Below are 72,089 nucleotides of genomic sequence, written 5' to 3'. Positions count from 1 at the left end.
ATAATATTAAAATGAATCTTGCTTTGCCCAAAGATAGTCCCTTTACAATCACTCTTTTGATAAAAGAGTTCAAGTTAACTGAATAAATGATTGCAATCAATTGAACAACTCAAAACTACTAAGAGCCATAAAATATTTTTAAAATATCTTCAATATATCTCTTAAAATCTCAAATATCAATAAATATTTACGAAGAATATGTACACACGTCTTAGAATAAATAGCGATATTGTCTATTTAAATAATTCAATGAAGAAGTCCATGGAATAAATTATGCTTGGTTGTCGTTTGTATCAAATTCATCTTACTCTACACATCATGTCAAAAATTTAGAAAATCATATTAGAAAAATAATTAACTGAATAAATGCAGCTAGCCATAAAAAATCAACTAATCATTGGAATTTCATTAAATAATCAAATCACATAGACGTTAGCAATTGAGATATGAATATTGTGACATCACCCACATAATGCTTCACTCACGTTCACAGCTGCAAGTCTCATGCCCGAAAAGGATAGGCATCCCCATCAACCTTTTTCCCAATATAAAAAATAATTCGCTCTTAGGAATGTGGCCCACACTAATGGAGAACCATTCGAGGCACTCATCCTGTCAACAACACACAAAGGAGGATCATTGAAGGCACTCCTCCCCTCATGTAGGTGCCACCTAGCAACGCAAGAACACAAGAAGAGATACGGAGATGAAAATATTTTATTGTTGGTTTCTTCTTCTTCTTTCACACATAATGTAATGTACACAAAGTATAGATAAGATATAATATAAGGAAAAGTTGCCTACCAAGTCAAACAATGCATAACCGACTGTACTAATAGACTGAGACTATAACTATGCCAACTGTAGGTAGGTGCAAAAAACTAATATAATAAGTGATAAATCAATGGCCATGTGAGTATCATAATGATCACCAACATGCTAAGTGTAGATATGTGTGGGCCCATCTAGCTAGGTGGTCCATTATCAATGTCCCTATATATTGAGCTTATCATCTCAACATCATAAACCAAAATCACTAACTTCCTCAAGAACACATGGCAATCCCAATCACTTCTACCTGAATCATAAGGCACTGTGATCGCATGATATCTCTTTACCAAACCCTCCACAACCAAATCCATGAACTCAAAAGGTCCACTAGAGTCAAATAGTAAACACAAATCCCATTGCAACATCTTATATCCAACAATGTCCCCCACATAAACCATTCCTTCCAACTTTATCCCAACATAATCATATGTATCTTGTTTCACTTTTTTATCCACATTTTTGTACTCAATGTCAACCTTGGTCTCTCTTTGCTCCTTTGAAAAACTCAACTCTTACTACATATGCATAGTACACAACTCTACTGGCTAAAAATAATCAAACCTTTGCTCTTTGGATTGCATTTAAATAGCCCTACATTCTCTTTTGGAAATATTTGAGCACTCAACTCTGTTTACAAAGATTCCTCAATCTCTCTAACTCTCTCTATTGCATAAAATCTAGATCACATGTCTATGGAATGCACTAATATAACACCAAGACTACTCAAATATTCAATTTTTAGCATTTTCTCAAATTTTGTCATTATATCTACACAAGTTAGTCCTTCATACAAACTATCTATATGCTCATCATCATGCAATATACTTGCTAAACAACATCACTGCCAGGAGGCGAGAACTTTTCCACTTTGTACCACCACCATCCCCCAAGATAGTGGTACCTAGTGAAAATCCAAATCTTTTGTGGTTAGAGAGGCATCTTGCAAAGTATCTCTATTCCTAGGATGATTTACTCACACTTTCAAAAAGTGAATTGCTCTCATCCCATCTCTGCTATAAACTTATGCATATGCAAAGTCAACATCCATCACCATTGTCTCCATCCATGTCTTTATAATGAATGTCTAGCCCAAAATAATATCATAGAAATAGGATTTTTCCACAAAGAAATGAAAATCTTCATGTACATCACCTACTATGAATATCCTGATATTTGAATATGCAACATAAAGTTCCTTTGCATTGTTATTGGCGGCTCATCCATATTCCACATCTACTAGCCACTTCTCACCTTCATAAACTCTACATACATTAACATTCACCTTCGGTCCATGGTCAAGCAAAGTAATACATGGAGTAGCCATCTCATCTTTCTTGACCATTGTCTTAGTGGGTACACGAGACCAATGAGGTTTGAAAAATTGATAGGGAAAAACCACGATAGGTGTCTCATCTTTTGCATAATGGACTGGTTGAGCATTTGTAATGGCTTCTAAATATACTGTAGCATTTTTTGCATGAGCCTCATCTTCACTCTCATCAAACAACTCTTGAATCTTGATACCATGTCCTTTTGCACTCTAAACTACCTGCCTCTTTCTCTTAATGACATGTATGATCTCCTGATGGAATTCTCTCTTAGCTATCCCCAAGATCTCACCTAAAGTGCACTCCACTTTGAGAATATACATGGTCTAGTATGTACACAAAAAGAGGTCTTCAAGCACTTTGTTAAGGTCAATAGCATTCTCAATATCTAAAAAGAACTTACAACTAGGCTATTTCTTGGGTCACGTATCCTTTTTCTTCTATTTTCTATGTGTATAATCCATAACATGTTCAAGTCCTGATCTAGAAAGTAGAACAGTAGACTCACCTCCTCTAGTCTTTTTTGACATGATAGGAACATCATCATCTTGACTTCTCTTCTCCTCAACTATTACCTCAGCCCCTTGAGTCTTTGTTAGGTATGCATAGATTTAGTAAGTATCCACTAGAGCATCTCATCCAATCTCTTTCATTATGTTCTACCCTACATTAATTAGCTCTAATTGGTGCATTTTTTCCCTATGTGATGTATTTAAAGCAAAAGTCCATAGTTCTAACTTACTATATGGTTCCTTCTCAATTTGTAAACCATCGACAAAAGCATTACCTCTAGCCACATAAGAGATCCGAGCAGCCATGTCATCAAGAGTCTATTTCATTCCTCTTTTGCCAAAGTTTGGAGTCATAGGTATACCAGTCTCTATCGCACATATTTTATATTCAAGTCCCCCAAAACACTAATTTCTTTCTCCTAGCATCTTTTAAAAATTCACAATCCTTGCACTGATGGTCATGACTATCCACCAAATACATCTCCTAACATATCCCTCCTAGGTAGAGCCTATGAAAAGGACCTATCCTTTCAAGCACAATAGACAACCTTACCATTCTAGAAATATCAAGCTTTAGATCTCTTAAATCTTTAATTACCTCATCAATACCATTGTTCTTGAGTGGCAGAGCCGTCGAAGCTAGTGGTGGAATTATAGGCACTAGCACTGGCATAAAGACAGGTGTAGGCATAGGATAGGAATAGCCATAACATGTATAAAGAGGCAGGAGCCACAGTTGGAATGGTAGAAGGCATAGAAACAAGAGGAATCGTAGAAGAGGCCATATTGTTCTGCAATATGGACTTCCGCATATACCACTTCACCAAAGTGGTGACAACATCCTTTGCATCCTACCAATTAGTCCTAAGACCCATCAACTACAATCTATCTTCCAAGATCTCTCTGAATTTTGCTTGAAGCATTGTGTCTATAGCTTGTAAGAAAATTTCTACCTTCTCGGGCTCTAAGGCTACTTGTCGTGTAGCATCCATCTCATTAAATCTTGACTCAAACTCCCATAGTAGCTCTGTCGTGCCACCAAGCCCTTGTTTAGCTTATGTATCCACTCATGGAAAATGCATCTTGTATCCATCCCAAAGATCTTCTAGGAAGTACTCTTCCTTCAAGGCTTTCTTGAAGGCAAGCCAAGTTGGTCCCAAGACGTAAGGCTCATTAATGCGCGGCTTTAGGGAAGAAGTTGCAAATAAATACTGGATCATCATATGCATTGGCACTCGAAAAGACTCCATCTTACATTCATATAGTTTTAGATAGCTTGAGACATTGCAACCTTCAAAGGTTTTCTTTTGACTTTCCACTACTTCTATAGCATTTGTAGTCACAACCTCATACTATGCATTTGCTTGTAGCTGCATCTATTGCAATATCTGATGTGCTAATGGTGTTGTTGTTGCATATGTGAGTCTGTAGAAGTTGCTTCAACTCATCACTATAATCTAGTAAACTTGTTGATAGGTGTGGTTCTCCTATCTTGTTGACAATCTCGTTGTGGCTTTTACATCAGATTCACTAGCATTGTCGAAGGGCAATTGTATCTAGCCATGAATGTGCAGAGGACATGAGAGAACCAAGATGGAAGAAGGTTTGCACTCAACACCCAGTGGAATCCTTAAGAAGTTAGAAGCCAAGTGAAACCTTGAGATAGAACTTTTAGGATCAATATGCAATAGTCAAACAAGCCAAGATTGCAATAATCAAGCACCAAAAAGTCAATAGCTTATAGCCTTGCACTCTCTCTAGTCATGATGAGACATCTCTCTAGATATGGCTTATCCTTCTTCTTATTGGATATTGATAATGACAAGATTGAAGAAAGGAAGGGAGTAAATAACTCGTGTTTGGGCAACAAGGTTTGGCAAGGAAGAGATGAAAGAATTCATGCTTACTTCTACAACACTCATGGAAGGAGTTAAAAAGCTTTAATGTTAAGGACACAAGGATTCCCTTTTGAGTTGACTCGCATGAGAGGTATTTGAAGAGATAACTTCATCATCTTCTCATGGCTTCAAATTTATTCCATCTCCTCTTGAGCTTCTCCTCCTTTTGAATAGCATCACTAATACTTATAGATTTCAGAATGTTAGCCATCTTCATAGTCTGAAGACATTGCATGCAGTCCCACTAGCAAAGATTGATTAAATTGAACTTCATGGCAGTGCCAATAGATTTAGCTCCTCGGCTTGCCATTCCTAAATGACTAGTGTGATTACTTTTGTGAGAGCTGGTAATGCAGCTATGCTGCAATAGTCCAAAGGATGTCTTTTGTTGTTGACATTGACACTTTTGTTATTTTATGTAGGGAAAGGTTTCTCCACACATTTATATGTTACAAGCATTTAGATGATTGTGATGGGCTTTACCAACATCAATTGGACTAAAGGATATCTTAATGGATACATGGTTTTGCATCCTGTACCCAACTAACCAACAATGGCACCCTCCTCCTCACAAAAACAAGGAAGCCTCGTACTCACACTGGCCAGGAAACTCCCTCTCTATGGTGATGATGACAGTAGTGAAAACCTGGAGTTCCTTCACATCATAAAAAGCACATGCTTTTGCAAAAAGCATGCTTATAAGCATCACAACATTCAGACATGTGAAGCTCTCTTATACACATAAGCCTTCTTAATATCTTTATCTTCCTTATCATCCTTAGATGAAGCCTTTTTCTTCTTATAATCCCACTTCATATGCTACATTTTATGGATATAAGTAGGAGACAATCAAGCGTGCTTGCTAGGTCTCCCTCAATGCTCTCGACATTTAAAGTCCTTAGATATTTGATAGTCCCTTAATGGTTTTTAGGAACTCAAGGAAAAGTGAAAACACAACTTTAATCAAGGGTCAATAGTGCATCACTAAACCTCGCCACTTGACTCAAAGTACATAGTTGTAAGCTTGGATTCAAAGCATCTCCAATGTGCCCAACTCCTCCCTTAACACATGACAATTACGTTCTTTTTCTCCTTATTCCTTTGCAAGGTCTCAATCCACCTCTCTAAGCCCTCTTTGTTTGTGTTCTCTTAACTGATCTTTTAATTCATATTTGTTAAAGAAAACAAAATCTGCGCAACCTTTGATCAATACTCCAAAACATGTAGAATGCGACATCAACTTTACTCTTATTACTCAACTATTTGACATCCATCCTCCTAATTTTTTTGTGAGTGGATATGTAGCATCATGACAACATGCCATCTTGAGAACTCCTACCACAATCAGCATGATCATTGATATGATGATCATCATCACCATGGTCCATTGCCCTCATCGATTAATGCTGACTATTGAAATGGATGCCATGCAAATCGGCATAGGAACTGAGCCTCAATCATTACAACCATAGAAGGTAAACCCCCCCTCCCCCTAACTATAAAAGCCTTAGAATTTAGCCATTGGGGGGGGGGGCTTTATGAGGTCAAGGAATTGCAACACACACACACACACACACACACACACACACACACACACACACACACACACACACACACACACACACACACACACACACACACACACACACACACACACACACACACACACACACACACACACACACACACACACACACACACACACACACACACACACACACACACACACACACACACACACACACACACACACACACACACACACACACACACACACACACACACACACACACACACACACACACACACACACACACACACACACACACAACACACACACACACACACACACACACGCACGCACACACACACACAGAGAGAGAGAGAGAGAGAGAGAGAGAGAGGAGAAGATAGTGGGAAGATAGTGGGAAGAAGGAGAGAGTAGTAGGAGAAGAAGGGAAGAAGAAGAGGAGATAAAGAAGGAAAGAAGAAGAGGAAGGGAAGAGGAGGAGAAGAAGGGAAGAATAATAAGAGATAAAGAAGGAAAGAAGAAGAGGAAGGGAAGAGGAGGAGAAGAAGGGAAGAAGAACAGGAAATAAAGAAGGAGAAAAGAAGAGGTAGAGAGAGAGAGAGAGAGAGAGAGAGAGAGAGAGAGAGAGAGAGAGAGAGAGAGAGAGAGAGAGAGAGAGAGAGAGAGAGAGAGAGAGAGAGAGAGAGAGAGAGAGAGAGAGAGAGAGAGGTAGTGAATAGGGAGAGCGAAAGAGAGAGATAGAGGAAGAGGGATTGAGAGAGAGAAGAGAGGGATTGACAAAGAGAAAGAGAGGTAAATAGAGAAAGAGGTAGAGATAAAGAAGAAGAGTAGAGCAAGAGAGAGAGGGTAAAAGATAGAAGCATACGAAAGAGGAAGTAGAAGTGGAGAGCTACCAGACAAAGAAATCAAGTTCAAGGATGGCTCTATGATGACACTTCAAGTCTATTACACCATCAAGAGAACTCCCATCAAACCCACACATTGCACTCATTAAAGTATGGGTTATTCAAGGACTTAGGAGAAAGTGAGTATGCATGGATTGTGCATGATAAAGTAAAGTGTTGAATCATTCGGAAAGAAACTTGTAATGTAAAGAAAAGTCATACATGTGTATATTAGCATGGGATTTAAGTCCTAGGAGCATAGCATGTGTAACTTATAATTATACTCTAAGGAAGAATAAGTTGTTGCAGATTACATCTTTTACAAAGCATCTAAGGGTTATTATTTTGGTTGTTGCCTTGTCCTTACAAAGATAAGTTGGATGATTCATATGGAATATTCAAAGTGGTTGTTGGATTGATGCTATGAAAAAGAAATGTTTTTCTAGTTGATGATGATAGGCTCATTGCTTGGTTGTATATTTGTACAAAAGTTATTGTGCCCTCATGGGTGGACTTTTGATTATGCACTAAACCTCTCCCAAGGTTAGTGGGTAGGAGCCCTTCATCATAAGGGCCTAGTATGACAATGCTAGGGGGGACTCTGGTTGCAAATCCCTTAGGTTTGTCAAGAACTAGCCTAACCCCTACGAGCCTAGGATGGACTTCTTGGAAGACCCTGATGCTAGATAAGGGGGCATATTAGCATAGTAGGTGTATGAGATTTGGACAAGAGCCCTAAATTAAGGGACTGTGGCATTACACCTTGGAGAAGATGCATGATAAATATATTTTTTTGCAACTACTTTCAAAGGATTGGATTGATATTGTTTTTGTGTCTATGACAACAAATTACATGAAGGAACTAGTGTTAATGGCTAATTAAGAAAGTTATATTTACATGTCAAACATAGATACATTAGGTTAATTAAATAACTAAAACATACCCTAGAGGAAAGAGAGAGGGCAAAACCTCAACACGTTCATCCTACGTGGCTCATGGAGAGTTTTCCTTCAAGGTACTGGATTTAGGAGAAGGCCGAATACTTGATTTCCTAGTGTGTTGCCTTAGATCCTGATCAATGCCATTTTAGGGGACTGGAGTCGAGACTATACTCTACAAGTAGAGGGGTCAACACATATCACTTCCCCTCATTTTTCACTCTCTTTGAACTAAGTGCATCATTGACCTACTTCGATTTGAGTTGATTTTGCGAATGCAATGGCTCAAGAAATTGTATAATCAATGAAAAATGTGCAACCGATTTCATTGGAAGCAAGCCATTATGTGGTTACAAAAAGATGAGAATTCTTAGTATATAATTAACGGAATGCTTCACTGAAAATTGTGGAGATTATTACAAATTTTAGTGTGTCTTACATGCTTACTTCAATAGTTTTTATGCTCGTGTCTATGTAAAGTCACCACCTAGTAGTACTACATGACTATTTCTAAACTATTTAAAAAGTGTTGATATTGCAAGTATCATGACTAAATATATGGATCCTTAAGCATTTTGGCACACTACACCGTCCACAAAGTCAGTCAAAGTAAGGACGATACTTTCATTATTAAAATGACTATGTAATGGCAATACTTTCAAATACTGTAGTTCCTTTTATCCTGTAAATTTGTACTAATATTTGGGTAGTAATCCAATGTGCATGGAGACATTACATAGTAACACTATCTTTAGCTAAAAACGTGTGGACCACCCTAAATAGTGATAAAAAGGATTGTTTTGGCATTGTACTTGGCATGGAAGTCTCCTTTTCCAATCCAAGAGCTAATCTCTTTCCATAGTCTACTTACTTTGTTGCAATCCTAGACGAGGTGGCTTATGGTTTCATTTGCCCTTTGGCATAAATGGCACATAGATGAGGCCAACCCACTCCTATGGAGTCTTTCTCTAGTTGGCAAATTGTTAAGTAGCACTTTCCACATAATTATATTTAGCGTGGTTGAGGGGGTGGCTTTCCATACTCTTCACACTCTTCTCTTCCAAGTTCGAAGCCTAGTCCTTGGATCCCCCCCCCCCCCCAAAAAAAAAAAAAAAAAAAAAAACTCCATGGTTTTAAAGACAAGGTGGCCCTTGTATGGTTGCATGTCCTTTCTCTTCTTGCAATTTATAAGTACTTTATTGGATTATGGCAAAAAATTGCATCCTTTGGGGTGCATATAGCAACATATAGAGCAAGTTTATGCATAGTCCTTTGCAAGTTGTAAGGGATTTTTTCCATGGGTGAGTTTGTGCATAGTCATTACTATTTCTTAGGGTTGTTTCTCAAATGCTATGAATGCACAAATGTTTTGACTTATATGAAACATTTATCATTAAACAATAATCATGAATCAATTGATGGAAAATTGTGAATAAGTCTGTAACACTTTGATAGATGAAAATACATGTACGTATGTGAGACATATACACTAGTCATGACTTAAAGATGTTTAATTGTCAAAAATTGTGATAATTCTATATAGATATTTTAACACGATGTGGGCTTACTCTTAAAGGGGCCATCAACATTATTGAAGGGCCTAAGTCTTGCCTTTTTCTTCGTGATTGATTATGGCCCATTTGATTCAATTTTAGGACTTTTGTCTAGATTATTTTGACACTTCTCAAGTCACATCAGCCCAATAAATGAACCTAATAAGTTGTTTGGCCACTTGTACCAACATTGGGGCTTCATGTAGATAAGTATTTTTTGGTTATATTGATGCAAATGACTTAGAGCTCTTGCTCTTTCACAACATTACCAAGGAATTGTCCATTATGGTTTTTGCTTGCTGGTTTACATTTTATAGAAAAATTGTTGGTTTTAGGGTAGCTCATGTGCCAAATTAAGTGCATGTGTTTAAAGGCCAATGTATGATGCCTTGACGCCATGTACCTTAGTGATTCTTCAATGATGAATAGAATGAGAAAAGGTGGGTTTGCTTCATCCTAAAGTTGGCTCAAGTTTTGGAAAAGCCTTCTCAAAATGGTGTGATAATGAAATTTTCCTTCACAAAAATACATACATTTAGTTATACTTTGGCAAAAACATGAAGGAAAAACTAGTCCAAATCATCTAAATCTTCCTCAATATCCAATGAGAAGGATTTATAATTGATTCAATAGAAAATATTTTCCAAACATTGTTGAGGAGTAGTTCTTCCATGCATCCAATGGATATGATTTCATATAGCCAACTAGAATGTATGACCCCTAAGTGGCATTGCGTCGATAATTTAATACTTAAAATAGCTAATAACCATAATATTGACAACTAGAGCCAAGTTTAGCTACATTTTTGGCCTTTAGACATCCTAAAATGATTCGGTGATGAAAGAGTTGTTGTTTATAAAAATTTACACTCATTTCCTAATTGAACAAAACATCATCAACATTCCATCATTTCAAATTTTCAAATGCTTGAAATACATAAACATGTGATCTTCGCACGCATTATATTTCTTATGAAGTGAAGCTCCATAGCTTTGTTGTGTTAGATCACATCAAGCATATGGAAGACAAACAAACATACAAATCATAGAAATAGAGGGAAAATTGAACAATGTTATGCTTTTGTAGACTATTTCCTTGAAATCGCACATAGACTCCTTTATTAGTGAGTTTGGATGGATCTTATTGGGATTTTGTGTACAACAGTATTGACTTGTGTTCAGGTAGGAGTTGTGGATGAAATAGTAGGTTTTTAGCTATCATCACACTAATAACACCCATTTTTACATGGGCTCTTTCTTGTACTACTTCGATATGGAGAGAACATGCCATTTTTCCATTACACTTTTAAAGGGGCATTATCTTTTTTAAAATGCAAGTTTTGGAATGACCATTGTACTCATATGCCAAAGAAAATGACACTATATCTTACATCCTTATATGACTAACTTTTGGCATTTATTCTCAAGAGAACTATTAAAGAAATCAACTTAAGCTTATCCTATGATGAGGGTCACCATCTCATGATTGGCCAAACACTCTTACCCACGAAACGTACATCACAAGTAACACTTTAAGTGAAAGAGTAAGTGCTTCCATGGAGTAGATTATAAACACATAATCTCTAATTTATTATCAAATCGAGATTTTGATGGTGAAATTTCATGTTTATATCTCTTTCTCCATTATAGGACTTCTAGCCAATGGATGTTATGAATAATATCACTTTGATGGGTAAATTAATGCTCAAAAGAGTTAACATAATGGAAGAAAAATATGAGAAGAAGTGTAATCATAAAAAGAGCCTAGGCATGCTGCAATGTGCCTAGATACATAACTAATTATAGCAATATTTTGGTAGCTCTTAAGGTTTACCTTTGAAAGCGTATTTATTAAGTAAAGGATAACATGAATAACAAAAGCTTATGGTTTCATAGTCCAAGTTTTGATTAACCATGGATAAGAAATTATCAAATGTTTCAAATATAGAAATTTAGAAAAAATGCGTCAAAAAGTCACATTCACACATATAATTAGCAAGGGATTGAAGTATTGACAAAAGGTTTGAGGTTAGTGAGAGTGCATAGGGGTAATCAATCAATGTTAATAAGTCACTTTCATGATGAGTTGGAAGAAAATGTGAGTTTGAAGTAGATTAGGTGTCTATGTGGTCCTCTAAAGGCATCCTAAAGGCAACACTAGATAACCATTGCGTGATGTTGAAGCACTAACTCACATATGTTCAATTGAATGTGATGATGCTATAATGATTAATGGTTTTTATATATGTGAGAATTTTAAAGTGGAGGTGGCATGTTGGGCATGAGTGGGAGGTACAAACATTGAAATTTGTGGGAAGCCCAAGTGAAATGTTGAATAAAAGATCACAAGAATTAGAAGCATAACAATTGTAGTGGCCCATACACAAAGTAAAAAATTCAATTAGTTTACTAGTCTCAATAGGAAATCCTTTCCAACCTTTTTATGGGTTAAGACCATTAACTATCTTTCCATGCAAATTACCTTTAATGCCACATGGGGTTTGATTAAAAAGGAGGTCAAATTCAAGGTAGCAAAGAGAGCCTTTGCATGACTTGAAGTTAAATAATAATGCTTATTTGACTCTCATAACACCACACTCCTTTCTTGTCTTACCAACACAATGAAACTACATGTGCAAGAGAGGTGAGATTAATGTTGAGTAGATCTTGACACACCTAGTAGATTTGTGTCTTGTAGGGGAGTCAACATTCAAGGCCATTTGGAAGGGGCTTTTGAGAAGGTACACCTAAAGCTTCACACTTTTGTTGTGAAAACACAAAAATAAAGGGTACTCCCTTGGATGATAGAATGGACGTGTGCTTGTGAAGTCACATCTGACTCTCTCAATCTCACCTTTTAGTAAAGCCTTCCTTATTTTCAACTCTACACTTGGCTATATCTGTATCTCCTCTTTTCTATAATTGATGTTTGTCTTTTTAGTAAGGAAATTATTTAATCCATACCATTAAAAAAATGCTACTAGAAGCATGTTTAATGGAGACATGCCTAAGGAAATTATTTAACCATTAATAGAGAAAGTATACTACTAGAAACATGCCTAATGGAAGCACTCCTCATGACTGATTTTGCCATGGAGCATTCATGAATTTGAAAACAATAAAGGCTTTCAAGGTAGGGGAATGGTAACCAAGGTCTTTCGTCTCATGAAATGACTATGACATCATATTGTAAAGTAGTTGCTATTGTGTTAATGACTTTGAGTGAAACATCTTTTAGTTAATTGACCTTAATGTAAATTGACAAAGTACTAGAGCCCAAAGTTGGATAGTTGACATATTCTTTTGCCATGTTAAGCCATCCAAGGTACCTAACAAAATACTAACAGACCTATTTCTTGCTAGCAAGTGTCGTAATGAACAAACAAAGCCATTAATAATTTCAACAAATGAGGCTTGTGACTTGAGCCAAGTGTAAGTGTCTTTTCTCATTACAGTCGTACCCATGTCAAGTTTTTCCTAAATGAGCAAGATGAGTTAACCATAGAAAAAACAAATAGAATAGTGGTGCTTACAAATGGAATGACTACATTGTCCAACTAACACATCTAAAGGCTTTCATGTAACATGAAGTATGTATCATTATGGGGGAATTGTTTGGCATGCTTAGAAATGTCAAAAATTTTCCATCCTTATTGGATATAAACTCTTTTGAATTTGGGTGTCCTTATTGGAGAGATCTATTGGCCTTATTGTAGAAACTATTAGCCAATTGTGTAAAAGTTTCAACTAAGATTCTAGTCTTACAACAAGCTCAAAAGTGTGTGCGTGTGTGAGAAAGTGAGTGATGATGACTACTTTCTCTTTTAGAAACATCCACTTTCTCAATTAGTGATGATTGGACACATACCCATATTCATCTACTCGCTCCTCCATCAACCTACAAGGATGGGCATAGCAAGGGAGAGCCCCACATTTTACCTTAAACTGTATATGCCAAGTTTCAGTCATGGAATGCATGAGGTAGGGTCTACTACTTGAGAGAGAGAGAGAGAGAGAGAGAGAGAGAGAGAGAGAGAGAGAGAGAGAGAGAGAGAGAGAGAGAGAGAGAGAGAGAGAGAGAGAGAGAGAGAGAGAGAGAGAGAGAGAGAGAGAGAGAGAGAGATGCATTGTTCCATAACATAATTTTGAGGCAAACAATACAAAAACCTTAAATTTCAATTTTCTATGGCCTTTTCCAAAGAGGTTGAAGTTGCTTTTGTGGAACTTAACTAAAAAATGGCTCCTTTTATAACACACAAATTATTTTCCCCAAGGCATTTTGAAGAGGTTGAAGACTTTTTACCATACACAACTCAAAAATGGTTCCTTTTTAAGCATATAATTTGTTTTTAGCTTAAGGTTTCTTATTCCTAGGATTTTCTTTGATTCACTTGACACTAAACGTTGGATTGTCATGAGAAACATAAGGTGGATTGGGGTAGTGGGCCAGGTAGAGTAACCACAAATGCACAACAAGCAATGGTTGTTTAGAAAAAAAAAGGAGGGGGGTTTTTTTTCACAAATACGCATTTGCTTTCAGGTGAGAGAATGTGTATATCTTGGAATTGTAGAATACCTGCTGATATTTTACACTTGCTTTTAAAAATACATAGATTTCAAATAGTTTGCGAAATTGGTTGCTTTGGAAAGTTGCTCTTAATCCTACCATTTGAGAAAAAAGGTTTTTCGTGTGTGAGCACTCCTCTCCAGAATCAGGGCAGGATTTGTCTCTAAAGCTATATTGGCCACTCTCTCTCATGATCCAGGGTGGACACTGGATATTATTTGATGCAAAGCACAAGCACCAAAGAGAGAGAGAGAGAGAGAGAGAGAGAGAGAGACTGATGAGTGACTGGAGGAGAGAAGGGAGAACAGGGGAATCTTATTGTTTGCTTGTTTCTCTGTCATTAGTTTTATATTTTACCTACAGATTCATGGTATTCGATTAACTGGCAGAGAGAGAGAGAGAGAGAGAGAGAGAGAGAGAGAGAGAGAGAGGTTCCCTCATTCAAGCTCAGCCGGCACATGCATTTGGGGAGCAAAAGGCAGCATCCAAGAGAAAGGCACAACATCAGGACGTGCATAGGTAAGAGTACCCACTTCGAGCTCTGGAGCTCTTTGGAGAGGGAGAAAGAGAGAGAGAGAGAGGTAGGTGCCTACTCATGTTTCTATCTTCTGAGTGTGAAAGGGGGAGAGAGAGCCACCTGATCTAGCTTCCCTTACTGCATTGACTTAGAAATCTATCTATCATATAGCACTATGGATCAACCATTGTAGCTGCTGCCCCCTCCTACTGAACCCCTTTGCTTTTGATGCTCATGCCCTTTCTCTGTCATTGTACTAGAGCACTTAGGACACACATTCCCTAAGCAATGAGACTTCCCTGACAGCTTTTTTGTATTGCCCTTTCCCTACAGGGCTTTCTGATTCCAGAGCTTTCCCACCTTCCAGAGACATTCCTGCAGTGCCTGTTATGAGTCTTGTTGCTACACAACTCAATATGAGTAAGCTTTCTTGAGCTAGGCTTGTGATGATCATGTATTATAAATGTATCTCCGTTTGTAATGCCCGATTCTTTGTCAATGTTGAGTTTGCGATTCTCCCATTTTGTATGGATCCAGGTGTAGTTCAATAATGCAGGATCGTGTCAGAATGTCAGGATTCACGCTCTCAATCCAGAGCAACTCGGTTTTTGTTGTTGCAATCTCGCCAGTGCCCTGTGGTTTAACCTAGGTTAAACAATGCCAGGAAGAGATCAAGCAATGAATTATGCATTTGAATGCTTTGTTGGGCCCTTACCTTTGGTTTTGTTCATGAGATTAGAAGCCACTATAGGGCCCCGTTGATTCCTTCACAAAGATATTGTACTGTACATTAGTAGCAACCAACTTTCTTTTGATAAATTTTCATTATTTGTTTGTTCTTCTGCTGAGTTTCTGTATATAAGATCTGCTCCATTAGCTAAATCACACTCCTTTTGTGGTCTGCTTCGTGGCAGAATTGGCCGAAGGTCCACAATGAACAGCCTGATGGGTGACAGTGTGGCCACAGATGATGATTTAGAAACACTAACTGCTCCAAGAATCTCTGATACTTCTCAAGAAAAGATGACATCAATCTCCTCGAAGGAATTTCAGAGTGGTCAAGATAGCCCCGAAGCAGAGGAGATGAAGCAGAATGATCTCAATGGTGTATCGGGAGATCTTAGCTCACAGATTGATATTGAAATTAAAGAAATAGATCATCACAGTGTCAAGGAATCCTTTGCAAGTGATATTCAAGGTGTTGAGACACACAATGGAGTTAATCCTCAAGATAATGACTCACATGATTTGGAGTCATCAGGAGCAACAACAAATGATCATCAAAGCAAGGAAAATTTGAAAATCTCACAGCCAAAGGTGTCTGATCCAAAGGTAAAACTCAAAGTGCCTTTATCTCAGTGTAGTCAAGCTTCCAAATTGGCTGCTGCAGTCAAGAATTCATAGTTCATCTAACATACATTGAGTTTAATGCAAAGACATTCTTTTCCATTACAGAGTGTGGAATATTCTTACAAACCGTACATTTCCAGCATTTCCTTTCTGAAAGATCTGGGTCTTAGTGACTCTGTTTGGCCAAATGCAGATGCATTGCTATCTTTTGTTAAATTCTGGACTACATCATACTTAGTTCATCATTCATTCATTGAATTGACCTGTATTGCTTGTTTTCTTATACTCTTATGCTTGAGAATGCCTGCATGTAATGTGTCCTGTGAGGCCCGAATTTCAAGACAGCATTGGCATAGTTTTCCTTCCAGCTTCACTCATGTGCCGTTTTGTTGTTTTTGCTTTGAGTAGTATCTAGATTAGAGCATATCCATGCTGAAAGTCATTTTTTGAATTGGCATTTGCATGCAGGCTAGAAGCTGGAAGGTTTAAATACCTTAGCTGTCTATGTGTATGATGATAAAGTGTGCGTTACTGGATAATGTGATGTACAATGCATTGCTACTTACCTAAGTCTGATCTTAGATTTCACTGTTGAGAAGAAAAAAGAAAGCAACAACTGTCAAGGGTGTTGGAGTGTAGGCTCAGATTTGTTAGCCTTGCTTTGTTTATTTGAGGAATTGAAGACAGTTTTTAAGTCAAATAAACTGGTTTAAATGCTGAATTATCTGCATTATTCGGTGTACTTTCAGTCAAAGCAAAAACTAGGTACAAAGGCACAGGTACCAGGAGTGGCAGTTAACCAAAGAGGTGGTTTTCCCAATCAGGCCACCAAAGCTCGTCTTTCTTTGTCATCTTCTCTTTCAAAAAGTCATTCAAAAGCACTCAGCCATGTTGAAACAGATGATTGTGCCAAAAAGAAAGAGAATTGCTCTGAAAAGCATGGTGCTGAGGGTCCTACTCCACAACCAAATGCTGAGTTGCGCAGATCTCATAGTAATGGTGTTTCTCGATCTAACTTCACAGTTCCTCAGCCCTTTGCACTTGCCACTGATAAACGGGCATCCATTGGGGGCAGACCAGTAGTAGCGGAAGTACCTTCACAGCCACGTCAGACTCGCCGCTTAAGTGGATCACTGCTCAGGGAGGTTCAAGTATGTAACATGTCTGCATGTGCTTTAGTGTTGATTGTGGACAATGATTGAATTGCTGTTCTGTCCAATGCATGGCAGCTTGATCTCATTCTTTCAAATCTTGAACTGCTCTGCATGTAGTGATTTAGTTCAGTGATTATTGTTGTTTATTCTGTGGCAACATAGTTAAATAGTATGACCAGTGTATTGTATCTCAACACTAATCCAAATACGTGACAGCAGTTTATTCACATTCCATTGTGTTCAAAAGGAAGAACCACTGTTGCTAGTCCTGTTGGAGTCCAATGAATGATCGTCTAGGGGTTTATGGCAGCATACTTACGGTTTAGTTGTTTTAAACTACCATTTACCATTTTATGCCAATGCTGACTACATAATACAATGTCATTTCCACGGTTTTGTGTCTTATTTATAGTTTTAGTTTTCGCATTTTCATCATGAGTAGGATCTTACAAGTAGAGGGTCTTGGATAGTAAGCTTTACTGATTCTTTTGATGATGCATCTGTATTCTGCCACAGGGTCCCAGAAAGCTGGGTGCTAGCCTTGGTACAATCAAGCATTTGCATGAGGAGGGCACAAAGTGAGTGGCAGATTCACTCTATACTATTATCACTTTTACTTTTACACACAAGCACTTGACTTAAAGAAAACTTCCACTTCTGCTTTTGTATCTAGACATTTTAATAATTTCTGCCTAATGGTTTGAAAATAGTGGGATAAGAGGGGACTTGAGCTGAGATTAATGAGGAAGAGTGAAAGAAAGTTCTGAGACTAAGCAAAATTCTAAGCAGGAGAACTTCCAAGAACATAGATGAAATGTGTAAAGCAGGAATGATTGATCATCAAGCCTATTGACCATGGTGCAAGGTTGAATTGGTTCTTACACTTCAAAATATGGAAAACATTGTATATACTATGGTTGAATTGAGTATTGGGAAAATACAGTGATGGAGTTGGAAAAGACAGAAGTCAACCACAATGAGGTTCTTCTGAGGATACCTCCGCTGACTTTGGGAGCATACACTCCCATGTCTCCAAGTACACGAATGGTCTCTAGCCAATTTTGATGAAATGGAGTTAACGGACAGCTGGGCTCTCCTTGCATACAGGATCATTAAGTGCTGATTTTTGGAAGAGTTGCTGAAACCCGGAGTTCGCCCTTCAAGTTGCTCTTGGGTCCCTTGGGAGTCTCTACCACTAAGACAAGTTTGAAGCCCAACTCTCCAACCTCAAATCATGGGGCTTATAATCAGATCGGTACGGTTGAATGAGGCAGCCGCAGTTCCATTATTCTTGGTACTTATATGGGGCCTACATAGGGTCAGGTGGATTTAGCGGTGCCTCAGGGTGCATGTAATTGCAAATGCCTGTATGCCTTCCATCGAGCATGATCTATGCAGCTCCAGTTATGATAATGGTGTGTGATTGGAGGTTGAAGTTCAAACTCCACCATCAATTTCTCTAGGCATGGCCAATTGACATGATTATAGTCTTCTATATATCAAGTTGAATTACAACTTCCTGTCAAGAGGCTTGTGCATGATCAATATCAAGCTGCACATTAAGGAGAAATGGTGAGATATTACAGTCCTATACAAATAAGCAATGCTAATGTGGATGAAACAGTCTTGGAAGAAATTTTGCAGCCTGCCCTAATGAAAATTTTACACATTAAGGTTTCAAGTACCCAACAAGCTCTTGTTTCATGACACAGGTTCTTTTTGGGTGTTTTTGTTCCTCCACATAAGTGCGGAAAATTTAATGGGGCGGTGCTGCGTGCATCCCACCCTGGGCTCTTCCTAAATGGGAGGTGGGACAAGACATATTTCAATCTGTATTTATGCTATCTGCTTCCAACTACTTTTGTGATACTTGATCACATGGTAAGTTTTACACTTATAGCCAGTTTGCAATGATAGAATCTGAGAGAGTGAATGGCTGTTGAAAACATGCCTGAAGTAGCATGAGATATTACCCAAGAGCACAAAGGCAGACTGATTATCAATTTCATGTTGTCTCATTTTTATGAGCTAGTGAACTGATAAGATGAGTAAGGAAATTTTCAGAGCTCATGGTCCTTAAGGATGAGAGTGTGATGGACCTGGGCACCACCATATCAAAGTGGCCATCTGTTGACTGGGTCTAGGGACGGCCAATGATGGAGTGCACCAAAGATGTGGTGCGTGAACTTGGCAAGAGTGTTGGGCAGTGGGCACACATAGCCGACTGCTCCATTGCAGTCAACTGCCCGGGTTGGATTTATCAGACTGGTGGCGAAACTGATTGTACTGTCCCAGGTTCCTATTCAAGGCAACCTCTTGTTATGATTACCCTTGGCAGGTGTTCACATCTACTAGTGACTGACGATGCTGAGATTCTAGTTCATAAGTGGATGCTTCAGAGGTTTGTGGTCCAAGACTACTGGAGGCTGAGCAGCGATTTGTCTTGGACAGGGAAGCAGGCATATTCAGTGGATATGGAGTGTGGGAGTCTGTAGGATTGCAGATGGACTGAGTGGAGCAAGGATTTATGGAGTTGTGGTTTTTGGAGACTAGTGTTGTATGGAAAAAAGACTCATAAAAAGAAACTGCCTCTTGCTCACACTTAACTCACAATGATAGAGGTAAGTATTACGGAACTTGATTGCAAGAGGACAACTCTTTTTTTTTTCTTCGTAAAAGATAATTGTATTAATTAAAAATAAAGTATATTACATGGTTGCAAGGTACAGGATAGTTCTAGGCCATTGTGCATAAAATTTGAGACATCATAGTCAAAGTGTAAAGGAAGTAAAGTGACAAAAGGGGGGCAGAACAAATTACAGCATGCCAAGCAAGCAAATCTTGTCTACAAAGAATATCTGTTGACCCAATCAAGTCAAGCTGCCGATGAGGAAGTCCTTTCAAGCGGATTATATAACTTTGCACTCACGATGAAACATCAAAGATGAATGCATTCCTCATGGTCCATATATGCCGACAACCCTAGAAGCATAAAAAAGAAAAGAGCACTTTCGTATCAGCTTGTGTGGGGCCTACAAACTTGGGTGGTCCAAAGATCCAATCCTTTGGAAGCATCGATAGCCCAATCACTTGGAACTAGATGGCTGATAACAATGACCAAACCTTCCATGCCACCAGACAAGTAAGAAACCGATGGTGGGGGTTTCTACTGCCGTTGGACAAAAGAAGCAACACCCCCTAGAAATTGTCAGAGTGCAGCGATGCGGAAGCGTAGGACAAAGACTGAGAGAGAGCGAACACAGAGAGAAGAGAGAGAGAGAGAGAGAAAAGGAGACCGTGTAAACACAGAAAATTTGCGGTGTACTATGCTGTATAAGAGTGCAAAAATACAGAAGAGGGCAGAGGAAATATCTGCATATGTCTCCGACTTGATGACCTTGATCTCTGTCAGCTCGAGCACAGTTTGTCTCAGCCAACAGATCTCAAGATCAGAATCTGAAAAGATGATTGCTGGAGTGTCCAAAAAACCGACTATAAATAGCCAAAAAAAAAAGGAATTCCCAGCACCAGGTCGTTGCATTTAATGTTGCCGACTGTAGGAAAACTGGCCGATTGCACAGCCCTGCTGACGTGGCATCCTGCCTGCTGCCGTATGCTGTTGACGTGGCATCTTGCATGCTGTCGTACACTGGCCAACTGTTCGAGAAATGACACTGGCTAACACCCCCTCTCAGATCCTGGACGTGTCAAAAGACTGAGGGATCTGGAATGCGGCCAAAGGAGAGCCTGGGGAAGCGCCTTCGTGAACAAATCGGCAAGATTATTCTCCATCTTGCAATACTCCACATCAATGGTCCCATCCAGAAGCTTCTCCCAAATGAAGTGATACTGGATCTCAATGTGCTTCGTCTGGGCATGGAATACAGGATTCTGTACCAAGGCAATGCAACTTTCATTGTTGTACCACAGAAGAGTAGGACGAGTCTGGGGGTAGCCAAGGTCCTCCAACAATCTCCGAAGCCACACAACCTCACATGTGGTAGAAGACGCAGCCCGATACTCCGCCTCAGTAGAAGAAAGGGCTACCGTGGGGTGCTTCTTGCTACTCCAAGAGATAACACTTGTACCCAAGGTAAAACAGTAGCCTGTAGTAGACCGTCGATGGTCCACATTGCCAACCTAGTCCGAGTCACTCCAACCTGCAAGAACCAGATCTGAAGCATCTGTACCTGCGGGATAAGAAATCCCTAAGTCAGAGGCCCTCAAATTCCGAAGAATCCTCAGGGCAGCCTGCCAATGCACCTGTTTGGGTTCCGTCATGAACCCTGCTAAAAGACCCACAACAAAACAAAGATCAACATGAGTGTTGAGAAGCCAAATCAAGGATCCAATCAACTGACAGTAGCGTGAAGCATCCAGCACGGGAGAATCTGAGTGTGAAGTGGCCTTCCAATTTAGATCCATAGGAGTAATAATGGGCCGACAAGTCTTCATCTCAAAAGTCACCAAGAGCTCCTGAATGTACCTCTACTGAGAGATGAAAATCCCCCTCTGAGACTAATAAATCTCGTGACCCAAGAAGAAATGAAGCCGCCCCAAATCTGTCCTCTCGAATGCCTGATGTAAAGCTGTCTTGGTCTCTCGGACCTTTTGTGCATGATCCCCTGTCAAAATCAAATCATCAACATACAACACAAACAACATACGACCAACCTCACAAGTGAGCACATAAAGCTGCAGATCGGCCTTGGAGCGCCGATATTCCAACTTCGACTAAAGAAACAAGTCAATCTTCTCGTTCCATGCACGCGGAGCCTGCTTGAGGCCATACAAGGCCTTCTTCAACCTGTAAACTTTCCCATCCGAGGATCCAAAGCCAGGAGGCTGCTCAACATAGATCTCCTCCTGCAAGTCACCATCATTCAGAAAGGCCGACTTCACATCCAATTGATAGACAGGCCATCTCCTATAGCCAACCAAGGCAAGAACAGCTCGAATAGTCGCCATATGAGTAGTGGGGGCAAAATTATCATGGAAATCAATGCCTGGGCATTGAGCAAAACCTTTAGCAACAAGGCGAGCCTTGTGCTTGTCCAAAGAACCATCGCTAAGGTACTTGGTCTTGAAGACCCACTTGATACCAATCACCTTCTTGTGAGAGGGACGAGGCATAAGAGACCAAGTGCCATTTCTCTCAATAGCCTCCAACTCGGCTTCCATAGCCTTCCGCCAATGATCAGATTGCAAAGCCTCCTTCACTGAAGTGGGCTCTCAATCATGCATAATACGGGTCAGTAAACAATAGTTAGAGCAAACAAGCTCTGAAGAATGTGCTTGATTCCTCCGTGACCTTCGCGGTCCATCCTGCGGTTCCCACTCGTCAGGGACCCTTGATCCCTAAATCTCGGAGGGTGTCACGGGCCCGAGGAGGACGACGAATCTCTCCCCGTCGCTCTCCATCTGCTGAAGACTCATGAACATCCACCAGCGGAAGCTCCTTGGGGGTGGCTGTTGGAAGAGAAGATTGTGAATCCGAAGAAGAATCTCCATCAAGAGGCTCTAGCTCCAAAGAAACTGTCTCGAGAGCCCAACTCTCCCCTGGATCTCCAAGGACGGGGTGCTTCTCACCTCCCTTTGTGGCCGGTACTTCCACAAATTGCACATCTCGGCTCGTATAGACATCCCGCTTAACGGGATTAAACAAACGATAACCTTGGGATTGGGAGCTTTAGCCAACAAAAACGTATCGTTGGGAAGCTGCCTCAAGCTTATCACGCTGCGTCTTCAGAATGTGCACATAAGCGTTACACCCAAAGATCCTGAAATAAGAGACATCAGGCTTAGCCCCGAAGTAAGCCTCAAAAGGTATCACCCTGTCAACGGCCGAATTGGGAGATCGATTAAGGATGTGAACTGCGGTAGCCACTACCTCGGCCCACAGAAACTGAGGTGTCTGTCGGTGCTCCATCATGGTGTGTGCCATCTCGATTACACTTCGGTTCTTTCGCTCCAAAATGCCATTCTCTTGGGGAGTGTTGGTGTTAGCAAACTCCTTGTGAATGCCCCTATCTGCACAAAAACGAGCAAACTCATTAGACATAAATTCACTTCCCTTGTCTGAATGCAAGGTCTTCAGTCGCCGGCCAAAACGGTTCTCCTCAAAGAGAAGCCAATCCTTGAAATGAGAGAAAGCCTCCAACTTCAAAGTCAAGAAATAGGCCCAAGTCATCCTGCTGTAGTTATCTACGATCAACATGAAGTACAAGCTCCCCTTCAGGGACTCGGTCCTCATCGGGCCACAAAGATCCGTAGATACAAGCTCCATGGGTGAAGTAGACCTCCTAGAGGCTTTGTTGGGAATCGCATCCCGATGCAGTTTTCCACGAATGCAGGAGAGACATGGCTGATGGCTCACCACTATGTCCGGCAAGCCTCGAAACGATCCTCACGACGCCTTTCGAAGGTACTTGTAGTTCAAGTGGCCAAACCGAGCATGCCATAGCTCGGACTGTACCTGAGAAGTAAGAAGAAGAGAAGTAAGAGCTGAAGAAGACTTCAATTTCTAGACTCCATTCTCCTCATACCATGCAGAGAGAACCTTCCTCGATCCACGATCAAGGACTCGAACAGTATCACTGTCAAACTCCACCAAGAGGCCAAGAGCACAAATCTTATGAACCGAAAGTAAATGATACCCTAATCCTGGCACATGCAACACCTCAGAGGTGTGGGTACCACCACGTCCATCTCGAATAAGCTACATCTCACCCCGCGCAGCAATAGACATAGAAGAGCTGTTTCCAATGAGAATCTGCCCACGCGAAGGTCACAAATGGGCAACACCAACGAAAGGAGTCATGTGCCGTGAGGTACCATTGTCCACAATCCACTCTCGAACCTGGGTAGTTGTCATCGCAACATCAGAAGTTGTCGGTGGAGTCCTCAATGACTGCTAAGTGTAGAAAGGCAACTGATGAGGGTGCAGCCATCGCTCTAGAGTCCTTCGTGTCCTTCTTCTTGGTATCCTTCTTGTCTTTGTCGGGGCAATTCTTCTTCCAGTGACTGGTCTTTCCACAAATATGGCAAGTCGATTCCTTCTCCTTGTCCTTCTTGGATTTGTTGTCCTCCTTCTTCTTCTTTTGGTCCTTCCCCTTCTTCTAAGAGGCTTGACCAACCGATGCCTTCGATTTGGAAGCATTCTGTTCCTTCAATTGTTACTCCTGGTCCAAGACCATAGGAACCAACTCTTCCCACGGAAGAGTCGACTCCTGCCCTAAAGCAATAAGAGCGGAATAAAAAGTACCGAATCGTGGCGGCAATTGGGACAATAAAGTGATCGCCATGTCTTTGGAGGAAATAGGCTTCCCCGCATTTTGAACTTGCATCTGAAGTTGCCGAAGCTTGTTGAAGTGTTCCCGAAGTGAATAAGACTTATTCACGGACAAGGTCAACATCTGTACCTCCAAAGAAACCCTCTTCATCAGGATCATCCGATTGTACATTTGGTCGATCTCCAACCATATCTCTCGAGCCACTGTCAAGTGCTCGATGTGAGCTATCATGACTGTAGTGAAAGATAGAAAAAGAAAAGAACGAATCCTGGCATTCAGTTTGTCGTCCCAATGAGACTGGACCTTGGTCAACTCCACACGAGCACTAGAAGAGAGTTTGGACTCATCTAGCACCGAGGGCCAGTTGATCTCCTTCAACACAAGCTCCTTTGAATCATAAGACTCCATAATGGCGAACATCATCACCCGCCAGATGCGGTAATTGTCACCATCAAGCTTCTGATCCGATGGAAGAGCCGGTAGGACAGACACCTTCCTATCCATGATTGCTTGGAACTCCAAATCAGCTTGTGTAGACATGTTCACCTGCAATGCCTGCACAAACGCAAAAGCAGCCCCCTCTGATTGTGTAAACGCAGCTTGGTAGGGCTGTTTCAGTCTCTGCCCATACCTTCTTCACCCGCCAGAGGTGATGAAAAGGTAAAATCTGCAATGGAAGGCCTCAAACACAACGTTTCTCCCCTTTGAACAGCAATAACGTGCAGCAAATTCACTGATTAGACTCCTTTCCCGCACGCCCACGCTTGCTTCAGCCTTGATCCGATGCGCAGCCCTCCCGCTCGCCCTCGAATCCTGGAAACGCAGCCTTGTGTCGCGCTGAAATCTCCTCTTCAGATAGGTTCAGCCCTCAGTCAGTCCATCTTCATCGCTCTGATACCATGTCAGAGTGCAGCGATGCGGAAGCGTAGGACAAAGATTGAGAGTGTGTGAACACAGAGAGAAGAGAGGGAGAGAGAGAAAAGGAGACAGTGTAAACGCAGAAAATCTGCGGTGTAGTATGCTGTATAAGAGTGCACAAATACACAAGGGGGCAGAGGAAATGTCTGTATGTCTCCGACTTGATGACCTCGATCTCTGTCAGCCTGAGCACAGTCTGTCTCAGCCAACAGATCTCAAGATTAGAATCTGAAAAGATGAATGCTGGAGTGTCCAAAAAACCGACTATGTTAAATGGCACATAAAAAATCGAAGATGTTCAACCCACATACCTAGCTCATTAGACTCATACATGAGCCGACTAAATTGCTAACATCTTGTCATGAGGATATGCAATTTTGAGATGCTTTAATCTTGTTGATAACATTTGATTAAGTTATTAGCCAATTGTACAAGGTTGTTTAGCACCCCGAGGATGTAGTGGGTGTTAAAGACAAAAGTTGTGATAAGTTATGCTAGCTGGGCTTTGGGGGTCAATTGGTGTCAATTTTGACCCTAGGACAATTATTTGGCCAATAAGTGTTGGTGGTGACACTAGGGACTAGCATTAATTAAATAAATAATGCTAGTCTAAGGGTAAACAAAGGTTGGGGACTACTCAAGGTTGCAAATGACCTAACCAATTTAATTATGGATGAGCACATATTTGATTTTGGGCAAGGTCGTTAATTTTCAAGATTATTTAATTTTGAAAATCAATTAAATGGCTAGATAATGCTGAAAAATGGGTTTAGAAGATTGCCACTTGCCAAAAATGCCCATGCAAACTGAGAAAACGTTTTTTGGGGGCTTGGTCTGGGCCATTGAATTAGTTTACAGCTTGGAGAGAGAGAGAGCGTTGTTGGTCCATTTTCAGATTGGAGAATAATAATTTCCTGCAGAAGACAGCCATCTGGGGGCCTCAACAAGCAAGGGACAGCAAGGAATCGCCTTCCAGGGGCTGGCAATAGCATTGTTGATAAGACAACAATATTTTGGAGGTGTTTGGCAGTAGATGATTGCATTAAATGCAGGCTAGAGCAGGCAACAAACAGAATTTAGGGTTTTCTCACAAAGAAAATCAGATTTCTCTCTCATCTTGGCTTTCTCTCACCTTCTCCAACCCATTTTCTAGAGATCTCAACATTTCTCAGGCATTTTGAGCAGATCTCAGCTAAATTTGGTGGATAGTAGAGAGATCTTTGCTGTAAACCCTAAATTTTGGCAGAAATTAGGGTTTGACAGCCACCTTAGGACCCGTATCAATTGGTGAAGACATCGTATATCGAATTCAGCACTTGAAATTTATGTAATTGTTAGGGAACTCAGATGCCAGAAAATTCATTGTAATTTGGGGCAGCATTTGGCCAGTTTTGGAGATTCCATTCGTGCAAGTCTTGGGTGAAAGATCAAGGGGAAATCGGCTTGAATTGATTGTTGATTGTTGCTACATCAAAGAGGCTTTTTGGAAGAACAAAGGAGGAGAGAGAGTGAACACAGAGAAGAGAGAGAGAGAGAAAAGGAGACAATGTAAACGCAGAAAATGTGCAGTGTAGTATGCTGTATAAGAGTGCAGAAATATACACGGGGGCAGAGCAAATATCTGTGTGTGTCTCCGACTTGATGACCTCAATCTCCGTCAGCCCGAGCACAGTCTGTCTCAACCAACATATCTCAAGATCAGAATCTGAATAATGAATCAACAATGTGCAGGAGAACTGCTATATAAAGCAGAAAGAAAAGGCATAAAAATGACCTGGTTGATTGCATTAAATGCAGGCTACTGTAATAAAATAATGCCAAATTATTGTCCGATTGCACTGCCTGATTGCAGGCTGCCACGTGGCACTTGCGCAGACTGCTGACATGATTGCTAACGTGGCACTGTACTGCCTATTGTTGACGTGTCCTTTGCCATATGCTGTACACTGTTGAATCAAACCCTAACTGTGCAGAAACCCTAACACAGCCCAAGGGATGATTCTACCTCTAACATCCCCTTTTAGATCCTGGACAAGGCATTAGATTGAAGGATCTGGAATGCTGCCGAAGAAGAGCCTGGGGAAGCACCTTTGTGAACAAATCTGCAAGATTATCCTCCGTCTTGCAGTACTCCACATCAATAGTTGAATCCAGAAGCTTCTCCCGAATAAAGTGATATTGAATCTCAATGTGCTTAGTCCGGGCATGGAATACAGGATTCCACACCAAGGCAATGCAACTCTCATTGTCGCACCGCAAAAGAGTAGGACGAGTCTGGGGGCAGCCAAGCTCCTCCAACAATCTCCGAAGCCACAGCTCGATACTCCGCCTCAGTAGAAGAAAGGGCTATTGTGGGCTGCTTCTTGCTACTCCAAGAGATAACACTTGTACCCAAGGTAAAACAGTAGCCTGTAGTAGACCATCAGTGGTCCACATCGCCAGCCCAATCCGAGTCACTCCAACCTGCAAGAACTAGATTGGAAGTATTTATACCTGCTGGATAAGAAATCCCTAAGTCAGAGGTCCCCCTCAAATACCGAAGAATCCTCAGGGCAGCCTACCAAAGCACGTGTTTGGGTTCAGTCACGAACCCCACCAAAAAACCCACAGCAAAACAAAGGTCAACATGAGTGTTCAGAAGCCAAATCAAGGACCCAATCAACTGATGGTAGCGAGAAGCATCCGTCATGGGAGAATCTTAGTGTGAAGTGGCCTTCCAGTTCAGATCCATAGGAGTAGTAATGGGCTGACAAGTCTCCATCTCAAAAGTCACTAAGAGCTCCTGAATGTACCTCTACTGAGAGATGAAAATCCCCCCTCTGAGACTGATAAATCTCGTGACCCAAGAAGAAATTAAGAAGTCCCAAATCCATCATCTCGAATGTCTGATGTAAAGCTGTCTTGGTCTCGCGGACCTTTTGTGCATGATCCCTTGTCAGAATCAAATCATCAACATACAACACAAACAACACACGACCAACCTTGGAAGTGTGCACATAAAGCTGCGGATCGGCCTTGGAGCGCCGATATCTCAACTTCGATTGAAGAAACGAGTCAATCTTCTCGTTCCATGCACGCGGAGCCTGCTTGAGGCCATACAAGGCCTTCTTCAACCTGTAAACTTTCCCATCCGAGGATCCAAAGCCAGGAGGCTGCTCAACATAGATCTCCTCCTGCAAGTCACCATCATTCAGAAAGGCCGACTTCACATCCAATTGATAGACAGGCCATCTCCTATAGCCAACCAAGGTAAGAACAGCTCGAACAGTCGCCATACGAGTAGTGGGTCATGGAAATCAATGCCTGGGCGTTGAGGAAAACCTTTAGCAACAAGGCGAGCCTTGTGCTTGTCCAAAGAACCATCGCTAAGGTACTTGGTCTTGAAGACCCACTTGACACCAATCACCTTCTTGTGAGAGGGACGAGGCACAAGAGACCAAGTGCCATTTCTCTCAATAGCCTCCAACTCGGCTTCCATAGCCTTCCGCCAATGATCAAACTGCAAAGCCTCCTTCACTAAAGTGGACTCATGATCCTGCATAACACGGGTCAGAAAACAATAGTTGGAGCAAACAAGCTCCGTAGAATGTGCCTGGTTCCTCCGTGACCTATGTGGTCCATCCTGCGGTTCTCACTCCTTAGGGATCCCCTTGATCCATGAATCTCGGAGTTTGTCACAGGCCCAACGAGGAGGAGGCCAGACCTCTCCCCGTTATTCTCCATCTGCAGAAGACTCGGGAACATCCATCGGCGGAAGCTCCTTGGGGATGGCCGGTGGAAGTGAAGACTTTGAATCAGAAGAAGAATCTCCATCAAAAGACTCTGGCTCCAAAGGAACTATCTCGGGAGTCCAACTCTCCCTTGGATCTCCAAGAACAGGGTGCTTCCTCCCCCTTTGTGGCCGGAACTTCCACGAATCGCACATCTCGGCTTGTGTAGACATCCCGCTTGACGGGATCAAACAGACGATAACCTTGGGATTGGGAGCTGTAGCCAAGAAAAAACCTGTCGTCGGGAAGCCGCCTCGAATTTCTCACGCTGCGTCTTCGGGATGTGCACATAAGCGTCACACCCAAAGATCCTGAAATAAGAGACAGCAGGCTTAGTCCCAAAGTAAGCCTCAAAAGGTATCATCCTGTCAATGGCCTGTTGTAGTCGTGATGGGGTAGGTCGTGATGGTGATTCAATGAAGAAAGGAGGTAATATGATAAGGAGAACGGAAGACCACCCAATTCGATTCTCAATAGGGGCCCGAGATATGTTTTTTCCTCCCAGCCTTGCCTAGTTAATTGCTAGCAACTCCCATCGTGATCCGATTGCCAGCCGTCACTTCTTGGTGAGTCCTACTATTCCTGGACTCTCTTTAATTCTAGGCTCCCCTAAACCCCGTTCGGGTGCCCAAGGCCCCCGGACGGTCATCCCTTGTGCATGTTTCCCGTAATTTACCTTATTAATATAACATTTCCTTCCCCTTAAGAATCGGTTTCGTCCTCGAAAATGATACTTGGAAGGTCTAACTGTAAATTGGGAAACCTTTTTCTTAGGGTACTTACTCGCTCCCATGTTGAGTTTTCTTCTGAACAATCTTTCCACTTGACCAAACATTCTTGATAAATAATATTCCTTGTTTGTCTGTTATGAACATTTAATATTCTTTCTGGTTCATGTGGATTAGATTGGTCATCTAATAGCTTCTTAATATTATCGTTTAAGATTAAATTATCCAAATCACCCAGCTTTTTCCTTAACTTACTCACATGAAAAATTGGATGTATTTTACTACCAGTAGGTAGTTGGAGCTTGTAAGCCCGTTCTCCCACCTTTTTAAGTATTGTGAAAGGACCACAATACCTGGGTGAAAGCTTTGGACGTTGTCCCGTTTTCATGGTTTTAGTTTATTCAGGCACTTTAAGATAAACCAATTCTCCTTCTTCAAAGGAGACGTCTCTTCGGTGAGGATCTGCATAAGCTCTAGCTCGATTTTGAGCTTTCTTAATATTTTCTTGAGCAAATTTTAACATACTATTCATATCCTCCAAAAAGTCCTTGGCTGCCTAAACCTTTTCCTTATGCAGTCCTACTGCATGAGGAGCTCTGGGCTGAAACCCATACATTAACATAAATGGACTATACCCAGTGGAAGAGTACTTGGCACTATTATATGCAAACTCTGCTATCGGTAGATACTCTTTCCAATTAGTTTGCCTTTTACTTACATATGCCCTAAGCATATCTTCGAGGATTTGGTTAACCCTTTCAGTTTGCCCATCAGTTTGCAGGTGATCTGCCATACTCATGCTAAGTTTAGTGTCCAACTTCCTAAATACCGCACGCCAAAATTGACTATCAAATTTTCTATCCCTATCAGAAATTATATTTGCCGGAAGGCCATACAATCGGTATATGTTCTCTACGAACAATCTAGCCAATTTTGGTGTTTTAACATCAGTTGAAGTTGGAATGAACCTAGCCATTTTGGTTAACCTATCCACAATCACCCACACAGAGTCGTGCCCCCTCTGTGTTCTGGGTAATGCAACAATAAAATCCATGGAGATACTCTCCCATTTTCCTGAAGGAATCTCTAATGGATGGAGAAGTCCTCCCATTTTCAATCTTTCAGCTTTATTAACCTGGCATTTATTACATTTGACCACATAGTCAAGGACGTCCTTATTCATTCCAGGCCAATAGAACTGCCTTTTAATAAGACTACAAGTCTTATTAACTCCTGGATGTCCCGCGCTAGGAGTATCATGATACTCAAAGAGTATCTGGCGCCTTATTTCTTTATCTTTCGGGACACATACCCTACCCTTGTAGAGTAAATAACCATTATCAATGGTAAAATTCTTCCACTTGAATCCGGTTTGAGCAACCCCTGATGCTCCATTTCCTTGTTGAACATCCTCAGATATTCCTTCCTTAGTAGAAGCACTTTCATTTGGATCCCCATTTGTTATTGCTTCCCATATGTTGGAATATGCCGGATCAACCTGGCATTTCCCTTTTAAAGATTCAAGCAAGTCAGAAGTGAACTGAGTAAAACTCAATTCATTTATGATGGGCATTCTGCTGAGTGCATCAGCTACTATATTATACTTCCCTTTCCTATATCTTATCTCATAGTCGAACTCTTGGAGGAGTTCGGCCCATCTGGCTTTACGTCCTTGTAGATCCGGTTGGTCATTAAGCCACTTAATGCTTTCATGATCCGATAAGATCAAAAGTTTGGCACCAGACAAATGTTTTGCATGGTCTAATTTCTTGCTTTCAAAAGCAATTGGTCGACCTTCTTGTAATAAGACCGTGCCTATCACCTTATCACTGGCATTGGCTTCAACCACAAATGGTTTATTGGGATCCACAATTAATAGTACTGGAGCTGTAGCAATAGCTACCTTAAGTTTTTGAAAACTTTCATTTTGGTCTGTTTCCCAATTAAAGCTCTTTCCTTTCCCTTTAAGTTGGTCTGTCATTGTAACAGCTATTTTGGCATAATCTCGAATGAATCTGCGATAAAATCCAGTTAAACCTAGGAAGATCTGCAGCTCTTCCAGGTTCCTTGGAGATGGCCATTCAATAATTGCCCTTACTTTTTCTAGATCCATCTTGATTCCCTCTTTCGAGATAATATGTCCCAAATATTTGACCTCTTGTGCGAAGAATTCACATTTAGTTTTCTTCGTATAAAGGGAATGTATTCTTAACAGTTGGAATACCAACTATAAGTGTTCCAAATGTTCTTCTCTTGATTTACTAAAGATCAAGATATCATCCAAGAAGACTACTACAAAATGTCCTAGATAGGGCCATAACACACTATTCATCAGCTTCATAAAGGTAGCTGGTGCATTAGTGAGGCCAAAAGGCATCACCAAAAAATCATAATGCCCATATCTAGTACGAAATGCTGTCTTAGGAACATCTTGTGCCTTAATTCTTACTTGGTGATAGCCTGATCTTAAATCCATCTTTGTGAAGAATTTTGCCCCTTGTAATTGATCAAAAAGATCTTCCATTCTGGGCATAGGAAATTTATTCTTCACCGTTATTTTATTAAGTGCTCTATAATCAACACAAAGTTGCATAGAACTATCTTTTTTCTTTACTAATAAAATTGGTGAAGCGCAAGGTGAATTACTGGGTTGTATAAACCCTTTATCAAGGTAATCCTTAATTTGTCTTTCAACTTCTTAGTGCTGTGTTTCACTTAATTTATACGGTGGTTTAGAAATAGGGTGTGTATCCTTATTTGTATCAATTGGGTGATTTATATCACCCCTATCTGGTGGAAGGCCACTTGGTAAATCAGAAGGAAACACATCTTTAAATTCATCTAACAAACTACTTAATTTATTATTTACATTCAACTCACAAACATAAGAAAATTGTTGCTTTATATTACAGAAAGTAAAAGTGTTTTGTACAGGAAGAGACCATAACATATATACCTCACAAGCTTCCTTCTTTATCAGCTTCTAAACCTCAGTGGAACACAACAAAGGATTATCAGATACTTCATGTTCACCTTGAATCACAAAAGTCTTACAATCCCTTTCAAATTCCAGTGTATTATGATGATAACTACATTTTTAAGGATGGTTCCAATCCCCATAGCCACTCCCTCCGTAAAGCAATATCGGCTCTTTCCATATTCATAATTTGGAAATCAAGTTTATCTTTATATCCTTGGATCTCAATTTCCAAATTGGATACCATTGTATCCCATATTTTATTATCTTGACCTTGGATTATACGAACAACATATTGATGCCCACTCTTTTGTTGGGGAAGTTTCAATTTTTTGACAAGTGCATAATTTATGAAATTGTGGGTAGCAGAGTCATCAATCATGACTCTAACCCTCTTTCCAGCTATCAATCCATGCACTCTAACTAAATCATGTGGCCCAAAGGTAGGCTGCCACATAGAAGTTGACATACAACACCTGTGTTGTACATCCTTGTGCAAGACCTCTAAAGATTTATACCTTTCATGCCCCTTTAATTCTAGGGTCTGCACTACATGGATTTGTTTTTCTTTTCCCTTGCCCTTGTCCTTATCCTTTCCTTTGTCTTCCCTCTTTTTCCTTTGAGGGCAATTCCAAGCAACATGGTTAGGGGATAGGCAATTGAAACACAGCTTTTCTTGTTCGGTCTTATCAAAGTCATCTGGACTTAACTTTGGCCTTACATATTGTTTCTTGCCCTTAAAAAATGGCATTTTCCTTTTAAATTTGCCCACAAATTTTGAGGTTTCCAATTCCTTAGACTTGGGCTCCGTATCAGTGAGACTAATGAGTGTACTTGGACGCGTACTATCTTCATTGATTAATGCAAATTTAATTGCCTCTTCCAGCGTCTCAGGTGAACTCCTTTTTACTTCCGTTTTACAGGCCTTATCTAGTCCCCTAATGAATCCTCTTGTCTTTTGAAATTCATCTATTCCTTCCAATTTGAGGATTATCTCACGATATTGCTCCAAATATGTCAGCAGGGGTCTTCTCTTTTGTCTGACATAATCCCAATCTTCCCAATTTCTTTCCATTTCATTTTCAGGAAGGAATTCTTTCAAAAAGACGGATTCAAATTGAGCCCAAGTTTCAGGTATTTTATTTGCCTCCTTTAAAGTTCGCCACCATTTATACGCCTTTGGCCCCAAAGTTAAACTGTCCTCCAACGCTTGGAGATGTGGTGGAGTATTTTTAAGTTTGTGTAAATCTTCCCATTTTTGGAGAAAATTAAAGATAGTGTCTTTATTTCTATCTTTTTCCTCCCCGTGAAACTGAGGGGGTTTCATATCTTTTAGAACTGGATTATCCCTCAACTTATGGTGGGGTTCCATAGGATCTCGCATAGTCACATCTAAATCTTTCGATGAAGATGGGATATTCGAGGTTTCTATCTTATTTTTATCCCTTTTTAGTAATAAAGTTAATTGAGATTTTATTTCAGTGAGTATTTGAGTTAAAAATTCCATTTGAACCCCCTGTGCCTGCACACGAGCAGTTAGATCATCAAATTGTTCTCGTGTGGCAAAGAATTCTTCCCACTGTTCTTCTTGCATCTCTGTTTTATGGGGATCTACCATAGGCTGGTCCCCAGAACTAGAACCTTCCATTACTCCCTTTTTTCCTTTTTCTGCCATTAATACACTGGAATTGGAAAGCAAAGATAAGAAATTTGCGTACGAAGTAAAGTACTTCCCTAGTTATAATGACAGGGCAACTGTTGCTGGTTTTATTGGTAAGCTTGAAGAGTGAGGGATAATTTATCTTTCCAAACTAAGCCAAGCACGCTGGAAATGAAGCTTATTGGCAGAAACGGCTAGTAAGGAGCGGGACTAAATATCCCCCTTCTTAATGGTCACGTGAACCATCAGTACGTCTTCTATGTATGAAACAGGTCTGACTGACTTCATTCGACTGGTGACGGGTTTGACTGCCGTTGTATTACTGTTTTCCAAAACAGTCGCGTATGATGTGTGGCATGTGGAGTACCGTCTCACGCTATATGTCTCCCTGCGGCCAGTTATAACGGATGACGGGTGATGTGTCCGTCAAGTTGCCTGACCCTCGCCTTAGTCGCCTGACTCTCACGCCTTAGTCACCTGACTCTCACGCCTTAAGATGCCAAAAAAAACTTCGTGAATAACTGACGAAATCAGGACCCGCTGGCTAAAACAAAGATCCAACAGCTCCAGCAGGATGCGATGGCGGCTCTGATACCAATGTTGTAGTTGTGATGGGGTAGGTCGTGATGGTGATTCAATGAAGAAAGGAGGTAATATGATGAGGAGAACGGAAGACCACCCAGTCCGATTCTCAATAGGGGCCCAAGATACGTTTTTTCCTCCCAGCCTTGCCTAGTTAATTACTAGCAACTCCCATCGTGATCCAATTGCCAGCCGTCACTTCTTGGTGAGTCCTACTATTCTTGGACTCTCTTTAATTCCACAAATATGGCAAGTCGATTCCTTCTCCTTGTCTTTCTTGGATTTGTTGTCCTCCTCCTCCTTCTTCTGGTCCTTCCTCTTCTTCTGAGAGGCTTGACCAACCAATGCCTCCGATTTGGAAGTGTTCTGTTTCTTCAATTGTTACTCCTGGTCCAAGACCATAGGAACCAACTCTTCCCACGGAAGAGTCGACTCCTGCCCTAAAGCAATAAGAGCGGAATAAAAAGTACCGAATCGTGGCGGCAATTGGGACAATAAAGTGATCGCCATGTCTTTGGAGGAAATAGGCTTTCCTGCATTTTGAACTTGCATCTGAAGTTGCCGAAGCTTGTTGATGTGTTCCCGAAGCGAAGAAGACTTATTCACGGACAAGGTCCACATCTGCACCTCCAAAGAAACCCTCTTCATCAGGATCATCCGATTGTACATTTGGTTGAGCTCCAACCATATCTCTCGAGCCACCGTCAAGTGCTCGATGTGAGCTATCACGGCTGTAGTGAAAGATAGAAAAAGAAAAGAACGAATCCTGGCATTCAGTTTGTCGTCCCAATGAGACTGGGCCTTGGTCAACTCCGCACGAGCATTGGAAGAGAGTTTGGACTCATCTAGCACCGAGGGCCGGTTGATCTCCTTGAACACAAGCTCCTTTGAATCATAAGACTCCAGAATGGCCAACATCATCACCCGCCAGATGCGGTAATTGTCACCATCAAGCTTCTGATCCGATGGAAGAGCCGGTAGGACAGACACCTTCTTGTCCACGATCGCTTGGAACTCCAAATCAGCCTTTGTAGACATGTTCACCTGCAGTGCTTGCACAAACGCAAAAGCAGCTCCCTTTGAGTGTGTAAACACAGCTTGGTAGGGCTGTTTCCGTCTCTGTCCATACCTTCTTCACCCGCCGGAGGCGATGAAAAGGTAAAATCTACAATGGAAGGCCTCAAACACAGCCTTGCTCCCCTTCGAACAGCAATAACCTGCAGAAAATTCACCGATTAGACTCCTTTCTTGCACGCCCACGCTCGTTGCAGCCTTGATCCGATGCGCAGCCCTCCCGCTTGCTCTTGAATCTTGGAAACACAGCCTTGTGTCACGTTGAAATCTCCTCTTCAGATAGTTTCAGCCCTCAATTAGTCCATCTTCACCCCTCTGATACCATGTAAGAGTGCAGTGATGCGGAAGCGTAAGACAAAGGCTGAAAGAGAGTGAACATAGAGAGAAGAGAGAGAGAGAAAATGAGACAATGTAAACACAAAAAATCTGCAGTGTAGTATGCTGTATAAGAGTGCAGAAATATACACGGGGGCAGAGGAAATATCTGCGTGTGTCTCTAACTTGATGACCTTGATCTCCGTCAGCCTGAGCACAGTCTGTCTCAGCCAACAGATCTCAAGATCAAAATCTGAATAATGAATCAACAATGTGCTGGAGCACTGCTATATAAAGCAGAAAGAAAAGGCATAAAAATAACCAGGTCGGCTGTATTTAACTTCAATAAAATAATGCCAAATTACTGTCCGACTGCACTGCCCGACTGCAGGCTGCCATGTGGCCCCTGTGCAGACTGCTGACATGGCTGCTGATGTGGCACTGTACTGCCTGTTGTTGACGTGTCCTCTGCCGTATGCTGTACATTGTTGAATCAAATCCTAACTGTGCAGAAACTCTAACACAGTCTGTCCAGGGGATGACTCTACCTCTAACAGAGGTAATTAGCCTAAATTGATGATTGATTGTTGCTACAGCAAAGAGGCTTTTTGGAACAGCAAAGGAGATTGTGAATCTTAGCTTGTACTCATTCCATTAGCAATCAAGTTAAAGAAATACTAAAATGAGCTCTTGTTTTGGGACCAACAAGGTATCCAATGTCTAAGATTATCAAGGTAATTTGTGCATTTCAAGTTATATTCATTTGCTAATTGCTGTAGTTACGTGCTTAATCAAGAAATTACAGCCCTTTCCATGAAGGAAGGCTGGTTTCACACCCTCTCTCAGATCATGGTGATCTAATACAATACAATGATATAATAATAATGATTCATCGTAATCTATACAACAAAGACTACCAGAATAGGACCATGGATATCCAAGATGTGGGCGATCAAGCCACCACCAAGGTGCCTTGGAGAGAACTGTATCTCGATGTTGATCATACCGGCTCCTGAAAATAGAAAAGAACCATGACATCTCTATATGTTTGTTAACAATGCATTATACCTTGCAGTAGCATACATGATTATCTTGTCAAAAATGCATTTGAGAATATGCAAACATGGATTCCGTGCCTTGGGCCAAGATTGCCAAAGTGTCTCCTCATGTGAGCTCGAAGTAGGAGCCAATCCTGCTCTTTGTCAAGTAACAGTCCATCATGAACATAGAAGACAATCCTAGCTGTTGGATTTCAAAACTTGCCAGACTTTAGTTGATGTGTTAGGGAAGTCTCTCTCTAGAATATTTGCACCTACATACCTATATAGAGGAGGCTTACCTGCCCCATCTCACCACCCTCTCACTCTCTCTTTGGTACTAAGAGTTGGGAGGGATGATTGCATCACTTGTATTGGAAAGCAAGAGAACAAGGGGTTGCTAAGCCCTTCTCGTGATATGAAGAAAATGGCCCCTTCCGAGCCTTGGCCTTGGCTAGGAGGATTTGAGGTGGAGTTGTCGGAGGCGAATGACTCGTCGAAGGATTCTGTATCCTATTGCTTCTGCTTTTGCTTCTTCCTCCTCGAAGCCGCTAACTCTTTGCAATCCTTTTGTAAATGTCCCTTCTTACCACTATGATAATATCGGGCCTATGTGTCATCCCTCTCTAACACAGTAAATGCCTCAGTGGAGCCACCATACTGAGATGGAAGCCTCCCTTGTAACTACAAAGATGCCTCATGCTCAAGTAGCATGGAGGATATATGGATAAAGCTCACTAGCTCTGTTGACATATGGGCTCGCAAAGCATTGATGACTCGATTAAACTTCGAAGGGAGCTTGTAAAGCATAGTCTCCACAAGATGAGTATCGAGAAGGGCGGATTGCATGTGACGGAGATAATCTTGTACTTTGGTAACTTGAAGCAAGACCGAATAGCATCATTTGTTGTTGTCCATAGAGGGAAATAGTACACATAGTCAATGGAGCGTACAATATATGAAGCTTTGCCCATATCACTGAAGTTGTTTTGTAGGATGTGACCACTGATTCTCGAAAGAACCTCTGTAGAGATACATCAAAGAAGAGTAGAATAGGTACGGGCATCATCGGAATCCCATGTAAGCATAGCTTCTTCGTAGTTGTGGTGGTCCCAATCAACAAGATGAGTAGGAGGCTAAGGATGCTTAAGTGCTCAAGAAATAACATACCATAACCACTTCTTGCACAAACCATGCTTTCATAACAGCACTCCATGTTAGATAGTCGGGGCCATGAAGTTTGTAATCAAAAGAACTGTAGGGGCAGTCATTTGGAGAGGATAGAAAGAGAAGATAAAGGAAAGAAGAGGACTAGAGAAAGATTACAGCCAAAACATGGCACAGATTGTAGTAAACGTTTTTTCCACTTGCATGGGCAAGTTTTGCCAAGTGGCAACCTTCTAATCCCATTTTCTAGCATTATCTAGCTTATTAAATTAACTTTTCGAACATTAGTTTTGAAAATTAATTTAATAACTATTCTACTGCACAAAATAAAATTCCACCAACCAATAATCAGATTAGCTAGGCCAATTTGTTTTCCAAGTATCCCTAAGTAGTTATTAGCTCTTCGATCGGCAATATTAATTAATTAATGATTAGTCTCCAACTTCACCACCGATATTAGTGGCCAATGAATTGGTCTAGGTCCAAATTGGACATGTCACATTGGGTACCACCTAGTACATGTTAGGCATAACTTAATACAACTTTTGCTTTTGGCATCAACTAATATTTGAGGGTGTTGGTCTCACTTTGTGAAATAATTGACTTGTACTTCACATGTGCAAGTCACATTTGCACATTTCATTAACTTTTAATCAAATGCTAAGCAAAGCAATAAAATTTGACGTCCTCGGGAGACAAAACCTCCATCTCATTATTGAAACTGCGGAAATCTATCTAAAGTGCTTCAAAAAATGAAGCATGGAAGAAGAAAGGCTAATTACCTTTCCTGTCAAAAAGGTGTGGTAGGTTGGTGGTCACTTGGAAATGAAGAATCTCTGTACTGATTGTGGGACTTGTAGACTGACTGAAACTTCGGCTCAGTCTTGATTTACAGCTCAAAATCTCTTTGAGTCTGTAATACTTCATCTCATCAACCTTGGAAGTAACTCCTTTGGGATGATATAGTAGTCCTCCATAAGCCCTAATATATCAGCTTTGGCTGTCTAGAACATGCAAGAACTAAGTCTCCTATGTGGCTCTTAAACTCTGGCCTAATGGCATTGTTTAGCCCTTTTTGACCATGTAGAGGATTTTAGTTATCATCACTGAAAGTGTTGCCACCTCACAAAAAAGGTCTGTAATAGAGGATTCGTTGCCTACGACTCAAAACTAGGGCTACTGCTGTTTGAAGAACATATATGTTGAAGAGTTGAGTGGTGATTCTTGTTACATTCCCTCTTGTTTGATTCTTGTAATAGCTTGAAACAAAATGAGTCAATCCTCTTTAAAAATTGCATTCTGTGTGCGTGTCTGGGAATATGCTTCTGTGGCACAACTTATTACTTTTAACTTTGTTGAATTAAAATCATATTTATTCTTTTGCAGGTCTTTAGAGGAGCCCAGCACCAAAGCTGATATATCAGGAGACCTGAAGGCTGATGATGATGATGCACACTCTGTATCTTCAGTGTACTTTTCTGCTAACATAATTTTGCATTTCGTGATTTGTTTATGACTTGTTGCTTGTAACTCATTTGATTATTTGAAATTGTTCAGGGGATCGAGAGCCAAGTCATCTATTAATGGGGTTGCCAATGGTTTTAGCTTCAAATGTGATGAACGTGCTGAAAAGAGAAAACAGGTTTGCACCTTGTGCCATGCTTTAAGGTAGACCTTTGGTAGAGGAAGCTATAAGGTGATTAACTGTCTTGCCTTCTGTGTGAAATAGTTCTATACAAAGCTGGAAGAATTGCAAATTGCAAAGGAGCAAGAGAAAAACCAGATTCAAGCAAAAACCAAGGTTTGAAGTTTCTAAGAATTTTAACATATTTCGTAGATGTCGCTTCTCTCATCCAGATAAGGAAAAATATGTATGTGTATGTCTCAATGGTTTGTGTAGGAAGAGATGGAGGCAGAAATAAAACAGTTAAGGAAAAGTTTAAATTTCAAGGCGACACCTATGCCTGCATTCTATCGAGATGGTGCCCCTCCAAAAGTAGAACTTAAGAAGGTGTCGTTATTTGGTGTGATTTTCCTTCATTTAGCTATATTTGGATAAAATTAATATGGTGCTTTACCATTCACAAAGTGATGCCTTGAAGCATTCCGATGAACTCTCTGTTCTGCAGATACCCACAACAAGGGCCAAATCACCTAAACTAGGGAGGCGGTCTAGTTCTGTAGGATTGGCTTCTGAAAATTCTGAAGAAAAGGCATCGAGCAAGAGCAGCCTAGAAATATCTAAGCGCAATGCAAGGAGATCTTTGTCAAAATTGATACCTTCTGAGAAGCCACAAAAGGAGGTACATGAGTCTGTTGAGCAGTCAGAAAATGGACTGGCAACAACTGACTCAACTTTGAGTCCTAGAGAACTTTCAGAGGGAATCAGAGCAAGAGAGAGTTCTGAAGATCCTTTGCCGATAAACAATGCAAACAATTCATCTTCTACTTGTTTAGCTGATGGTACTACAGATGCAGTTGATGAAGTTAGGATGACTGAACAATCACAAAATGGTGCAGTAGAGTCACTTGAGAACACTGTGTGTATGACAGAGACTACTGAGGAAAATGAAGACACAAGCCATACTGATAATGTTGCTCCTCCGGAGTCAGAGTTGGCAGCTGAGTTCACATCTACAGGTGTCACAAATGAAGGTGGAGCTAAACGCAATGGATCACCTGACAGCAAGGATGAGACTGCCAGCGAGAAGGTGTCAGCTGACAGCATAGATGCAGAAAAGCAGCTTCTGGGCCAATCTAAATCTAGTTCTACTGAGCCTACAGGTGGAACCAAACCAAAGGGTGGAAAACCTGCTCAAATTGCACCAAAAGAAGAGAACCAGGATGGCAAGGCAAACAAGATTATCAAAAAGGACAGAACCAAAAGTTCAACACCATCACTTCGTCCCAAGAAGGCAGATATAGGGAGCCAGTCACTGAAACGCACCTTGAAGAGTGACCATAAAATCTCTCCTGTTGTTGCAGATGTAACAGTGCAGTCCTGAAGTATCAGTGAAAAGCTCTATTTATGGCTTGGTGTATTGAGGTGTTTTCATAGTGGTTTGACCGTGTGGTTTTGATATCAATAGGTCTATTTCAGCTCTGAGCTGAAGGATGCTTGACCATCTTTGCTGGCTATTCATATGAAAGCAAGATACAGCTATGGCAGATCTTATTGATGCATACTGCGGTCCTGTGTATGCAGATCTTCACCAGATATATTAGACTTGCAATCTGCTTCTGTGCTATCGAAAATAATATGTGGCTTGGCTCCCTGTTGATGCTTTGCGCTCTAAAGATGATAAGCGGTGATGGCTGTGCCATTCAGATGATGAAGAGAAAGTTCAAAGGGTGTCCATCCCACTTCTTGGACTCTCTAATGACTAATTTTGTTTGCCCTATCACAGTTAGTTCATAGATTGAATTTTTATCAGAGGATGGATGTCTGCACTCCTTGTTATATCAAAGTCACTCTGATTCAGGATCAATAAATTCTATTATGCATTTATGGCAACCGATTGGAAATTTAATACCAACCAGTAACTCTAGGAGTGTTTTATGAATTCCTGCATTCACTACCTGTCTTTGGTTATTTCCTGCAATCACTATCTATTTTTAGGTATTTTTGGAAGGTGACCAGACAAGATGAGTAAGTTCTGTTTGCCCTGCATTTACCAGCACAGTGACTTTGGATAGTCTGTGCATTAACTAAACCATAGTTTTTTAAAGTATGTGTATGTTGGAAATACCAAACTTTTGTCTGTAAAGCAAGGCAATTTCTGAACAGAGCACTTTCCATTGAGTATAGCTGTGAAAGAGTATATGACGGATGGTAATGTATGAAAATAACTATAAGCAAAGCAAGGCAATATCTGTACAGAGCACTTCTCTTCCATGGAGTATAGCCGTGAAAGAGTACAGGAGCGTACCAAAGTTTTATTGGAGCATATCCCTGTGCTGGTTGTTTTTCCCTTGTATGTGTTAGTTTTGGGTTTGAAAATGAGGGGACAAAAGAAGGCCAATAAATGAAAATTTGGACACCAGCCACTGCCTGTCAACTAGGGGTAATTTCTCTCTTCAAGAAGAGCGTATTCCCCCCAAGCATCACCTAAGCATATGCCGGAACAGGTAATGCTAATGAATGCCCAGGCAATGATACAAAGCTGTTAACGAGATGTTACTGATCAACAAATCACAACAGCAAGAGCAGGTCATTATGACAGATAAATACGCATTGTACATAGAAAGCAGCATGATGTAATATCAATATTGGGAGTAGATAAAGGCATTACCATTTTGGCGGTTAGAAGATGAATTAACTGATCTGTTTCAATAAGAAACTAACGCAATCACTTGTGTTGCTGGTTCAGAAAAGCATATCGTAGAACACATGATGGCTAGATTGACTCAAAAGTTCTTAAGTTCTTAATCTCATGCTTTTTGTACGCATTCCAAATGGGTGGGTGCGTGGGGGAAGAAGTTTGCTAGATTTAAAAGTCACTGGTATACATTCACAACTCATTGACATAACCATGGACTACTGTAGCAAGCCGCTCATAGTACTGGTTCATCCAAACTTCAAGTAGTGGTACTAATTTTACTAATTTCAGATGAGCCCCTACAATATCAAACCACATCAAAACTACCATGTTGGCCTTGTGCTTTATTAGTATCGTGGATTAAGTCCCCCATTTAGTTTTCGAAAGAAGCTTTAAAGTTTCCAAAGCATTACAGATTTTTTTACATAAGAAGAAATGTAAGAATTTGGCATTAAAATTTGAAGTTGTAGCGGTAGTTTATCTAGGAATTTCTCAATTTAGCCTTTGGGTAGTTCATCTAGGAATCTCTCAATTGTTGAAAAATGCAATAGTAGAAAAACAAGCCTTGGATAACAATGGATTCCTCCTAGTTAGTTTTCATAGACTATTATTGTGTGTTCAATCAAAATGGGATTGATATTGACGGTAAGACTTTGAAATTAGTGGGGAAATGACCATTGATAATGTCAATCGGTTGGATGAGGTGAGAATGTAGTTATGTAAACAAAACTATGAGAACTTAAGAGTAGCATGATGCAAAATGTACACCACGATGCATTAACATAGTTTGTGATGTCATTTGATGCAAAATGTTAGAGATGAGTGTATGACTCCACTCTCTTCTAATAGCATATCAACTTTCTTGAGACACATCGGTTGAAGGTTAACTAATTGCGGGCCATGAGAAAAAAGAAAAGGGAAGAAATGCACTCTCCTTAGGAAGTTAGATATAGTTGCCTTTTGAAAACCTAATGATGATAAATGTGGAATAAGATAAAGATGGTTGAGAGCTTCCCTATGATTCTCTACTAAGCTCATGATCTTGGGTCTATTGGTCTAAGAAACATTAGGATGCTTCAAGGGACGTTATTGTTGGAATATGCAACAATGGCTTGGCAAGCATGCAAATAATGTTGAATAGGTCTATGAGAGCTTAGCAAGCATGCAAGCTCATGGCTTTCCACCAAGACTAGAGATCTAAAATTTGTATTTGCTTTAAAAATTAGGCCTTTAGATATCATGTCACGGAATGCCATCAATAGGTTAAGCACACATTACATAGTTCTATTGAATATGATAGCTTGAATCCTCATATAATCTCATGAGCACATGAAACACCGAGGGTGGTGATGTCGCTCACAAAATTTTGTTGCTTTGTTGATGGTCACCTTGAGTAGTCCTCTGCTTAGTAGGACAAGCGTAGGTGGTGGAGCATGCAGTGGAGGCACTGGGACCTTGAGAAAGAAGTCAATGCCCATCATCTTCTACCATGTGTACTTATTGCTACCATTGGAGGTTGGGTCAATGAATGTTGGTGTCTCTAGAGCTCCTAAATTGAGTAATCCTCTACTCAATAGGACAAGCGTAGGTGGTGGATCACACATTGGTGGTGGTAAGATGTTGAGAAAGAAGTCAATGTCCATTATCTTCTACCTTGTGTACTTATTGCTACCATTGGAGTTTGGGTCAGTGGATGTATTGGTGTCTCAAGAGTTCCTAAATATTACCAAACATCCATGGTCATAAACCCTCCTGGAAAAGGCAATTAGAATGCCCCATAACACATTGAATGTCAAATGACGTGCACATCCATGTATCCTTGTCTAATGTTGGAGCCTTATTAGGAAAGCTGGGTAAGATTGTTAATGTAAAAGAGTCATCCTTGTGCCAAGTGGTCAACCTAAGAAAGTATATGTCCTCTCAAGGTCTATTCATGTGAGGTCCATCTTGACAACACGGTTTAACATTGTGGTTGAGCCACAAGGCATGTGCATGTAGACTCTTGGAATGGCAGTAAGACATCCATCTACATGTTATAGTCACTAGTATGTGTAAATGAGCAACTATTAAGACACCTACGAATGACATATTTCATTACATAGAAAATCCTAGAACTTTGGTAGGACAACTTTCTTAAAAGAAGGGAATCTTGGTCATTGCCACACTTACTTCTATATAAGTGCTAGCTCTCCCACAAATATTTATTGCCTTCATAATCATCATTGTCATCATACCACTGACACCATTGTCTCCTCCAACCACCTTGTTGCCAAATATTAGCTTGCATGGGGTTCATGTCAAAATTGTGGAATATAAAGATGGTCAACAGTTGGTGGCAAGAAATCCAGAAGGCCTTCTTAGTAGGTGGTGGAAGATTTTTATCATGCTACAAAAATGGCAAAAAGGATGGTAACATTAACAAACACGTGTCTGGACAATAAAGAGATTTGCACAATGTCATACTTGACAATGCAAGCAAAAGAGAGATTTAGAAAGGTAGATATTGACAAAATATTTTGCATTCATGGAGGAAAGTCATGGTGATCTATGAGTGTATTACAAAATAGTAAAGGCTTGGATTGAAGGCATTTATTATACCTTGGGAAGATTTACACAAGATTCATTACATCTGCCAAAGGTACAACCACTAGTGGTAGAGCTCCTACAATCATTGAAGGTGGAACTACCATTTTCCATTAAATAAAGAAGAAGAAAAAGAAGAGAAAGGAAACAAAGAATATCTATCCAATTTCCTTGCAATCCTAAGCTTGATCTACTAATCTAGCTCATGGCATTCCCTTATAGAAAATTGCTCCAACATGTTGTCACTTTTCTTTACTGAGTAGTTGTATTCTATGCATAATTTCCAATGACTTTAATATGTCCCTTTATTTTGCTATTTGTATTCATTTCGTGTGAATCCCCTAAGGGCAAGGATTGAACTCTTTGAGTAGTTGTACCACATGTAAAATTATCGAGGACATTCATATATCTATTTTTTGTGCTCTTTGTATTATTTTTTTGTAAGTCCATGATGTAATTCAAGAAGGTTGATATCCTTGTCTCTATCATACTAGTGTGCTTGAGATAATCCTTTCTTGCCATGTAATGTGCTTTCTCCACACCTTGAGTTGACCATCTAAGAGCAAACCATGATTCTTTGCAAAATATGATGTATGGTTATATAGTATGTACTACGATCATCGCCAAAATAAAACAACAATTTCTCTGGCTATATGGTATATATTTTGATCATTGCCTCAAAAGTAGTTGTTGAGTTATTGTAAGTAATAAAATTGTACCAAGCACAAAAAGGTTTAACTGGCTCTTTCTAATCCTCCTTAAATATCTATTGCCATAGTTGGGAAATGCACCTAGTTTTGTACGTCTTTGTTGCTAGTGATTGTCCTACATATGTTAAAAATTATGGGCACCTTATAAACTAGAATCCATAACCTTACCCGAATACCCCTACTGCAAATTGCTTCTCCACCACTTTTTTGGCATTTGAAAGAATAGTGTGAATCCATTGAATCTTGAAAATGAATTCAATGAAAATTTTGAAAATGTTGCTTTGAATACTCCTCCTAGAATAGAATGGTCTACAATCATCAAAGTAAGATCACAAAAGGAACTTGACACTCAAGTTCCAATAGTGTGTTCAAAGAACATAAAAAGGGATCTAGATATATCTTTTGATGATCCAAATATCTTATGTACTCAAAAAAACTAAACACCCATTTCTTTAGTAGTGATAAATAAAATCCAAATTAAGAAACACATGTATACAAGAAACTATATGACTAACACCCATGGTACCCCACAACTTCACAAAGCATTGCACAGTTTTTCATTAGAGTATCAATTGAGAGCATCACTAAAAGAACTAGAAATTTTACTAAAAGGACTAGAAAATTTTTGTGAACTTTTTATAAGAAAAAAATATTGTTAATTACTTAGTGATGTGCATATACATGTAAATTTCATATGAGAAAACATTTTTATGTAACTAATGTTGTGCAAGTAAATGCCTTAAAGCAATATCTTTTTGTTCATTGTGTAGGTGGTAGGTAGGATGAGATCATCAAAGAGACCAAGGGTGCTTCATAGTTTGCATTCACGAATGAAGAATAAGTAAGACAAGGGGTAACTGCTCAAATATGAAGTTCAAGGAACTTAAAATTTGACAATTTGAAAATCTAGATCATGTAGTGATCATGAGTTCATAGAGGAGTGTAGTTTATGGTGATACATGCAGCTCTTGGGGTGGATGTTGATCGTAAAGAGTGTATACAATCTCTACACTCTTTTAGAATCTGTACTGGGACTAAAATTGTGACGGTAGAAACACCTCAAGTTCTAGTGGTGCATCTTGTAGCATTGACAGGTAGAATAATGGAGGAAGTGCTAGGAATAATGTAACACTCTATGAGCTCAACAATGGAATATTGGATGAAGATTCTTACTCCTTAAAGAGCTTGGTGCACTACTAAACTGTCTCTCATCTAGTTAGCACATACTGTAGCTCCAAACCATCTAGCTTCATCTCACACACTTCATACAAGTAAGAAACCAAAATATTCAGAGAGTGTACTAGACTCACCTACTTACCTTCCTCATATTGTAGTCCAAATGCATGGAAGGCTTATTGATAGTCTCACAATTCACATATTGTGCTCCAAATCGCCTCCTCTACTCCTTTGAATTCACTCCATGTAGCTCTAATCTCTAGAGAAGAAGAAATAGAATAAGAAGAAGAAAAGAATGGAATAGAGCCTCTCCCAATGGTCTTTTACTCTCACTCTTCCTTCCCTCACACATTGACCTCTCACTCCAATCTGGAGAGAAGAAGAAGAAGAAGAAGAAGAAGAAGAAGAAAAGAATGGAATAGAGCCTCTCCCAATGGTCTTTTACTCTCACTCTCACTTCAGTCACGCATTCACCTCTCACTCCAACTCCTCACCCTTTGAACTATGGAACCAAGAGGGGAAGAAGATATGGGAAACGAGAGGCAAAGATAAGCTTCACTCTCACTAATACCTCACTTAGGCTCACACTCACACACACTCTCTTCCTCACTCAAGCAATGGTGCAACAAGAACATAGATTTTACACACCACATACATTAGGGTTATGATTAGGACTTTCCACTTAAGTTGGGTATCCTCTATCTTCTTCCACTTCAATCCTTTTTTGTTTTGCATGTTTTTTGAAATTTGTAAATACACTTTAGGTAAAATGATGAGATATTTTCTTACAACCTTCTTATCAATTGTAGGTCTTCTAGATGTAACTCTGGGAATGACTTATAACTTGCATGAAATTGAGCTCAACTCTCACTAAGTATTTACAACATAAAGAATGTCTTTCACCAATAAGCAATAAACTTGAAATATTACAAGAGTACCTTATGGATTAATGGTTCCTACATTAATACATGAACCTCTCTTGGAATTGATCAAGATTTGAAAAAAATTAGATTCAGACACCCTTTAATCACCCAACTTGTATTTAGTAGCTTTTCTTTGTGTTGTCCACCATGCTCCTTAGGATTGTATTCTAGGGCATGCCTCCTTGGGTATGGGAAATAAAGCACATTGGCCCTTTCTATAGGGAGCTTGTAGTTAAAAAGTTCTCTGCATGCAATAACATGAAATTTTAATAGGTGAATGGAGCTAGATAAATAAGATATTGGTAGTTAATTTCTTATAATTGTACAAGTAAAACTTAGTCACACCGTTATACACTATGGAGCATAAGACTTTTATTGCTAGTTTGATGGATGAAGATCAATAAGATAGAATTTACAATTTAGAAAACATGTAATTATTCAACAACTCTTCTAACTTTTGCACAGTTTAAAGAGATAGACTATATTATCTAGCAAAGATATAGTATGTCCAATGCCTCTTAAAAAAGATAATCTCTATTGAATGCAAATCATTTAGTGATAGATAGAACAAATAGCACATGATTGGAAAAAGGAATATAGTGGTGGCTACCAAGTTGTAGAATCTATATTGCACCTACCTATCTACTTTAGGAGTCAAATAAGTTAATATAAAGTCATTATCTTGAGATGGAAGGCGAATGAGAGGTGTTTCCCACATTATAGAACTTCTATTGGCTTTAGGGTTTGCAAGAATGCATAAACTTAGCTTGGAGAAGAAGAAGCTTGAGAGAAGACAACACAAAGTGTATTGAGTGTGGTATTAAAGTAGAAGATCATAAGATTAAGTATATTCTAGACTAGAAAAGGCTTATATAATTGGCTGGAAAAAAAAACCCTCCTAGAGAGGGGGAAAAAAGTGCGTCGGTGATCATACGTGTGTTCACACACATTAGTACCAACATATGCTAACAAATACCCAGGGAGTGATGTAGTGAATAAGAGGTGGCACTCACGTATGGAGAAATGCAAAGCCTAGTGGACTATGATCAATCCACAATCATGAGGCAATGCCATTGTCAAAAGTGATAAAATATTATTGTGTGTTGGCACATAAGCCAAGCTAATCTCTCCTGTAAAGAGTCTCTCTCTGTGACCCATTGATAATGCACCTCAATGTGCTTAGTACTAGGATAAAGCACTATCTTCTCTCTCTCTCTCTCTCTCTATATATATATATATATATATATATATATATATATATAAAAGGCAAGCTAATCTCTCTCGTAAAGAGTCTCTCTCTGTGACCCATTGATAATGCACCTCAATGTGCTTAGTACAAGGATGGAGCACTATCCTCTCTCTCTCTCTCTCTCTCTCTCTCTCTCTACACGCACACACACACGCACACACACACACACACACGCACGCGCACACGCACATGCATGCGCACGCGCACACCTGCACACACGCACGTGCACACATGCACGTGCACCCACGCACACTCACACACGCACGCACGCATGCGCACCCACGCACACACGCATGCATGCACGCACGCGCTCACACACACACACACACACACACACACACACACACACACACACACACACACACACACACACACACACACACACACACACACACACACACACACACACACACACACACACACACACACACACACACACACACACACACACACACACACACACACACACACACACACACACACACACACACACACACACACACACACACACACACACAGTCACACACACACACCAAGATTGTTTTCATAAAACTCTATTCTTCCTAGTTTCATGCACCTATCAAGTGAGTGCAAATTTTCATCATCATTCTAAAAAGTATGAATGTTGTGGTCAAAGGAGAAGTTACAACAAGCCACCATTCAATAAATACATGAAAGATTTCGTTGCACATTGAATGTATTATGTGAAATGATGAGTATTGGAATGGTGGAACAACTATGTCGGTTTTGTCTTGGGCCCCACAAGTGAATTATGAAAGTAACACAATGCCTTTATTGGTTTGATCCCTTCAAACTCACTAATCCATCATATTGATTTCAATTCTACAACAAATGAGATTTGTAACATGCTTAGAAAGCTTGTTATGGCCATATCATTAACTCTAAACCATTTTTACAGTTGAAGTTCTATGATTAATATAGATGAGTTGAGTGATCATGTGTCCAAATTTGGTTCACTAATTCAAAAATTGACAAATTTGAAATGTGAGTCTAATGATGAGGATAAGGTATCTTGACTCATCACTAAAAGCATGTATGCCATAGTTTGGTTTGAGGAAGCACTAAAAGTTCTCGGACATGCAACTACACCCTTTGTTGATCTAGTGTCACTTGTTATAGAGGATAGAAGGAACAAAGATACAAAACTTGTCTTTTGGAATGATGACACTTTCGTAAGTATTAGCAAGAAATGAAAGAAAAATAAAGGAATCCAATGTAACTACTACAAAAGCATGGACCACATAGAGAGAATTGTTTTGAGGAGCAAGAAAAGGAGATTGTTGCTACTATCCAAGTCGATCTTGAGGAACTAGACGAGGATCGAGTTTTCTCATTAGTTATATATCCAAACTTTAGGTAGTCCCCCTAAAAATGATTTATCTCTTCATGTGAGGGCCTTAGTTCCATGCTTATGGGGTTTGTACTTTAGACCCAATTAGGAGATATGGATGATATGAATAATGCTCTATGAACCATTGATCATGACTTGATTTTGAAGAAAGTGCCATCACATAAAAGGTGTGACTCTCTCTTTGTACTATTCTAGTAAGGAGTGACTTTTCTCTTCTCTTTACACATTGGATCTCACCACCTTTACTTGAAAGGGGTGACTTTTTAGGATCTCATAACCAAAACTGTGGGAACTTGACCTAGGATTGTCTTTGAGAAGTTGCATAGCACCACTTACCTTTTGGATTTAATTCTTTCTTGTGTGAGATAATCTAGGATGTCGAGGAGATTTTATCCATAGATATACTCCATTTGTGTGTGAGTATGTGAAGATATTGAGGATCAATCTATAAAATGGCACATTACTTTTCTATCACACTCAGTTTTGAGTCTCAACCTCTTGTCATTTATTGGTGCAACGTTCTGTCGCAGCACACAGAACCCCCCTTGGTCGTCGCCAACAGGTGGCAGGAGGGGGGAAAGAGGAGGGAGTTGGCGTGATGAAGAGGACGTGGCGAGGAGAGAGAAGGTGGCAAGGATGACATTTGTCAGCGGAGTTGATGAGGAGGCGACGTGGGAGGAGGAAGGCCACGGGCCTATTTTCCCCCCTTCTCGACTCGCCATGATAGATGGTGGGTGGGGAAAGACCACCCCTACACCTTCACTCCCTGTCCCCCCCGAAAAAAAACCTATTTAAACCCCCATCGTCAAGGGGATGGAAGGCTAGAAAGGCCGTGACTTGCTGCTGCTCGGGTAAGAAGAAGAGAGGTAGGGAGAGAGAAAAGAAGAAGAGAGACAGGAGAGAAGGAGAGAGAGAGGAGAAGAAGAAGAGAAGAATAAGAAGAAGAGGGAGAGAGAGAGTAGAGAAGAAGAGAAGGAGGAGAAGAAGAAGAGAAGAAGAAGAAGAAGAAAGGGGAAGAGAGAGGAGAAGAAGAAGAAGGAGAGAAGGGAGAGAGAGAGAGAAGAAAAAGAAGAGTAAGGAGAGAGAGAGAGAGGAGAAGAAGGAGAAGGAGAGAAGGGAGAGAGGAGAAGAAGAGAAGTTGTAGAGAGAGAGAGAGAGAGAGAGAGAGAGAGAGAGAGAGAGAGAGAGAGAGGGTGAAAAAAAAGGGAGGAAGAGAGAAAGAGAAAGAGGGTGTACACATGCATTCCTTCTCTCCCGTTGGCCGTAGACCCACACCCCGTTCCACATGATTATCCTATGACCGCCAACTCATCTCGCTCCCCAATCGACCCTTGCAAATCGAGTACAAAACGTGGAAGTCTTGTGTGAAGCACGTCTATAAGAAAAGAGATCAGAGATGGCACCCAAGCGAAAATTGTCACACCCAGATGGAAGTCCCTCAACAAGCAATGAAGCCTCGGGCAAGGGCATCATTGCCAGTCCGCATGCGATACCGATCGTAAGTAATATATTTTCAGATTATTGGATTCTTGCTCGATTATCGCGTAAGACACATTAGGGCCGTATTATGCCATTCAAGAATAGGACATTGTAAAGGATAAACTGCATCGTTAGTATTTGAAGGATTGAATTTCCCCAAATGCATGTATTAAGAAAAGTTGATTGTATTTGGATGCCATATGATAAACTTATAAACATATTGTAAGGCTTTAAGTATGACCGTCTTCCCGTCCTCGCAATAGTAGGCACATTTTTTCATCACTTTAAATGCATATGTTGCAACTCACATGTCCGATAGATTGCATGGCAAGAAACTTATTTTAGAAGGCAATCATTTTCGAAGCTCTGCCAAACTCTCTCTAATAGCTCATGTCATTAGATTGGGAATCTTGATGTTGTGCTTAACTAGTATATACAATGACCATAGGGATTAGAGGCAAAGTTGCCTTGGGATCCGCCCAATAAACACTATGTTTATGAGTCCAAATTTGGGGATTGGGCTAGATACAGACAACTCCGGGCCCCAAAGTCAAGTAGAGAGCTTAAGGGATTGAGAAGATCGAGTCAAAATGAAAGACCACACTCCTCCGAAAGAAGGCTAGGTTATCGATCAATATAAGTGACTAATGGAACTTATGTCTTGTATTAAGAGATGCCTTAGCTGAAAGAAGGGTGTGATAAATAATTTTTATATGGAATCAGTCTTGATCCACGGGGGAGAGCGAATATGCAATGGATAGTTATCGTGACTATCCCTGCAATGTTTGGAAAAGGACACTATTGCTTTTATTGATTGATCGAATGATGTTCTAAATGCTTTTGCATTAAAGTGATTGTTGGGATGTGATCTGGATGATTATTCCAAGTGCTTGTGTCTGATGTTAAATACATGGCAGGGGTCAGTAATGACAAGTTGCGATGGGAAATAAAGGAATGTTTTCTTGAAATATGACATTAGGCTGATTGCCTTGATTGTGCATGTTTTCTAATTGGATTAATTAATGAAGGATATTTTGTGCAGGTGGGTCATCTCCAAGGTTATGCCGCATTTCAACCTGTGAGCGCACTACTCGATTCACGAGCCGAAGGTCGAGTGGTGAAAAGGCCAACCACGGAAAGTGTGTCTCACTCCTAGGTCGCTTGGGGTCAATGGAGCTCTGGACACCCCTTACCGAGTCCGGAATGGAGCTGTAGACTACTGTGAGTCCAATGTCTAGGGCGTTGGAAGATCCTATTCTAGATACTGGATAGAAATTATGGTACCATGTGATGTGGACCAAGTACTTGTGTTGGACAGAAGGGATAAATAAATTCTCATGTATGGGCAGGAGATGGAAAATAAGCTAAAGAACTTGTTTGTCAAAAGGATTGCTTGTTTTGTTTGCGTGTCGGTGCTGTAAATTACAAGAACGAACCCTATTCCCAAAAAGGCTTAATTAAGGAAGTTGGTTTTAAATGTCACACATAAATGTGATAGGATCTAATTAGAAAACTAAAGTTATCAAGGGAAGCGGGTGGGCGGAATCCCCAATGGGTCCGTCCTACAGCAAGGTGGTCCCAGAGAACTGGGAGGCTTCTGACAATGTTTAACTATCGTTTGACCTTTAGGTATGGTTAGGTTAGAACCCGATTCATGTCATTTTAGGGGATCGGAATGGGACTATGCCCTACGGGCAGAGAGGTTGAGTAGCGCATCCCTCTCATTTCCCATTCTCTTTGAACCAAGTATGGCATGGATCTGCTTCGGCTTGGGAATCTTTGCGTAAAGTAGAATTTCTGAGACCCGATGCTAGAATGCTGTTAGGAGACCTTGACCACTAGGGACCCAGATTTCAGGTGGTTCCTAATGGGTTCGGCCGCGAACGTTCCGATGCGAGGCGGATTGGGGAAATCCTAAGCGGCAAACCTTGTAACATTTTATGGGAGTGCTGGGCAATGACACTTAGATTCGTTTCTTGATGGACCGCTAAAACGTGCTTGGATAGCCGATAGGCGGGCACATTACAATTGGTGTCCACATAATGCGATTGCTCTTGAAGGGAGAAGCCCAAGTGGAAGAATGAGCAAGCAGAAGCAAGAGAGGTGTGAGCTATGGTGGATGGAGCAAGAGAGTAGGAGAGAGAGACTCAAGATGTGGGAACTCCAATAGTCACAATGTGTGACCGGCCCCTTTATTCAAGTGTCATTGAAAGAATAAAAAATGAAGTTAAAGTGATGGGCACCCAACTGCTTGTAGTGTGCAAGTGTGGGTATTGTTAGTGTAGTCATACACAAGAAGCTAGGTACAAGTGCCTCTACATCCAAAAACCTCCCAGTTAAAGGCGAATGTGCCTCGAGTGAAGAGGGAACAAGAAAAAATGACAAAGTACAATGTGTACATAGAGTACATTAGGATGTGGAATAAAGGTCATCTTATCCAATGCCCATCAATTTCCTAAGGAAGGAAAAACACTCTAGTGAGAGACTTTTCGTGAGCAAATCTAAAAGATTTTGGTTAGTTGAGATCTTGACAAGGTCAACAAGCTTATCCTCAACAACCTCTCTGGTAATGTGATACCACGACTCAATGTGCTTTATCTTCAAAAGGAAGACCGGATTCTTGGCTAATTGGATAGCACTCATAGAATTCGAATGCAGTGTAGGGACCACATCAGTCATACCAAGGTCTACCACCAAAGGGCCTAACAAGAGAGCTCCTTGCAAGCCTCAGTGGCTACAACATACTCGCCTCTATAGCAGAGAGGGCTGTGCATTTCTACACCCTCTTGGACATCCAAAAAACAACACCCCCAACAAAGGTAAACACATAGCCAAAGGTGGATTTCCTACTGTTTGCATGTTATGCATAATCAAAGTTAGTGTACCCCATGAGTCATGTATTCTGGCCACCATAACATATGCATATATTTGTTGTGCTCTTTAGATACCTCATGATACCATTGACGACATCCCAATGCCCCTCTGCCAGGTGTACCCATATAGCATGCCACAACTCCCACTACAAAAGCTATGCCAGGACAAGTGGCTATCATGTCATACATCAAATTGGCCACTGAGATGCACAAGGAATCTTGGCCATCTTAGTCTTCTGCTCATGAAGACTATGAAAAATCGGTATGACTTACCTTCACATGAGAAGGAAAAGGACATTCAATATGCTTAACATCCTGCATATGAAACTGCTCAAGGACCTTTTGGATATACTTCTTCTGTGACAAGTAAAGAAGCCCTTGAGAGTGGTTATGCACAATGTGCATCCCAAGAATATGTGAGGCATGTCCCATGCCTTTCATCTCAAAGATTTTCTTGAGTTGACTTTTCAGAACATCTAGCACATCAAGAGTTCTCCTAGCAATCTACATGTCATCCACATAGAGTGCCAAAATTAAAAGGTTTCCATCACAAGCCTTCTTTGTGTATAAACACAAATCCATATTAGTGCATGTATAGCCCTGTGAATGCATAAAAGCATCAAGCTTGTGGTGCCATTCCCTAGTAGATGCCTACTTAAGGCCATAAAGGCTCTTTCTTAATCTGCACACTACGTGTTCTCCCTGCCTTTTTTCTCAAAGGCCTTAGGCTACAACATATAAATCTCCTCATACAAGTCCCCATGTAAGAAATTATCTTAAGATCCATCTACTAAAGGTCTAGATCTAATTGAGCAACCAATGCTAGTACTAGGTATAGGATAGTCATCTTGACTATAGGAGAAAAGACTTTCTTGAAGTCAACACCATGCTCCTGTTTAAAACCCTTAGCAACCAATTTGGCCTTATAGGAAGGCTTGGAATGTCTAGGGGTGCTCTTCAACTTGTACACCCACTTGCATGGCAATGCACGCTTCCCACCAAGAAAAGGAACCAATCTCATGTATGATTTTTCTGTAAAGAATCAAAATTTGATTTTGTGGCCTTCTCCTAAGAGTGACTATTACCATGGTGTATGGCCTCATTGTGAGTGAGAGACTTACCTGTATTTGTCACTATCACATAAAAATGGAGGGCTCAAATTGCTCAAGAGGATGTGTGGCTCTAGCAGAGTGTCTCAAGGCAGATTGAGGAGCTTGCACATTTTGTTTAACATCATGGTCATGGGCCACTGGAGCACCAACTACTTCTTGTTGTTGCTATAGGTTGTTTAGCTGGTTGTACGGGAGCGGGAGGCTTCTCTTGAAATATAATCCTACGTATCTCGACTATCCACTCAAGTTGCTTATGCATCTTTTTCTCATGGTAAACTACATCATGGCTACAGATGAATTTATGAGTTTGTGGATCCCATAGGCTATCTAGCCCATCTCACTTGCATCCCCATAACCAAGAAACATGCATTTCATGGACTTAGGACCCACCATTGTGCACTTGTCCTTGAGTACATGGCAGAAAGCCTCATAATCAAAGACATGCAAATGAGCATACAAGGGAGGTTTTCTAGATCACACCTCCTTTGCAACTTCAAAGTTAATAGTAATACAAGGAGATTGATTGATCAAGTGTACAATAGTAGTCACTGCCTCACCCCAAAACTTCCATGGTAAACCTGCTTGACTAAGCATACTATGGACCCTTTCATGTAGCTATGTTCATGCACTCAGCCATACCATTTTGGGGTGGGGTGTATGGGGCAGCCAACTGACCCTTTAACACCCCTCTCATTGCAAAATTGCTTAAAGGATTTAGAGACATACTCACCCCCATTATCTGACTATAGGCATTTTAGCCTATACCCAAATTGATTCTTAACCAATGCAAGAAAACATTGAAAGGTAGCCAAAACGTCAGATTTCAGCTTTATGGGGTATGTGAAGACCTTATGTGAATAATCATCAATGAATGTGACAAAGTACTTTGCGCCTCCTAAACGAGACTAACGAGGCATAGGTTTACAAACATGAGAATGAATAAGAGCCAAAGGCTCACCCACGCACAGAGTGCCAAACTTCTTATGCATACTACGTGTCTACTTGCCATACAAATAATGACCACATGACTCAAAACACTCATAGTGAAGGGGTGGAAGATACTGCAAATGATTAAGCATTTTCATTCCCGTTAAGGACATGTGCCCAAGGCAACGATGCCAAAGAGATACATGTGAAACTGCAGCCATAGAAAAAATATGGCCTACGAATCCAAATAAAACCAAGGGATATAAAGTGCCAAACTTGGCACCACGTGCCAGAACAAGGTTCCCATGGGTGATCTTCGAGGAAGAATCCCCAAAGAAAACAAAGTAATCCTCATCATCTAGTGTGCTAGTAGAGATAAGTCTCTTCGTGAGAGCTAATATATGTTGAACATTATGCAAAGTAAACATACCGTGCAACTAGATATCACCAATACCAAATATCTGCAATGCCAAGCATTCCCGAAATGGATAGATTCAGTCATACTGTGATAGGAGTGGAACCATTCTCTCTGGGGGGTCACATGAACGGAAGCTCATGAATCCATCAACCAACATTGAGTTAAAACTAGGTGAGGCATTAGTTAGCTCTGCTATGACTCATCCAAAGAAGAAGTTCCAAGTATGTAGTCATCATTAGAGTTAGGTTGTTGCACTGTGTTGATCTCTTCGATCTTAACACTTGACTTGCAAGGAGAAGTTGAGATCATCAGACTTGTACTATGCTTTCCCTTTGCCCTTTTCCTTGTGCTTATCATCATGCATTTTATGGAAATGTGGCTTGATATGTCATTGCTTCCTACAATAATGGCATGTCAAATTGGACTTGTGTCCATGGGACCATGAGAAGTACAAGAAGCATCCACATTCTTCCTATCTATGTCCTCTGTCAGGAGTGCACCCTCTACATCATATAATTTTCACCCATTATCGAGCGAAGCATATCTACACAACATAGTAGTACAAAATGTGTCCCAAGACTCAGGCAATGTGACCAATAAGAACAAAGGTGGAAGATTTTCCTTAAAGTCAATATCTTGTGATGAGACAGCTGGCCAATGATAGTATGAAACTCACTCAAATGTTGAGAAACATTGGTACCTTTCTTTATTCAAAGGTCCATAAGTTGCTTTAGCCAATACATTTAAGAAGCAAGGCTTTGCTTATAATAGAGATTACAAATTTTCTCCCAAAGATCCCATGCACACTACCTATCTGTGACAACATTATAATAAGCCTATTTATTGAGGGATAGGATAATCGTGGACATGCAAAGCTCATCTAAGTCATTCCATACACCCTGATCTTGACCTTCAGGCTTAATGGTCTTACATTTGATCAGCCTAAAGTGAGATTTTTGCACCAAAACTTGCCAAATTTGGGTCTTCCATTAGCCATAATTGTTGCCATCCAACTTTTAACGGCCCCAAAACCATTGCCAAAATAAGCTGAAAACAAGAGGTACAAAACAAATAATGAGTTGTCCACAAACTATGACCAAAATAGCATCAAATGAAGGGAAGTGCCCTCATAAATAACACAACAGTCTACAATTAAAACATTTTGAAAATGAGGTACGATAGTAAGAAATCAATGGCAAACATGGGCAATCACTAATACAAAACAACCTGCAGCACACGAACAGAAGTTGAATAGCTTAAGCTCAAATTGCAAATAAAATCCAAATCTCAATGTAACATCCAAGTAACAAGTAAGAAACTCTAACTGGAACAAAAGTCAGATGCCAAATGAGCAAATAAAGCTCAAATACTCATGTGAGTGGTATTCAGGCATCCAAGATACATCAAGTACATAATCGGGAGCATAAGACACCCAATAAAAACTTTAAGCCTATAAGGATAGATCTCTGAAGCATCCAATGAAGTAACTAACAACTAATGTCAAATGTCCTAAGCTCAAATCAAAGTTCAAATGCATTCAATAACATGACCAAGCATAGAGCTTCAATGCCATGCACTAATACATTTGATAGAATTCCTGAATAGCATGAAAGAGAATTAGGTATAGATTGTCCCTATTAAAAGCTTGCTGTCCATTATATGAACAACAATAAAGTGATAGTCAAGATTGAGAAAAAGCGAGCTCAATTGAAGCCCAAAAGCATTTTGGGAGCATGGCCAATCATGTGGCATCAACCATAGATATCAATGTTTCATCTTAAGTAGCCGGGAAGCATCAACAAGCAATAGGCACATGCTTTCACTAATGATAAAATAGCCTTCAACACTGCTTATTAAAATAGTAAAAATGATAGTAAAATTGAGCCAAATATGGGCTCAAATAAGTCCAAAAGAATTCCAATACATTGGCCAAACATTCCCCAAGTGTCTAGCATCAAATGAGCATCCCGGGAGCATCACATAAGCCAAGAGCATGACATTTCCCAAACAAATAGCATTCAGCCCTATTATGACATCAATGATATCTATGAGAAAACTAAGCCAAAAGAGTGCTCAAATTAGTCCAATAGCATCTCAAACCAATGACATATGATCCCCCAAGTATTCAACAACAAAACATAGGTATACGAGCATCGCAGAAAGCATATACGAGCTCCAAACATTGAAGATATGATTATCCCTATTTTATGATAGCATGCTTGGATTTTATCGCTAGGACTAGGAAACTTTTCATTGAGGGGTACCTGCTTTCAGTCTTGTGCCCTCAATAGTTTATGACTCTCTTGAGTTTTGTGGTAGTTCAAAGATGGGTTGCTTGCACACCCTTCCTTGAGCAATGGCTGTGCTAAAGACTATGAGGATCTTGATACCATGTAGGGGCAAGAATATTCACTATGCCTCTTACATAGTCTACATCACGTTGAATTACACATTTAAAGGTTTGCCAAGGAGGATTCTCTTTGTGATATCCTCTCTATTAGGAATCAGATAAGATATAGCTAGCAAGATTTTAGTTTCCAAGTCTATCAAGATTTTGGATTTGTCTAAAAGGGAGTATGGTGATCCTCTGTAAGATTGTTTCTAGCATCTGTAAGCACTAGTTTGGGTTGTCCTATGCAAGTCCAAGTGTGATAGGTGAGGACATTGTAATTAGCTCCTTCATTAACAAGAGCTTTAGTGATATGCTCTTGTTTTGATTAATTTGACCCTAAGGTAGGTAGGTGGGATTAGCTCATTCTCTTTGAGCTTAATGGTGATAGACTTTGCTATGTGAGTAGAAATCTAAGGGCCAATAGGCATAGGGAAATTGCTACTGGATACTACAAGTTTTGGACATTCTGACACATGGAGGTGAATCCAATGCGTTGAGGTTCATTAGCCATGGATTGATTTTTGATCTCAATTGTAACAAGATTTAGGCTTGCAAGGCTATGTGGTAGATGATATATGAGGTGGGTCATGAGATGAGTGTATCGTAGTTGGATTTTGTTTGATTTGGGGACATATAATTTGTTTTTTACTTTGCAGTTGAGTTCTTGTGTTAGGAAGCTGAAGAAGAAGTTTGGATTTTCTAAGCATGTGATCTCTTTTCAAGTTTCAATCATTGGAAGAGTGAAGGGTTCTTTGATCTAGTTTGAGTGCATTGGTGATTTCCTTTGTGGCAATGAGAGAGCACTCAGTCCTATGACTTCCTAGTAGGAAGTAATTCAAGAGCTTTTGTTGGAAGAACTAGGGTTTCTAGCTTATGATGAAGACAATGAATTAGATAGAAGAAAAAAGTTGTAAGTCTTAGCTCACATTTTCAAGGTTTAGGCATTCTTGGATTTTCATTTTCAAACACTTGTGTATCTTGTAGCACTTTAAACAAACTAGCCATAAGTCAACAATGATTGTAAGGATTGTGGTACCTTTTGCTTTTGTTGATCCCTGAGTTTCTAGTCTTCGTTGTCTCTCTATGATTCAATTCTTACATCAGTTAGCTCTCGATATTTCAAGTTTTGCTTTGCCTGGATCCTTGTGGTTCTGCTTTAAGGTCAATATCCATTCTCAGGGCTCATTGCACAACAAATTTGTACACATGCAAGGGTGCAATCCTAGGCCATTTATGGTGAAGTCTGCACCTACTCTAATTATGCTCAATACAATGTGCGTGTCTATGTGTATGCCCTACAATGAAGTTATGTGCAAGTTATTTATGGTGATTTCTAATGTATAATGGGCTGATGAAAGTGTATGCTCTAAGTTGATGCATCTGGATAGTGCCAAAGTGTGCTATGTGCACTGAAAATGTACTAATGTCCTTATGCACATGTGCATACGTACACTTACATGTACCCTAGGCGTAATACAAGCTACATGCGACTACATGCAAATGTACCTAAATGTTGGTGCACATGAATTTGTACCTACCCTATGTGTACTAATGTTGGATGTTTTTAAGCATGTGTATGGTAGGGGTGTGGGGTGCTTAAGCAGAAGGTGTCCCTAAGGGTGTCTAGTGCAATAGTGCACTAGGTATGGTTGGTGCACTAGTGTATTATATGTGTATGAATGGATTCTATGTGCAAAGAGGTGTGCTAGTGCATTGAACACAAACAAGCGTCTTGGTGCATGTATGAGTGTGCCTAAGGGCAGAGTGAGTTCACTAGCTATAGTATGCTTGATAAGGGATATAGATGTACATGTGATAATAGTGTAATGTAGTTGTGTGTGTGTTTAGGATGTACATGTGTGTGTAGAGATGTAGTGGACATATGTGCATGCACAATGCACAATGGAGTGCTTTACAGATGTAATGTGTGTGTGTGTGGATGGATGCTTAAGGTTTAGTTCGTGTGTCTAAGGTGCTATGAGTTCATGTATAACGAAGTCTCATAGATACACACATAGAAATTGATGCACATGGGGATGTGGATGCACATGGGTGCCTATAATGAGGATATGATGCACACTATAGATGCACATTGATGCAAGATGCACCTTGGATGTACAAATGCACATGCATGGATGCATGGTGCACAGACACACTAAGGCTAAGATGGATGCACTATGTGCAATATGACACACAATGTGTAATTGGATGCACTATGCGGTCAAATGCACTATGTGCGGTTGGATGCATACAAATGCACTGCAAAGGTGGATGCAAAAGTGGATGTATGTGTGTTGATGGATGCACTAGGATGTAGGTGGATGCACACGTGTAGATGGATGCACATGTGTGGATGCACTAGGGGGACCGAATGCACGAATGCACACATGTGTGGATGGATTCACACATGAGGTGACGAATGCACATGGATGAATGAGTCCACATAGTTGAGTGCATAAAAATGCACATGGGAGTGTGGATATATAGTGTGCATATATGACATATGTGTCACTATGTGTAATGGTGTATATCTACGTCGTGTAGGTGTGCGTGCATGTGCATGCATCTTTTCTTCCTTCCTCCCTTGATCCTCCCCCACAATGGGGCAGTACTAGAGTGAGTTGAGAGTAAAATACCCACATATACGATATAATGTGTGTGTATCATGCATCGTGATACTAGTGTGTATTTAATATGTGTAGTGCATGTGTAAGGTACAATATGTATGCCTTATGCATGCTGCATGCTCCTCTATATGTCTTGTGGGTTTATGTGTGTGCATATATACTAGGTGGTGTGTAGTGAACGTGTGTATCTTGTATATAGGTGTATGTGGTGATGTGCGAGGTGTTGTGCTACACTATGTGTAGTGTTGTGCATATATGTGCGCGATGTATGTTTAGGCATGAGTGTGTATGAGTGAATTTTATGTATCTCCTGTGGGTGTGTTTAGTGTATTGTGTGTATTTATGTCATTATTCCCTTCAAAAATAAAACATATAGAATTATTACAAATTTAATAAACTATTTAAAATCTACTAAGTTATTTACATATAGACTTTAAACTTTAAAAAAATTTAAAATTAAATAAGCAATACAAATGACCGTTGAAATTTACCAAAATGAAACATGTACATTACTTTTATATATTTATACTTTTCTTTGAAAAGTAAAATAAAAGAAAGTCAATCTTGTTAAAAGAAAAGCTGATTTTGTCAAAAAGAAGTCCATGGGAGCATACTTTCTAGGCTTGAGTGGGTGAAGGGTCTAGCTATTACCTACATTCATACAAAAGATGAAGATAAGAACCTTACCATGTAATGCGTATTGCACGTATCATCACGAGACCCGGTTGTCATCCCAATCGCACCTACAAAGATGATAGAAAAAACTAATTTCTATGTCAATAATAATAGATTTTCATAAAAGAAACACTACTAAAATAACATTCATTGCTTCATGCCAAGACAAAGCAACCAAATATTAAGCCAATCAGTATGCGATAAAGAGTAAAGTAATATTACTCATCACACTAATCAACCAACTACAATGAAACATTTCTGCTAAGACAATACTATATCAATAGAAACTTCATTTATAAAGAACCTAAAATAAATAGGATACCTTCTTAGCACTTAGTAAATAATAGGTCATAAAGTATCAAAGCAAAGTTTGTAGTGTATAGGATTATGACGAATGGTATAAATCCAAGTGGGATTTTGTGTGATATAATTGGCTAGTGCTACCTTGATACTTGTCCAAGAGTACTTGCCCCATAGATATTACAAACAATCTAGGAGATGTGAATTTAACTAGTGTTAATTTCTCTCCATCTCATGGCTAAAACCAAATATCTCCTAGAGGATAGCAAAACCCATGTATATCACAAAATCTTAGCATACAAAGTTTCCATGAAAGAACAATATAGGTTATGTATAGGAAGGTACTTTAAAAGAACCGCTAATCATGTCCATAAGGTACTTTTCATAAAAAGTTAATTCATCTTTACACTATCTTCAATGTGGGTATGTACAATGTTGCTATTTCTATTCTCTCATTTTTAGAGACTTGGTAAATTCCTATATACATCTCTTGTAGCACTTTTGCAAATATTATTCTATCCATGTGTGTCTTCTTCATCTTAAAGAGGTATGTGCCTACTATAGGGGAAGTATGTGAATGACTTCCTTAGACTAAAAAACAAGAGGTATAAGCTATCATATAATATTTTGTATCATTATAGTCCATTATACTTCTATGGTTTATCACCCAAGGTCAACGTTTTTATCCCAAAGTATCAAAGTAAATTGGAAGTTAAAAACCAAAACTTTGTAAGTGCTAATGACATCCAAATCGTTTGGAGATCATGAACAAATGCTATTGACATCCTAGTCTCTCAAAGATCATTAACATAATGTGTAAAGGCCTTCATATCACTATTCAAAATAACACATTGCATGAAAAAGTCATACTATCATCTTGCTTTGATGAAGGACCAAACCTTAAGTTCTTCAAGGAACAAACCATGCTTGGAAATATAAGCTTTGAAAGTAACACTTTAGGGCACTTACAAAGATCACCATCCCAACATATGTAAGTATGTATTATAAGCCTTTTAGTCACTTTAGATTGCCATACCTTGAGCACATATGAGTGAATACTATATCCAAAAATTAATAGCCAAGAAAATATATTTGGTCTAATAGAGATCAAAGGGGATCTTTTAAAAAATCTTTCTCTTATCCATAGTTGTAAATGACTTGTTGCATCCTAGTCAATAAAAGCTATCTTCGATAAATTATTGTGTTCATATGCTTACAGATAAGACAAAGCTATGTAGCATTGATCCTATAATTGCTAGAGTGACAATTGAGATCACTATTAATGTCACAATTAGCCAAATCTTCAACTACATCTAATAGTTTAATTATGAATTCACCTTGACATAGCAAGACTTTAGATATTTGATAAGACATATTTTCCTAGGAAAGTTTATATTCCAAGGTGTGTCCACTATAGCATCCAAGTAGGGACGGTTACTTATGGCACTAAAACATTCAAGTAGGTTATAAAACATTCAAGTCCTCCTCTTTCTCTACACCAGATTTTATCCATCAGTCCATTTTCCTTCATATCCATGAGATGGAGGAGCCTTCTTTAGCAGTTGTCTCATCTTTAGAGAGCCCTTAGTTTATTGATAGTAGTGCTTCAAGTCATAGGATACATCAATGAGATTTATTATAGTGTCTCTGAGCATTTGAGGGTACAATCACTATTAGTGACATTTCATTTGTGTCTATTAGTGGTGTTGGCACTTTTCCATTACTACCAGACCATTCATCACACTCCATTTTAGAAGTCCTACATGTTCCAAATTTGGGCTTTCCACTTCTTTCTATTCATGCCTTCACTAGACTTCATATCTAGGTTCTCTTTATTGACATGGCATTTTTGTTGAGGATTCCTCTACTAGAGCCATTTTAGCAATAGGTTGGCAGGAGAGAGGGCTATAAAAGCTACATTCACCTTCCTTTTGTAGGGTCCTCTGAGGTAGTTATCGAGGTAGTTATCTACTGCTACATCCATTCTCTATTGTGCACCATCTATCCCAAAGATCGGTTCCCTTATATCCCCATTCCTTTCATAGGGGGAGGATATTGACAATGTGGTTTTATTTGCTTTCAATCACCACAGGAATTGTGCAAAAATGGTGCATTCCATTGAAAGTTCAGTTTTTAATCTTTCTCTCTTCTCTTTCTCTCTCGCCATAATTGTTCTTCATGTGGGCTGAGAGGATGAGGGAAAATGGATATCAAAACATGGTATGATGCGAAAAACAAAGCAAAGGAGTGTGAAGGTGGCTGTTATGGGTATGTAAAGCATCAAGGGCTATTGAGGTGACTCCAAAGTTATAAAAAATTAAGTAGTTTTAGGAATATTTCCAAGTAAGTCTCAGTTTAAAAAAATTTCATTTTCATCACGGAATTTGGGTACATATGGATCAAAATTTGATATGGAAGTAATGTGTATTGTGTTCAAGTACTGTACTTCTAACATTTTAGAATTTGTGATTATTATAATAAAAAAGTAATTATTCAAGTCATGAAAAATGCATAAAATCAAGAAATATGATGATAGTTGATAAAATTGATGAAAGTAATGATTCATATGGGACAAAATAATGCATATTGGTTTCCATGGCTATGCTTCTCTATTTTATGATAAAAAATTATAGAATTATTGGTAGTTATAATAAAAATAATTGAAAAAAATAAAAATATAAATAAATTAGTTTTTGAGCTTAGAAAAATGGAAAAAAAAAACATTGATAAATATATAGTGAGCAATAGGGCATGAGATTTAGCCTAACTCTATGCTTGCCTTTGTGTTAAAACGACTAAGTAGGTGGAGGTTCTATTGCAAAATGATACATAAAATATAAAAATTGATATATACAAGGCATAGATATTAAATGAATGTTGAAATTTTGTATATTTATAATGAAGAACCAAATATTTATACATCATAACAAGGCATTTAGGGGTTCCCAGAATATATAAAGGAGTGGAAGTAAAGGTTAACTCGGTTTCATTTCTTCAATGTCACACTACAATAGAATAAATAATGAAAAGAATGGTTTCATACGTTGCATGGCTATTTTATTAGTTAAAATTGTTTAAGCACCATGCAACACCATACATTGCATATGCATATATGCATGGTATTGGAATGAATCTCTTGGATGTATAGCAATTGTTTGTAAACTTGTTGACCTACTTGGAGTGAAAGAGGATTCTAGTTGTAGGCTAGATGTAAAATAGTGGGGATAGATGGGTAGGACATGGGTTAGCACGAGAATACCTAGTTAAACTGAAGGGTATTTAAGGTGTTGGGAGATCCAATTAGGGCATCAATTATCAATAATCAAGTCTCACTTTTACCCTTCCTTCCAGCTTTCATGGCTTCCCTTATCTTTCTCTCTCTTCTACTAGTATTTCTCTCTCTTCTTGTTTTTTCTTCTTCCTCTTTCTCTCTCGTCTTTACAGTCTTTCCCTTCTCTCCTTCTCTCTCCTAGGTCTCCTTCATTATAGTTGGTATCAGAGCTTAGGTATTTGGTCCCTTCTTTCTCTTTCTTCACATCCAGTTATATTTAATAAAAAAAAACCCTAGTCAGATAGGTACAACATGGACATGTAATAATCCCCCGTGCCTCCCCCCCATGAGAACCCCCCTCTTAAATTTTTTAAAATTAACGTAAATTTTTTTTCTCTCCCTCTCTCTCCCCCTATCGACTACATGGCAAGGAGAGAGAGAGAGTGTGTGTGTGTGAGTAAAGTGAGAGAGGGGGGCATGCAGCCCCAGGTGGAAGGGGTGGCGGATGTGAATAGCCGTCCCCCCCTCATACACCACCCCTCCCCACTATAAAGGGGAGCCATCCCCCCCCTTGTCATCTGCAGGCAGTGCCCTCCCCCCTGTGGTCATCAGCAGGTAGCAGCCCCTTCCCTCCCTTGTGAACAATGCCCCCCTCATCATCTGCAGCGTAGCCCCCCTAATCAGAACCCCCCCCCCCAATCTTCATCACGAGAGAGAGAGAGAGAGAGAGAGAGAGAGAGAGAGAGAGAGAGAGAGAGAGAATCTTCTGGAAGCTTCTTCTTTCCCCTCGTTAAAGAGAGGTCACACACCCCTCTTGTTATTTCCAAAAATACGTCCCTCCCCCTTCATTATCTCTTCCTCCACTCACGGAAAGCGACGAGAATTTTGCATAGGAGAGTGCAAGAACTCTATCACTCATACATGCATCTTCGAGTATGGCCCCGAAGCATAGTTCCACAAAGATAGCTGAAAACCCTACAAGTGTGGATGGTGTTCGAATCAAGGTGGCACCGCAACCGTGAATGGTTCATCAGGCATCAATACCACTGGACTCAAGGCATCACTCCAAACCCAGGTTGCTCTATTATTAAATCATAGGTTATAAATATCACGGTGAAATATCATATTCACATGCATCACATTAATTGTGTGTTTGATAATTTCCTAGGTATGAACTTAGTTGTGATGTATGTAACAAACAAGATAATTTCCATTGTAAGATGACATCATAATAGGTGAAATTGATTAGATAATTGCATCGTAAATTACCAAAAACATCTTGCATGAATTTTTGCCTAAAGTGCTTTGCTCCTTGCACAAGTTCTTGCTTAAAATGCATTTCAGAGGACATTGAAAGAAACAAAGTGCATGTCCATATCACCAGATGGATTCTAAGGTACATGTAATAATCTACAGAAAAGATTAAAGTGCAGCTAGACTCATACAATGATCACATAAAGTTAGATCATTCAAGAAGGTTATAGATCATGTAAATCATTACATAGAGGATAATGTTAAGATTGTATGCATAGAAAGTACCTTCGCATGTGTGGCATAAAATATCGTATGGATTAGATCAAAATTGTAAGTATTGAAATGAAGGCATGGCATTACGTTGCGTGCATTAAAGTTGTTGGGAAAATTCAACGTTGTTTGTAATCTACCAAATGGGACTGAGATCCATGAGTCCCATGTCAAAGTCATTGGTGACTTCAAGAGGGATAAGTAAAAGCTTAAGCGCCTGTGAGTATTATGAAGAGGGCGTAAGAAGATTATACTTAAGACGGAGTAGGACTGTTCTAAATAGAACCATCTTGACCAACCATGATCAAGGGGATAGACAATCTTGATCAATTAAGATAAAAGATAAAGGTACATAGGTACAATAAGGGATCTAGGAGATAACCAACAAGTTGACCAACTGAGGACGATGGGGTTTTCCATGATCTATTTTACAAGGAGACCTAAGGTAAGGATAATTAGGGTCAGCAGGGTACAAACCCTAACTCGAAGATAAAGGGGAAACAAGCAACCTAGCTTGCCAAGCCCTTGGAATATCACCAAGTTGCGAACGATCTAGGATCGGATGGTGGGAGCATCCAGGAAAAAGAAATCACACCTTAGCAGTTGGTCGTATGAACAACCACTGAAATGATCGTGATTGTACACTTAGGTACATTGTTTGAACTTGTTTTCTCAAGGAACTAATTCAAGGCAAAACACTTAATGCTTCAGGTTAAAAGCCTGGAGGGAGAGGCAGGTTTAGTTACCTTCGACTGCCTGCCTGGCCCTATCCAAGGGGGTTGTTAGCCATGCTGTGTATATGGACCGAACCCCCGCGAGAGGTCTCTCTGTGGGTGTTGCTTGGAGCGGGAGAATGCTTGGGTGCCATTGGAGGTTCTAGCTGTAAATTCCTTGCCTCCGGACCCCGCACAAGAGGCCGACATGACTAGAGATAGGATTTTGAGGTTCGTGTACTAGTCTACGTGGGCGGAAACTTGGAGCAGCAATCCTGTTGATTGCTGGGATAGCCGTTGGGCATGATACTTGATGTATTCCAGGACTATGATAAATAAAGATTAGATATTTGAAAAATGAACTTGCTTGACATTGTTTTTTTGTCAGTGCCTAAGTTACGTGAAGAAACCTGTGTTTAAATTGATTAATTAAGGAAGCTGCTTTTGCATGTCAAACATAATGTGGTAGGTAATTAGATAACTAAGCAACCTGAGGAAAGTGCAGTCGACAAGACTTGGGTCCGTCCTACGGAAGGGTGGTCTCGGTTAGTTGGGAACTTTTCTCAAAAGATGTGTTAAAAAAACTGTGAAGACCAAGAGTTAGTAGAGTTAGAATCCCGATGTATGCTGTTTTAGGGGAGTGGAATGGGACTACGCCTTATGGGCAGAGAGGTTGAGCTTCGCATCCCTCTCGTTTCCCATTCTCCATGAACCAAGTGCAGCATAAATTCGCTTCGACTTTGTTGTTCCTACGCAAAGTGGTTCATCTGGAGCTCGACGCTAGCTACTTCCTAGAGACTTTGCTGATAGGAAAGAAACCCTGACTTCAGGTCGGTCCTAAGTGGGAACGGCCGGATACTTCCACTCAGGGCAGACTCGGGAAGACCTAGATCACAAACCCTCTGACATACCTTGCGAGTGCCAGGTGGCACTTTCTAGACTCTCTCCCCGATGGGCTGCTAAGACATGTCCCAGAAGTGGACGAGTGGACACGTTACAGTTGGTATCAGAGTAAACCAACGAGATCTAAGGATTACAAGGGAACTTAATGGAGGAAAATAAAGGGAATATGGGGATAAATAGGGGAAGGTGAGTAGAATAGAGCAGTGTTTTCTATTGAAAAAATTTCTTTAATCACTCATGGATGCTGGGTTGCAGAGTCACGAAGCATGGAGCAAGTTCTTGGTGTTCCAGGTCATGTTTATGACTGCAATGCATGCTTTGAATTATGGTCAAAGGCTTGGCACGATGAATATTCTGGATCGCATCTATAATCCTTCACCTTTGTATGCGGAGTAGAGATGGACAGGAGATTTAGGAATATACTACATAGCAGCCCATCGACTAGCATATCTTCAGAACAACTTGAAGAGAATCGAATGGATGGAGGATTTAAAGATCGTGAAGCTGTTCATCTTTGTCAAAGCTTGCATAAACGCAACTTTGCACATTAGCGGTCAGCAAGTCAAGCAGAACAAGTATGTCTATGAAGAAGTGACCCGGGTGATCTCTGTTGGTGACAGAATCAAAGTGTTAGGGCGCTATGAGAATAACAGGTATCAAAGGAAGGGATACCCCAAGCTTCCTATGACTTACCATTTCCTGAAAATCCATAACGCCACTCCATATTATTATTCCGTCCCTCTAGCCGATTGTGACACAATCCTATTTTTCCCAAACTGATGTATCAATCAGCCTATCTTACTTATCCAAAATAAATGTACTCAAGGGGTTATGCCTTCATGAATAAATAAGATTTTTTACAATTATCTATCTTGATCATAAATATTAACTGAGGTGTTAAGTGATTAAATCACTTGGCTAAAAAGCTGTGCTAGTCATATTAACGTAATATGGGAACATATGATAAGATGTTAACATAAAGAATCTTATTGTTCAGACGGAACCCCAAGCGCAAGTTCTAAATCTGACTCCTGCACTAAGTCTAGTTGTGGTTCAAGAGAAGAAATTCCTTCTCAAACAAATTAATCCACCTGAGTTTGATGGCAAGGGAAGGACTGTTCAAGCCGACGTCGAGATCTGGATTGAGTCTATGGAGGATTATTTTGAGGTAGCAGGAACTGCACCTGCTAACCAAGCCATGCTTGCCAAACTTAAGCTTACAGGCGAAGCAAGACTTTGGTGGAAACAGTGGTGCAGAGACCAAGCAATCTCAAAGGGGACAATCATTTGGGATAAGCTTAAGGAAGCTGTGCGAGGGAGGTATCTACCACATGCCTACGGCACACAAAAGATGAATGAATTCTATGACTTGAAGCAGCTAGGATTATCCCTTGAAGCATATTATTCGAAGTTCGTTTCACTCCTAAAGTATGCGCCTCCAATGCATATGACACAACAAGTGTCAAAATTCTATGCTGGGTTGAATCCACCCATAAATACTCGATTGGAATCAATGCGGCCAACGAACCTACAAGACGCACTCATTCGAGCTGCTCCAATAATATAGGAGGTGCAGACCAAACCAAGGAACAACAGGATTTGGCCTTACAAAGATTAGAATAAGGGCATGTCTAAGGCTCAGACTAAGAGAGCACAGGGTCAGAATCAGGGCCAAAGAAAGAAAGCTAGGGCCAATGCTGTCAGTAACTTTGTTTCAACACAAAGCAATTATCGCAACCCACGTTGCTTCCATTGCAACAAGCTTGGACACTTCAAAAGGGAGTGTCCCAAGCTTGGTACAGGGCATCGCCAGGGACAAATCCAAGGTCAAAATAGAGCTGCTCATGGCCAAGGAACCACTGTTATGGCGAGAGGGAGAACCTCTAGTGTTTCCAACAAGGATCTAGACAATGAAGAAGATCCATCCATGGATGCTGACATTGAGAGGGCAATGTTTCAT

General features: G+C 40.1%; 1 protein-coding gene across 6 annotated transcripts; it reads left to right on the top strand.

Annotated features, from left to right (window-relative positions):
- The first annotated feature begins 14,229 nt into the window (after positions 1 to 14,229).
- LOC148017680 (uncharacterized) lies at positions 14,230 to 42,050 on the top strand. Of its 6 annotated transcripts, none has more exons than XM_087663408.1 (10): positions 14,230 to 14,561; positions 14,893 to 14,979; positions 15,474 to 15,891; positions 16,659 to 17,060; positions 17,580 to 17,641; positions 39,970 to 40,053; positions 40,141 to 40,225; positions 40,313 to 40,384; positions 40,484 to 40,594; positions 40,713 to 42,050. In XM_087663408.1, exons 3-10 carry the CDS (start codon positions 15,493 to 15,495, stop codon positions 41,586 to 41,588), a joined length of 2,091 nt encoding a protein of 696 aa, XP_087519534.1. In that variant the 5' UTR covers positions 14,230 to 14,561; positions 14,893 to 14,979; positions 15,474 to 15,492; the 3' UTR covers positions 41,589 to 42,050. The 6 variants fall into 6 exon arrangements, with proteins under 6 accessions (XP_087519534.1, XP_087519535.1, XP_087519536.1 ...); XM_087663409.1 differs by having other exon boundaries at positions 14,230 to 14,623; XM_087663410.1 differs by lacking the exon at positions 14,893 to 14,979.
- The last annotated feature ends 30,039 nt before the right edge of the window (positions 42,051 to 72,089 follow it).

This window comes from Lygodium microphyllum, chromosome 22 (genome assembly GCF_053477565.2).
Source record: "Lygodium microphyllum isolate KBCC chromosome 22, Lygodium_microphyllum_v1.1.10, whole genome shotgun sequence".
Lineage (NCBI taxonomy): Eukaryota > Viridiplantae > Streptophyta > Polypodiopsida > Schizaeales > Lygodiaceae > Lygodium > Lygodium microphyllum.
The sequence above is the reverse complement of the archived record's forward strand: the minus strand, read 5'-3'. Positions and strand labels throughout refer to the sequence as shown.

Excerpts from the sequence above, each read along its gene's own strand:
- LOC148017680 (XM_087663410.1), top strand. The coding sequence starts at position 15,493 with ATGAACAGCCTGATGGGTGACAGTGTGGCCACAGATGATGATTTAGAA. Across the intron at positions 17,061-17,579 it reads CACTGCTCAGGGAGGTTCAA|GGTCCCAGAAAGCTGGGTGC; the intron begins GTATGTAACATG and ends ATTCTGCCACAG. Across the intron at positions 40,385-40,483 it reads AGATTCAAGCAAAAACCAAG|GAAGAGATGGAGGCAGAAAT; the intron begins GTTTGAAGTTTC and ends TGGTTTGTGTAG.